Source organism: Physcomitrium patens, chromosome 19 (genome assembly GCF_059467195.1).
Source record: "Physcomitrium patens ecotype Gransden chromosome 19, ASM5946719v1, whole genome shotgun sequence".
Lineage (NCBI taxonomy): Eukaryota > Viridiplantae > Streptophyta > Bryopsida > Funariales > Funariaceae > Physcomitrium > Physcomitrium patens.
This window is the reverse complement of record NC_143428.1, coordinates 11,338,583-11,410,671: the sequence shown is the minus strand read 5'-3', so window position 1 is coordinate 11,410,671 and position 72,089 is coordinate 11,338,583. Positions and strand designations below refer to the sequence as shown.

At 33.6% G+C, this 72,089-nt stretch overlaps 3 protein-coding genes and 1 long non-coding RNA gene across 7 annotated transcripts in view; 2 read left to right on the top strand and 2 right to left on the bottom strand.

The window, feature by feature from the left end:
- LOC112295852 (uncharacterized) overlaps positions 1-442 on the bottom strand; it is a 1,025-nt gene extending 583 nt beyond the window's left edge. Inside the window, exon 1 of the mRNA XM_024547856.3 lies at positions 1-442. This exon is cut by the window's left edge and continues 27 nt beyond it. Within this exon, the coding sequence (XP_024403624.1) occupies positions 1-220 (220 nt within the window). The 5' untranslated portion in view covers positions 221-442.
- Positions 443-30,430: 29,988 nt separating this feature from the next.
- LOC141044496 (uncharacterized) lies at positions 30,431-31,679 on the top strand. Its single transcript, XR_012216063.2, has 2 exons — positions 30,431-30,660; positions 31,086-31,679. It is a non-coding gene; the product is annotated as an uncharacterized LOC141044496 (long non-coding RNA).
- Positions 31,680-38,057: 6,378 nt separating this feature from the next.
- Positions 38,058-40,901, top strand: LOC112272822 (uncharacterized). 4 transcript variants are annotated; one of them, XM_090244688.1, is made up of 4 exons: positions 38,058-38,410; positions 38,773-39,252; positions 39,370-39,453; positions 39,629-40,901. In XM_090244688.1, exons 2-4 carry the CDS (start codon positions 38,881-38,883, stop codon positions 40,571-40,573), a joined length of 1,401 nt encoding a protein of 466 aa, XP_090100814.1. In that variant the 5' UTR covers positions 38,058-38,410; positions 38,773-38,880; the 3' UTR covers positions 40,574-40,901. The 4 variants fall into 4 exon arrangements, with proteins under 4 accessions (XP_090100814.1, XP_024356728.1, XP_024356725.1 ...); XM_024500959.3 differs by having other exon boundaries at positions 38,272-38,410; positions 39,367-39,453; XM_024500960.3 differs by having other exon boundaries at positions 38,058-39,252.
- A 3,462-nt stretch (positions 40,902-44,363) lies between these two features.
- Positions 44,364-47,795, bottom strand: LOC112272818 (uncharacterized). Its single transcript, XM_024500953.3, has 5 exons — positions 46,169-47,795; positions 45,827-45,903; positions 45,540-45,630; positions 45,052-45,177; positions 44,364-44,858 (listed from the first exon to the last, which is right to left on the bottom strand). The coding sequence occupies exons 1-5, from the start codon at positions 47,672-47,674 to the stop codon at positions 44,517-44,519; spliced, it is 2,142 nt and encodes a 713-aa protein (XP_024356721.1). The 5' UTR covers positions 47,675-47,795; the 3' UTR covers positions 44,364-44,516.
- Positions 47,796-72,089: the final 24,294 nt, after the last annotated feature.

Sequence of the window (72,089 nt, the reverse complement as noted above, 5' to 3'; positions counted from 1 at the left end):
AAGGTGCCATCTCAGGAGCCATGGGCGAGCTTTCGGGGGAGTATTCGGGAGAGTACATGGGTGCAGAATGAGGAGCATACTGGGGGGCGTACATCGGGGCACCAGAAGGAGCCATTTCGGGTCCCATCATCTGACCATGGGATTGAACGAACACTGAAGCGAAGAGGGCAACAAGGCACAAAGCCGACACCATGGTGTTTTGACGGGCAGAGACGGCCATCGCGAATCTGAAATCCTTAAATCTAACAAACGTAGACTGATCGACGAAAGCAGAATGGTCAACAAATGCAGAAAGTTCAACAATCACAGTGTTCACGAACACTGCAGCTCTAGCTGACAACAAAGCGATACACTCAATCTCGACTTAGTGGTATTCTAGACTTGAAAGCCGAGATATATCACTAGAGCTGATTGAGAGGACTGATCCCAGAGCAGTGCTTGTGAAAGAGCAGTGCAGACTATGAGGAATTCGACCTCTTATGAAGGTTCGTCAAGACGCGGGAGGTGCAAACTGGAGTCGTTCAAAGCAGGTGGCTTGGGTCCTAAGATTCCGAACCTAACAGGGTGAAGCGGCGCAGGGAACGCGGCGTTTAGGCGCTAGATCCAGGTGTGCCACCCCATGTTCAGGTAACTCAAACACACTACAGACCACGGAATCGGTGCCGCTGAAAGGGCTCTAATACATAATGCAGGCTTTGTCATGTCCGAAAAATACATACAACACAGCGCACCGCAGCTGGGCACACACATGGAGCCCTGGATCCAGGAACCCTGGCAGTGATGGGGCCCCTGCTCCCTGCCGATCTACGCGGACCTCGCCGATTCTAAGCCCCACGCTGCACTTCGATGTTTTTATCATTGTTGTTGTTGATATATGTATCGCACCTCTCAAAACCCCGTTCGCCTGCATGTAGACATTCATTCCATGGTCGCTGCATTTGTCGCCATGGGTGGTGGTGTATCTTGCCACCACTTTCCTAGTCTTGGTTCCACAACCATGTATAGTTTTATTGCTTATAAGTGAATGTCTACATAAAGAAACATTAAATCAATCCACCATATAAATTTCACAATTCTATTTATTATATATACATACATATATTAGAAACTATAGATATGTTCAAGCATTATGCTTGAACAACTAACAAATTTGGTATTTTTTAGGTTACTAAGGTCCTACAGTAGTGACGAGGCTTTTATTATTTCAAACTAGTTCCTAGCATGTTGATGCTTCAAATAGAGCAACACATTGACTTAGCTACTATTGCATCAAGGTTCTACAAAATTAAACCTAATTCTTTTGTAATAGAGACTTTTCCAATCTATATAGCTTAATTGTTAATTCAAGTAAAGAACTTTAGACATCATCTTTTGAGTGGCATGGTAATGTACGGTATGTATTGTTTATAAGAATGAAAACAAGTTCAAGTGTTTGTAGTGCCATTGTATAAATACATCAAACATCTTAGAATATATTTACTACACTAAAGTTTTTAACTTTTTTGTTTTATTTCCTTAAAGTGGTCTCACATTATAACAATCATATGATTTTTGTAATATATTGAATTAGATAAATATTTCATGGATATATACATTTATTCCAATATTTACTTATATAATTAGGTAGAAATAGGTAAATATAGATTAATTTCATAAAGTCTTTTAGATAAGCTTTTTAGAAGCTTTATAGACGTGGTTTTGACTTTAGATGTGTTTGTGGGTTAGAAACTTGGCCAACAAGTTAATCATGTCTTAGTAGCTTGTGGAATAAGATAACTCTATGCAATAGCTTGTGGAACAAGCTAATTATGTGGTGCATACATAAATAACTTGCCTTGCAAGTTAAAACATGTGGCTAGCAAAATCAACACATATTCGAGGTCTTATAGAATATCACCATGTAGCTCCTAATTAGAGAGTATATATGGAGGCAAGAGTGAAGCCTTCTTCACTCTTGTCAACATATTTCTAATCATTAGTTTTATTTCAAGACTTTCTAGTCCTTTTTTTTTTGGCAATAGCTATTTTAGTTCAATATTATGCCATTTTTGAATGACTTTCTTGTTCCTTTCAGTGACATAAGAGTGTATTGAGGATTTCTTTTTTTAAGATTCATATCTTTGATAGTTTAATAAGATTGCTAACTTATTGTTTTTATCTTATTTTAGAAGTAAGTGAATTACTTTATTTATGCTGTTGTATTTTGAAGGTTGCGGATAATCCATCTTTAAAGAAACAATTTTATTTTTTAACATTGATTTTTACCTTAAAAGAGAGTGGATTATCCCTCTTCATGGAAATTATCATTTCACATTAAAGGTTGCAGATTATACTCCTTTAATTTAACTTTTTGAATTTTTTTAAAAGTTGTTTATAGAAAGAAAGATTATAGATGCTACTCTCAACAAAAGTAAATAGATTTGCAACTATTGTAGATCTTCTTAAGCTTATCAATATTCTAAGAGTAGAAACTCATGTATTTTCAATGTAAATCATGGAGGTACTATTCCTATGTCTATAGAAGAAGTTCAAAGTCTATGTCAATAAGTTGTGCAGTTGAAGGAAGCAATTAGATCAACTTCACAACCAAATCTAGGAAGTTTTGTTTCTACAAGTGCGATGGGAACCAAGATTAGTATGCCCAAGAAGTTTGATGGAACAAAATCATAATTTTGAAGATTTTTGTAATAAATCAAGCTCTATCAAAAGTTGCATTCCTTTCAATATCTTGATGGATATACTTAAGTTAGATTTATAAGTACACTTCTATTTAAAAGTGCTCTCTCTTGATTTGCACCTTTGATAGAAAAGAATTTGTGACTTCTTTATGATTTACATTCATTTCTAGAAGTATTTACAACCACATTTTGAGAAAGTAATTAAGAAAGAATAGCGGAGACTAAGCTCTTATTTTTATGACAAGAATCATAGTCAACCACCATATGTGATGCTGAATTCTAAAACCTCGCTTATAATGTGGACTGAAATCACAAAGTCCTTATTAATCAATTTTAGTATAGGTTGAAGGACAATGTCAAAGATTTGTTATTGACAATATCAAAGACAGAATCTTTGGACTAATTTATTGCTTAAGCCATTGCATGTGACAATATATTATTTAAAAAAATATCAAGAATAAAGACTTGATTAGAAAGAAACAAGTCAAATAATAATAGCATCTCTTAAGTTATTTGAAACTTATTCATCATGGTCAAAACTAATACAAATTGATATAGTACATTTTAAATTCCTCACATAGCAAGTAAAAACTAGACATTGTCAAAAAGATTTTTGCTTATATTATAGAGAAGCTAGGCATATTGCTCAATATTATTCAAAAAAGCAACGCAATTACAAAATGAGAAGCACAATTACTAAAGAAGATAATGTATTGGAAAATAAATTACTCTAGCTACAATAGGAACCATATGGCTGGAATCATGTACAACATCTAGTAAAGATCTTATTCTTTCCTCAGATCCCTCACCTTATTTTACAATAGAAGTTTGTTTAAGACCAAAAAATCAAAAAGTCTTAGCCTTGTTGGATTCAAGAGCCTTACTCTGTTTTATAGATGAAGACTTTATCAAAAAATAAGATATATACTTATAATAGTAATAGATGGACATTCATTGTCTTCTAAAGATGTTACATATGAAATTATTCTTATAGAAGTAAAAACTAGTGGTGACAATAGTTTAATAATATTTAATATGGTTAAATTTCTTTCTAATCCAATTATTTTAGGATTATTGTTGTTAGAAAGATATAACCCTCAAATAGACTAGATTTCTTGCAATCTTGATTTTTTCCATTATTTAGCCTAAGGTCCTACTAGGTAAGTAGAAATCCATAAGTCTAGTACATCTAAACTATTATTGATATGTACAAGAGCTTTTATGCATGCCGCAAATGAAGGGCTATCTTTTGCTATATATGCCATGCCTATTACTAATGGTGAGAAGATATTGAGTAGTATTCCTAGCTAATATCAATATTTCTAAAATATTTTTGAAAAGAAGAACGTAAATATTTTTTTAGAACATCGTCTTTATGATTGTTCTATCGATCTTCAAGAAAGAAGTCAACCACTATTTGGACCAATCTATAGCCTATGACAAAATGAGTTGGCTGCATTGAAAAAATATACATTAATGAGAACTTGGCTAAGAACTTTATACACCATTTTAAATCTCCAATTGAGGCTCATATCTTATTTCTAAAGAAAAAAGATGGATCTCTGTAGATATGTCGGGACTATCAAGGACTTAAGAAGATCACCATTAAAAATAGGTATCCTCTATCCTTGATTTTAGGACTTCTTGATCAATTAAATGAAACAAAGATCTATACAAAAATAGATCTACAAGGAACATGTAATTTAATCTGCATCAAAGAAGGAGATGAATAGAAGACTACTTTCTGAACTAAGTATGGATATTTTGGATATAATGTCATGCCTTTTGGACTCACGAATACACCAACCACTTTTCAATATTTAATGAATGATGTCTTTTGTGAGTTTCTTGATGATTTTGTTATCTATTATTTTAACAAAATTTTAATCTATTCTAAGAATAAAAAAGATTATGAATTTCATATTTGTCATGTGTTACAAAAATTAAGAAATACATGATTATATGCAAAGATGGAAAAGTGTGTATTCCACACTACTCAAGTTGATTTTTTGGAATATATCATTTCTAATAAAGGCCTTATGATGGATCCAAAGAAGATCCAAATTATTATACATTAGAAGGTATCAAAAATAGTAAGAGATGTGCAATGCTTTTTAAACTTTGCCAATTATTACCAAATCTTTATCAAGAACATTTTTTAGATTGCAGCTTTACTTACATGTTTGACTTGTAAAGACAAACTTGAGTGGAACCAAGAAGCAGAAACATTATTTGTTGCTTTGAAGAAAAAATTTACTTTTGCACCAACTTTATATTATATTAACTTTTTTAAGATATTTTTTATAGAAATAGATACATCAAATTTTGCCTTGAGTGCATTATTGTTACAAATGGGAATAGATGACAAATTCCATCTAATAGCTTTTTATTCCAGGAAATTTTTAGCAACTGAGATTAATTATGAGATCCATGACAAAGAACTTCTTGTAATTATTGATTTATTTCAAGAATGGCATCATTATCTAGAAGATGCTTCAAGTCTAGTCATAATATATACATATCACAAGAACCTTGAGTGTTTCATATTCGCACATATTTTGAATTATTACCAAGCTTGTTGGAATATATTATTATCAAGATTTGATTTCAAGATCACATATTGACCTAAAAAATAACAAGGTTTATTACATGCTATTTTTAGATATTCTTATCTTACATCAAAAGAAAGAGACGTATCTTTTGATCAACAAAGAATAATCTTCTTGAAGTTAGAGCAATTTTAACTTCGAGCAATAAAATCAACATTGACTATTGATTTGATCTTTGTCAAATAAATTCAATCAAGTATGTCTTTTGATCTTCTTATTCATGATATCAAGAATCTTTCTTCTAAATCTCATGATATTTCAAAGTTTGAGTTTAAAAAAAATCTACTTTATTTCAAAGGATGTTTATATGTTCTAAAAGAAAAAAAACATTTATGTGTTCTTTAAGCACGTCCTGACTTTCTAACAATAGGATATTTTGGATACGATAAGATTTTAGAACTTATATCTAAAGATTTTTGGTGGCTACGAATGAGGAAGGTATTAAAAGACTTTGTCCAGACATGTGACATTTGTTCAAGATCAAAAACTCTTTATCATCGATCCTATGGACTTTTTCAACCATTGCATATACTTGAATAACCATGGTCTTCCATTTCTATGGATTTTATTATAGATCTTCTAAGTTTAAGTTCATATGACTCTATATTTGTAATCATAGATCACTTCACCAAAATGGCATACTTTGTACCATATACAAAATCTATTTTAGATCAAGGAATAGCTAAGCTTTTCATCGATAATATCTATTGCTATCATAGATTACCAAAAGATATTATATTGGATAAGAAGACTCAATTTATATCAAGATTTTAGAAAATCCTATTTGAGATTCTAAAGGTGGATATAAAGCTTTCTTTAATTTTTCATCTTCAAACTCATGGACAAATGAAATAGGTGAATCGAGTTCTAGAGTAGTATTTGAGATGTACTATCAATTATCATGAAGATGATTGAACAATTCTTTTGCTATTGGTAGAGTTTGTATATAATAATTTGGTATATTTTTCTACTCAACAAACACTTTTTTTTACCAATTATGGTTATCATTCATGACTTGATACTTTTGACTTTTCAAAAGTTGATAATCTTATAGATGAAGATTTAGCAAATTATTTGTGAGAGCTACATACAAAAATAAAGAAACAATTAAAAGAAGCTTAAGAATGACAAAAGATCAATGTGGATGCTTATTGCAAGGAACAATCATAATTCAATGTAGGTGACAAGCTATGGTTATTTTGTCACAATATCAAGACTACTTGTCATTGTATTAAGTTGGACTATCATATGTTGGGATCTTTTTCTATTTGTGAATAAATCAATTTAGTTGCTTATTAATTATATCTATTGGAATCTATGAAGATCCATCTTATATTTTATATGTCTCTTGTTGAGCCATATAAGACAGTGGATATTTTGGAAAAAAGACAAATGCCACCTCTTCTTATAAAAGTGGATAATGATCAAAAGTTTGAGGTAGAAGAAATCTTAGATTCAATGTAATATCAAAATAGATTAAAATAACTTGTTCATTTATGCAAATATGGTATTAGTGAATGCACATAGGAGCAAACAAAGAATCTTGAAAATGCAACAAAGAAGGTTGAGGTCTTTCATTGACGACATCCATCAAAACCAAGATAAAGAATTATAAGATCCATAAAAGATGATAACTGCTCCTTGTAGAACTTGTCTCTAGAAGGAAAAGTTATTGTCATTGACATATATATTTATTATAATAATTATTTATATTATTAGATATAAGTAGATAATTATAGATTAATTTCATAAAATCTTCTAGAGTAGCTTTCTAAAAGCTTCATAGAAGTAGTTTTGACTTAGATGTGTTTATAGGTTAGAAACTTAGCCAACAAGTTAACCATATTTTGGTAGCATGTGGAACAAGTAAACTTCATGTAATAGCTTGTGGAACAAGCAAATTATGCGGTGCATACATAGATAACTTGCCTTGCAAATTAAGACATGTGGCTAACAAAGTCAATGCATATTGGAGTTCGTGTAGAATATTGCCATATGGCTCCTAGTTAGAGAATATATATATAGAGGCAAGAGAGAAGAATTCTTCACTCTTTTCAACACCTTTCTAGTCCTTAGTCTTATTTCAAGACTTTTTAGTCTTTTTGTTTTTGGCAATAGCCATTCTAGTTCAATATTATATCATCTTTGAGTGACTTTCTACTTCCTTTCAATGATACAAGAGTGTATTAAGGATTTTTTTTCAAGATTCATGTCCTTGACAAAATATCACATATTTTAAAGAATAAATTTTCTTAGAGTTTTTTTTAAAAGTGTATAGTCTTATTTTTTGAGTAAAATTTGTAATACAAGATCTACTTGTTTTTTCTACCTTGAAAAAATATGTCTACATTCTTTTGATTCCAAATACAAAGACTTTTTTAATAATATTTATATAGAATAATCAAATATGATTATAATGAACTTATATGGATTTACATATAGTCTAAATTTTAATTTTATCAACCTAACTTTACAAATGCTTGCAAAAAAAGTAATCTTAAATATTAAAGAAAATCTTGAATTAACTCCAACAAAAATTCTTTCAACTTAAAGTGAGCTCTTTTTTTATATAATTAGTTTTAATTCTCATAGTAAGATAATATTATTTATTCATATAACAACAAAAGACTTCTTGTAATCCTTAGCCTTAGTATTGTTGAAATAATCAATAAGCACCAACACAACCTAGTATTTTTCTTTTAATTCATTATAATAAATTTCAAATGCTTATATGTTAAGTGAATAAACAATCCTTTGCCAAATTTTTTCATATTCTTCAAAATATTTTTTAATATCAAAATACTTTTTACACTATATAAACACATTTTCGTTGATGTATGAAAGACAAAGAAGAAATTGCAAGGTGAAAAAAAACTCTTCCAAGTTCATGGATCAAACCAACCTTGTAATATTTTTCTATTATGATTAGTTTTTTTTTTAAAACAAAATTTAAGCTAATTATTCCAAAATCCATGCATAATATGTTTTTTTTATTAATAATTATTAATCTTTAATATTTTTTTATAAAATATAATATCAATAATATATTAAAATTTATATCCTTTAATATTAAAAATATAATAAATATAGTATAAAACTTGTCATACCAACAAAGTAATACATTGGTATTTCATGTATATTTTTTTTGTATATACAATTAACTATAAGACAATATGGATATCTCTTTCCTTGCTCAATGCAATTTGGATGGATAACTAATAAATGTGTCACCTTATTAAAAATATTATATAAATCATTGAAGTCATATCCATCTTTGTAAAAAATATCTATGATAAAAAAATTGAAATTAAGCTTGCTTCTTACCTTTGTATATAGATATTTATTTTTTTATAGATTAATTTTTCCTAATTCCATGCAAGCTCATATTTTCCATTTGTAATGTGGTCAAAATATATTTTTAAGCTACTCAAAAATCAAGCATCAACGCAATAAATGCATACTCAATAGTCTGAAGTTAGTGAACATTTAAATTGTTATTATTGTCTAAAGACTTATGATTATATTTGTTGTTATATAATATGATATATTAAAAATTATTAATCTTTAATAATTTTTATAAAACTAATAAATCAATCCAATTAAGTATATAGTACTATTTCAATAATGTGTTAAGTTATTTTATTTTTTCAAGGACATGAATCACAAACAATAAAAATGTCAATATATTCTTATATTATTCAAAAAGAATAGATATTTACTGAAAAATGGTATACTATTAAAACTAGAGTGGCTATTTTTAAAGACAAGAAGACTAAACACTCTTGAAATAAGATTAAGAATAAAAAAGGCATTGAAAAAAATGAGAAAGACCTCATTCTTACCTTTATATATACTATTTAATTACGAGTTACATTGTCATGATGTGGATTATTTAGTAATTAAATGATAGAAATTCATGTATATTATGCCTACTTTAAGTATATAATTACATTGATGTTAGTATGATGTTCTTTTAGTTTATATATTTATTTTTTTAAATAGAAGACTAGCTATTAAATTGATAATTAGGAAGATTTGGTGGTAAGGAATAAGACCAAGATTGGATGGACTATATGTAGTGGCATTGAATTATATTTGTATTTTTAAATTTAAAATATAGTTATAAAATTTTAAAAAATTATGATATTTATTTTGAGAGATATGCAAAAACTAATAATAATCAAGCATAGGAATGTGAAGAAAGAGTAATGACCAAGAAGTTAATTTAAAGTATTTTTTTAAAAAAATCATTTAAGTAATCAATCACTTATATATATATAATCAAAAGTTTTAAATCATTCCATTAATTTTTCATTGAATTATACAAGTTCAATAGGAGATAGGTTAGATTAGGTACAAGTGAAGGATTTATGTGACAACTCAATACAAATAAGTGCTAAGAGGAGGATAGAAATTAATATATATAAGCAATAAAGCTTCCTACATCATAAAACTTTGTACTTTTTTGAAGCAACAATAAATTTTTCAACAATGTAACAATGTTTAGTAAGACCTCTGATATATGTCTAATTTGTAAGAATAGTTTTTTATGTGCGGTTGTCACGAATTTAGAATACTGACTAGAAGTCTAAATAAGAAGCTCAAGAAGAATCAACAAGAACTAGATTAATCAGATGAATACAAGAACAATACTAGAGAGGTGAGTTAGAGCTCCAAGAGGTGTGTTGTCGAGACTGAGGATCCCCTCAGTCTCGGCTCTTATATATACTACAAGTTAGGAAACTTCTTAAGTAGCTTCCACAAACTAGGAAGCTTCTCATGTACCTGCCACAAACTAGGAAGCTTGTCAAATAGCTTCTACAAACTAGGAAGCTTTTCAAGCAACTTCTACGAGTTAGGAAGCTTCTCAAGCAGCTTTCACGAGCTTGAAAACTTCTCAAGTAGCTTCTACAAACTACAAAGCTTCTCTAGAACCTTCTAGAATCTTCTACAACTCCCTAGTGTATGTCCTTGATATCACCTCCCTTTTTAGCTTCAAGGTCTCCAAGAAATACTTCTACTGCGAGTCAGTACCAACGTAAGAAGTTGAATTTTTTTTGTATGGTGTCTGCAATATACTCCAATTGTTGTTCACGCAGCAAGTAGTTCATTGGTCCTTATAACCAATGAGAGTGTCATACACCTTTGATTTCCAACCAGGCATGAGCTTCTGTGTCTTCATTGTAAAAATGTCTTGCAAACACTCCTTCGGGAAGATCACCATAGGCAAGTTCTACTTCAAACACAATCACTAGCAACATATTACTAGATATCCTCCATCGCCTTTGTGGTACAGGCTATTCTACATCTTGGGGTCGTCTTTGTAAGATAATTAGTTGAGAGGATATGACTGGTATGGTATCTATCTCTTGGCTATCCATATGAGACCGAAAAAATAAGTACTACACATGGAAAAATGGGCTCAAGATACAGATTTATAATCTCTAACTCTGTCTTTTAGAAGTTCCTTCTCCCCCTTCTTTATAAGGTCGAGGATTAAGAGGCTTCAAAGAGAAGGGACTTCACTAAAAACTTTCATCGAAAGGGCTTAAGTTTTGAAGGATAGCGTCTATGAAACTCCTGTATTTTTTGCAACATATTGATAAGATTTTCAACTGGTTCCCATATATGCTCATTGATATCATAACCACTCCAATGCATTAGGTACTTCAATTTTTCCCACTTACGCCGTAAATCTAGTACCTTTTCTACGTCGTATTCTTTGTGGTTCTCAATTTTAATACTAGGTGGCGGACATTGCACTCTTCCAACAAAAGACGACTCTCGATAAGGCTCCAATAAAGAAACATGAAAGCCTAGGTGTATCTTCATAGCAGCCGGTAATTCCAAACGGTACGCCATTGGATTGATTTGCTTTTGGATGACAAATAATCTCAATCTCTAGTAGTCCAATTTATCACATGGCGACTTGGTTTTGATATTTTATCAAAGCAGCCATATTTTATTTCCAATTTTGAAAGTAGGTGCTTGATTCCAAAATTTATCTATAGACGTTTTGTAAGCTTTTTGGATAGTTTGTAATTGAAGCTTCAACGTAGTTTGAAGCTTCGATAGTTGTTTCACAAATCCTTGAGTTGTTGGATTGTTATTGATTGACGGACTCAACAAATCAAGCTTTGGATGATATCCATAGTTGAAAAAGAATGGTGTTTGTTGAGTCGATTAACAATAGATATGCAGTCCAATCATCTTGCTGATAGTTGATACTGCATCGTAAATATTGCTCCAAAGTTTGATTCACTCATTTTGTTTGGTCGTCAGTTTGAAGATGGAAAGCCGAAGAAAGCTTGACATCCACCTTCAATATCCCAAAGAGTGATCTCCAGAACTTTGATACAAATTGGGTTCCTCGATCCGACACAATATCATCTGATAAACCATGATATCAATACATACTATCAAAGAAGAGCCTTGATGTGTCTTTGCTTGATGATATTTTCTTACAAGGGATAAAGTAAGCCATCTTTGTAAGTCGATCTACTACAACAAAGATGTTGTCAAATAAATTTGATGGGAGCAGGTCCGAAATGAAGTCTATGGAAACTGAAGACCATGGCCGACATGGAATAGGCAATAGCTGAAGAAGACTATAAAGATGATGCCGAGGGTTCTTGGATCTTGAACAAATGTCTCAGGAGAGGATAAAATCCTTGACATCCTTCCACATTTGAGGCCACCAAAAATCTCGAGAAATAAGTTCCAAGGTCTTATTGAATCCAAAATATCCCACAATTGGAAAGTCGTGTCAAGATTAGAGAATTTGGAGTCGTATTGGTCTCTTTGGAATATACAACTGCTCTTCAAAGTATAAAAGATCTCCTTCCACCTTGAACTTGTCATTATTGACAGGTTGCGTGATATCAAGGGCTAAAAAATCTCCAATAATCGTAATATATACCTGATTGAGGAAGTCAGCATCAATTGGCACTATAGCAGAGCAAAGCCTGAATTATTCCAACTTCAACAATGTTGTATACTATTGATCAAACGTTGCTTTTGCAACCTTTGGCGCTAGATACGATCTCCTTGATAATGCATCAGATAGTCCTTGTTACTTCCTATACTGATAAATAATAACTACGTCAAATTTGGATAGCAACATATTCCATTAACCTTGACAATAATTCAAAATCCAAGTCGACATAAAGTACTTCAAATTCTTGTGATCTATATATACAGTCACCATATATGCAGCTCCTTTGAGAAAGTGATGCCATTCTTCGAAAGAATCCACTATCGCAAGAAGTTCTTTATTGTGGGTCTCATAATTGATCTCGATAGCAGAAAACTTCTGAGAGTAGAACGCAACCAGATAAAGCTTCTCATCTGTACCTATTTGTAAAAGTACAACTCCCATAACAAAATCTAAAGCATCGATTTTCAAATAGAAGGCCTTTGTAAAGTCCAGATGTACTAAGATTGGAGCCATAGTAAATGCCGTCTTAAGATCTTGAAATGCTTTTTCTGCTAGAGGTCCCCATTCGAGTTTGATTTTACATGTCAACTGAATGAGCGGAGCAGCAACTTGAAAATAATTCTTGATGAAGATCCGATAAAAATTAGCAAAGCCAAGAAAGCATTGTACATCTCTAATCGTCTTTGGAACTTCTCATGATATAATTGCTTCTACCTTCTTAGGGCCCATCTTCAAGCCTTTCGTAGTTGCAATGAATCCCAAAAATTCCATCTCAGTTTGGTTAAACAAGCACTTCTCCAACTTGGTGTAAAGTCCTCACTTGTAGAGTTTTTCAAGGACTAGACGAATGTGTTTTCATGCTCTTCTACGTTATTGAAAAATATCAAAATATCATCTAGATAGATCACAACAAAATCGTCAAGGTGCTCCCAAAAGATGTCATTCATCATGTGTTGAAAGACCACCGGAACATTGGTAAGATCGAAAGGCATGACATTATATTCAAAATGGCCATACCTTGTATGAAAAGTTGTCTTCCATTTGTCTCTTTCCTTGATTCGCACGAGGTTGTAAGCTCTCCTTAGATCAATCTTTGTAAAGATCCTTGCACATCCAAGTTGCTCTAGAAGATCTAATATCTAGGGTAATGGATAACGATTTTTCTTTGTCACCTTATTCAGACCTCGGTAATCCATGCACATCCACAACGAGCCATCTTTCTTCTTCACAAATAAGATTGGTGCTTCAGCTAGTGACTTTGAATGATGAATGAAGTTCTTGGCTAGATTCTTATCAATGTACTCCTGCAACTCCACTAACTCCATTTGCGACAAATTGTAGATTGGGCCAAAAGGTGGTTGTGCTCTTTCTTGCAAGTCTATGGCACAATCACATGGTCGATGCTCCGGTAGCATGTCGGCATTCTTCTTTTGAAACATGTCTTCAAAATCCTTATATTGCTCCGATAGCATGTGGGCATTCTTCTTTTGAAATACGTCTTCAAAATTCTTATATTGCTCTAATATATTTGTTGTCGAAATCTTCTCTTTGCTAGTTTGAGTTGCATAAATGATAAACAGTGTACCTTCCTTGGACAATGTTACAAACGCTCTTGCTCCAATAAATAAGGATTTTTTGATTCAAGGTCTTCTAATAGACTTACTCTCGAAATGTTCTATGGGAAATTTCATCCTTTGTAACATCCAATCTATGAATGGGTTATGCATTTCTAATTAAGAAAGACCAAGAATAACAAGGTTTGATGGGCTTCTAATTATATTAAAAATAATATAACTACTATGGTCTTTAAATGTCACCTTTATAGGTTCTGATTCATAGGTGACACTACTAGACAATAAAGGTCGTCTATCTATTACTTCTACGTGAACGGATTTAGATTTTTGTACTAGAGGAATCTGGTGACGCTTAGCAAATTCTTCATCTAAAAAACAAGCAGATGCTCTTAAATCTAATAACACTAAGGTTTTTAGTTTTTGAGGGCTAAAAGATAGAGGAATGGTAAAGCAATGGGCAGGCTGAGCGGAAAGAAAGGAACCTGATTGTTCTTGTGGTATTGAATTGTCGAGCCGCACGTCCCTATTATGCCTGGGCATCTTCATTTTCTTGAACAAATGCACCTCTAGTCCTGACAATGCATTGATTTTGCTTCTTGGAGCAGTTTCCAGCTCTGTGGCCTTCTTCACAGCAATACCAGCATAGTCCTTCTTCCATACACCGCTTTTTTTCTTCTAGAGTTAAGGATTTGACATGTACCGCATTAATTTACATGTCTTCTACCTCTAAATGTGAATTCAGGCTGCTTGTTGACATAGTTGGAGCATGGTGAGCTGTATGTTGTCTTGAGCGTTGATCTTGGCAACGTTGAAACAGGTGATTATCGCACTTTACAGCTTGGCTAATGGCTTCATTGAACATTTGTGGATCGAAAAGAGATAATCACAAATCTTTCACATCGTCTCTCAAGTCCCAATAAAATTGACTCATCAATGCTTCATTATCCCAGTTGATGTTGCATGCTAATTATCTGAAATTTGATGCGTAGACTGAAGCGGAGTGTGCCCCTTGTCATAGCAACTGGATCTTTGTTGTAGCCCATCGCACCTTGTCATGTTTGCCAAATGCTTTCGCAAATGCCTCCAAAAAAGTTTCAAAGTTATTCAAAATTGATGATCTTTTCTCAATCAAAAGAGCAAATCATGATAGAGATTGTCCCATGAGCAAAGTTCCAACCAGTCCAACACGTGACTCCTCCATCAGATAGCGTTCAGATTGTAAAGCTGTTATCAATCTAATTTGATTGACAAAACCTCGAAACTTAGATTGCGTACCATCAAACTTGTTTGGAAGGCTAATTCGGGGCTCCTTTCGTTGTAAGACCAATGGTCCTTGTTGAACTAGAGGCAAAGCTGCTTCTCTTAGTGCTGAAGCTTGAGGCTAGTGAATCCTCGATTGTGCCATCTCCAATGCTCGATCATTATGAAGTCTTGCAATGATTCCTTCAATCTCTACAATTCTCTATGATAACGTAGCAAGAGCATGCATAATGGCATCCAACTTGGACTCCAAACTTTTAGTAATACTAATATCTTGACCTCTGGCCATTCTAAGAGAAAGAAAGAAATGACTCTATAAGAAGGCAATATTGATTTAGACGAGGATACTTTGCAACGTCTAAAACGCCTTAAAACCTTCAAGAAGAGAGATAATCCACTCTCTCTAAGAAAGATAAGACTGTAATATTATAATAGAAGAAATATCAGTTTAGAGGAGGGTAATCCGCAACCTCTAAAATGCCAACTCCTTCAAGCAGAGGAATAATCTATACTCTAACAAGATGGAACTAGCTCTGATATGAAAGATGAGTGTAGTCTCGACAAACTATCAAGAATTTAGAATACTGATTAGAAGTCTGAACAAGAAGCTCAAGAAGAATTGGTAAGAACTAGATTAATGAGATGAGTACAAGAACAATACTAGAGAGGTGTGCTAGAGCTCCAAGAGGTGGATTGTCGAGACTGAGGATCCCCTCAGTATCGGTTCTTTTATATACTACAAGCTAAGAAGCTTTTCAAGCAGCTTCCACAAGCTTGAAAACTTCTCAAGTAGCTTCTACAAACTACAAAGCTTCTTTAGAACCTTCTAGAATCTTCTACAACTTCCTAGTGTATGTCCTTGACAATGTTTCATATGGTTAATTTCTACCATAAATTACCAACATGTGTAATACATAGAAAATTATTTGGCCAAGTTTCTGACCTATCAATCACCTATGAAGATGTAAAAAGTCAAATCTATGTCTATTAAGTTTCTAAATAGCTTATCTTTAAGATAATATCAAATTTATCTACTTCTACTTAATCTTATATAATTTATTTAATTTAGATAATTATGTATGTTAATATGCCACGGATATACATATTTAATTTAATATTTATCTATATGATTAAATAGAAGTAGATAAAAGTTGATTTATTATATAATAATTTCTAGATAAGCTTCATACACTCTTCTTTGACTTAACATGTATTTATAGTTGATTGATAAGTTAGAAACTTGATCAACAAGTTAATTACGTACTAATAGTTTGTAGAACAAGGTAAATATGTAGCATATGTATAAAAAACTTACCTTGCAAGTTAAGATACTTATCTTGCAAAGTCAACAGGTATTTAAGGTCCTATAAGACATTGCTACGTAGCTCCTAGTTAAAAGTGTATATGGAAGCAAGAGTGAAGCCTTCTTCACTCTTATCAATACCATTCTAGTCTTTAGTCTTCTTTCAAGACTTTCTAGTCCTCTTGTTTTTGGCAATACCCATTCTAGTTTAATACTATATCATCTTTAAGTGATTTTTTAGTCTTTTCAAGCAACTTAAGAGTGTATTGATATTTTAGTTCTTTGAAGTTCATATCCTTGACAGTTTGGCAATAATACTAACTTATTCTTCTTGTCTTATTTTTAAGTGAGTAAATTATTCCACTTCTATTGTTGTGTTTTTAAGGTTACAAATTACCTACCTTTAAATAAACTATTTGATTTTTTAATACCAATTTTTTTCTTAAAAAAAGAAAATTATCCTTCTTTATAGAAATTTTTATTCAATATTAGAGGTTACAAATTATTTTCTTCTGATTTGACTTTTAGATTTATTAAGTTTTTTAAAATCAAAAGAAAAATTATAGATGCTAGAATTGGTGGAAGTGAGAATAGATTTGTGACTATTACAAATCTTTAAGAACTTATCAACACTGTTAGACTGAAAATTACATGCATTACTAGCGCCAACTACAAAAATACTAATCCTATGCCTATAGAAAAAAAATTGAATCTATAGCAACAAGTTGAGTAATTGAAGGAAGAAAATCTAAGAAGTTTTTCTTCTATAAGTACGATGGAGATACAGATTAGTATACTTTATAAGTTTAATGGAACAAGATCAAAATTTTAAGGATTTTTGCAATAAGTCAAGTTCTATCTAAAGTTGCATATTTTTTAATATCCTAATAGATTTGCTTAAGTTGGATTCATATATAGAATTTTATTTTGAAGTGCTCTCTCTTGATTTATATTATAAATAAAAAAATATTCATGACTCTTATATGATTTAAATTCATTCTTAAAACTGTTTATAGCTACATTTGAAAAAAGTAATTAAGAAAGAATAGTCAAAATGAAGCTCTTATCTTTATGAAAAAGATTATGCTCAACTATCATATATGCTCTTTAATTCCAAAACCTTGCTTGCAACATAGGCTAGAATGAAAAAGCCTTCATCAATCAATTTTGATATAGGTTGAGGAATAATATCAAAGATTTGTTATTGATAATATCAAAAGTAGAATCTTTGAAATAATTTATTGCTCAAACTGTTGCATGCAACAATTGATTATTTGAAAGGTATCAAGAATAAAGACTTGACTAAAGAAGAATAAGCCTAGTAATGATAATAGTTTTCAAAGCCTTATTTATCATTTACGAAACTAATACAAATTATTATGATACATTTTAAATCCCTCATTAAGCAAGAAAAGACTCAACATCATCAAGAAGATTTATGCTTATATTGTAGAAAAGCTAAACACACTGCTCAACTTTGTTCAAAGAAAAAATACAATTACAAAATGAAAAGCACTATTATCAAAGAAATCAATGTGTTAGAAAATGAGTTTCTTCAGGTACAATAGGGATTGTGCAACTAGAATCATGTGCAACACCTAGTAAAGGTTCTATTCTTTCTTCAATTCCCTCACCTTGTTTGATAATAAGTATATATTTAGGACCTAAAAATCATAAAAAACTTTATATTATTAGATTCAAGAATCTCAACATATTTTATAAACAAAGACTTTGTAAAGAAACAAGAAATAATTTTAGTCAAGAAAACTAAATCCCTACATATAGAAGTCATAGAAGATCATTTGTTATCCTCTAGAGATATTATCCATAAGACTGTTCCTTCAAATGTAACAATTAAAGATTATAATCGTGTAGTAATATTTAATGTGATAAGATCTCCATCCAATCCAATTATTTTAAGATTATTTGATCAAAAAAATATAACCTTCAAATAGATTGGATTTTTTGTAACCTTAATTTTTTTAATAATTTAATCCATAGTTCCAATAGTGAAGTAGGAATAGATAAGCCTAGTACATTCAAATCCTTATTAATAAGTGCAAAAACTTTTATGTATGTGATAAAAGAAAGATCATTTTTTGTTATATATGTCACATCCATTTTTAATGGTAGAAAGACATCAAATAGTATTCCTAACTAATATGAAGATTTTCAAGATATTTTTGAAAAACAAAATATAAATATTTTTTTAAAATATTCATCTTATAATTGTTCAATTGATCAATAAAAAAGAGTTCAACCACCATTCTAACCAATCTATACCTTATTGCAAAATGAGTTGGTTTTATTAAAGGAGTACATTGACTAAAAACTTGGCTAAAAACTTCATATGCCATTTGAAATTTCCAGCATGAGCTCCAATCTTATTTATGAAGAAAAAAATGGATGTTTAGGGATGTGCGTAGATTATTGAGGATTTAACAAGATCACCATCAAGAATAAGTATCATTTATTTTTTATTTCAAGACTTCTTGACCAACTCAATAAAAAAAAATATCTATATATATATATAAAAAAAAATATATCTATAAAGAGCATACAACATAGTCTGCATCAAAGAAGGAGATGAGTGGAAGAGTGCTTTTTAAACTAGATATGGATATTTTGAATATAATTTCATACTTTTTAGATTCACAAATATACCACTTATTTTTTAATATATCATGAATAATAACTTATATAATTTTATTGTCTATTATTTAAATAATATTTTAATCTATTCTAAGAATATATGAAAATATGAATTTCAGGTTTGTTGTGTATTACAAAAACTTAAGGATTATATGCCAAAATAGAAAAGTATATATTTCATACTACTAAAATTTATTTCTTAGGATACATCATTTCCAACAAAGAATTAATGATGGATCTTATGAAGATCCAGACTATCATAGATTCGAAGGTTCCAAAAATAATAAGAGATATATAATATTTTTTAAAATTTATCCATTATTATCAAATCTTCATCAAGAACTTTTTTCAAGTTGTAGTTCTTCTTATATGTGTAATATGTAAAGACAAACTTGAATAGAATAATGAAGCTTAAATATCTTTTGAAGCCTTGAAGATAATATTTATTTTTACACTACTTTTCTATCAAGTCAATATTTTTAATATATTCTTTATAGAAAAAAATGTAGCAAATTTTTCTATGGGTATTGTTTTACTACAAATAAAAGCAAATGATAAGTTCAATCTGATAGCTTTTCATTTTAGGAAATTTTTAGCAACCTAGATTGATTATGAGATCCATGTCAAAGAATTGCTTGCAATTGTGGATTCATTTCAAGAATGGCATCATTATCTAAAAGGTACTTCTAATCCAATTATTATATATATAGATCATAAGAACCTCAAGTATTTTATATTGACACGTATTTTGAATCTTTGCCAAACTTATTGTAGTATGTCTTCATTAAGATTTGATTTCAAAATCACCTATAAACTCAAAAAACAACAAGGTTTATAAGATTTCTTCTCTAAAGATTCTTATCTTGTGCCAAAAAAATAAAACATAGCTTTTGAACAACAAAGAATAATTTTCTTGAAGCCAAATCATTTTCATCTTTGAGCATTAAAAACAATATTGATTATTGATTAAATCTTTGTCAAGCAAATTCAATCAAGTATATCTTTTGATCGTTTTGTTTATGATATGAAGAATAACTTTTATAAGTCTCATGATACTTCCAAGTTTAAGTTCAATAATCATCTAATCTACTTCAAGGAACAATTATACATTCTAGAAGGCAAAATTCAATTGTATATTCTTCAAGTTCATCATGACTTTTTAGCAATCAAATATTTTGGATACAATAAGACTTTAGAGCTAATATTTTAAATTTTTTGGTGGCCAAAAATATGAAAGGCAATCAAAGATTATGTACTATCATGTGATATTTGTTCAAGATTTAAAATTCCTTGTCATCAACCATATAGACTTAATTAGGCATTATCTATTCCAGAATAATTATGGTCTTCTATTTCTATGGATTTTATGATGGATCTTCTGATCTTAGATTTGTATGATTCTATATTAGAGATAGTAGATTATTTTACTAAGATGGCACATTTTATATTATATACAAAAAATATCACAAGTGAAGAAATGGCTAAGATTTTTATTGACGATATCTATCGCTATCATAGATTATCTAAAGATATAATATTAGATAAGGGAACTCAATTTATATCAAGATTTTGGATAATCTTCTTCAAAATTTTTAAGGTAGATATAAAGCTCTCTTTAACTTTTTATCTTCAAACTAATAGACAAATAAAAATAGATGAATCAAGTTTTGGAGTAATATTTGAAGTATACCATCAATTATCATGAAGATGATTGAATAATTCTTTTGCAATTAACAAATTTTGTATATAATAATTTAGTACATTCTTCTTCTTAATAAACACCTTTATTTTCTAATTATGGTTATTATCCATGATTTGATACTTTTTATTTTTAAAAAATTGATAATCCTATAACAAAAGATTTAGCAAATTGTTTGTCAGAGTTATATGTAATAATAAATGCATAGTTAAAAGAAGCTCAAGAACAACAAAAGATCAATGTGGATGCCTATTGCAAAGAACAATCTTAATTCAATATGGGTGACAAGATATGGCTACTTCATTGCAATATCAAGACTACTTGTCTTTATGACAAATTAGACTATTGTAGGCTTGGACCTTTTTATATTAATGAATAAGTCAATCATGTTGCTTATCAATTACATCTACTGGAGTTTGTAAAAATCCATCCCATATTTCATGTATCTTTTTTTGAGCCATACAAGACATTGAATATCTCAAGAAGAAGATAAATTCTACCTCCTTCTATAAAAGTGGATATCTAGATCAAGATGAAGAATAGTAAATCTTTTCTATAAAAGAAACAAGATTCACTAAAAATAACATTCTACTTTTTATTCTTATTTATAACTTTTGTATATTTATGATGCTAAAGAGATGAAAAACCAACAAACTATCAAATTCAATTCAAGAGCTATTACTTGTTGACTTACTTGATAAAATATTATAATTGTCACAATCTTCAAGACAACATAATCAAGATGAAGAATCTCAAGAATAACATATCATTTCTTGAATAGATGGCAAAATACAATGTATTTGTTATCACAACCTTAAAAGAGACTCTTGATGTTTCATAATTTTATTAAAGGTAGGAATGACTCTTAATAGTGTTCCAAATTTTTTGTTTAAAGAGAGTTACAAAGGCCTTAACAACAACCAAATAACAAGGTGGTCATTTTACCTTGATATGTGATATTGTCAATGGCTGAGACGACCTATCAACCATCTTCAAAGAAAAAAAAATTAAAGTATGTGACAAACACAATTTGTCACATCTTGAATTTTCTCAACATATGATGATTGCTCTTCATGAAACTTGTTTCTAAGAAGAGGGATAATGTCATGGATATACATATTTATTCTAATATTTACTAGTATGATTAAATAGAAGTAGGTAAAAATATATTTATTATATAATAATTTTTGGATAAGCTTCTAAGAAGCTTGATAGATGCTACTTTGACTTTACATGTGTTTATAGTTGATTGATAGGTTAGAAACTTTGTCAATAAGTTATCCATTTGTTGGTAGTTAACTATATGGTACACAAATAGAAAACTTGTCTTATAAGTTAAGATACATATCTTACAAATTCAACATGACATAGAGGTCCTATAGGACATTGATATGTAGCTCTTAGTATGAGTGTATATAGAGGTAAGAGTGAAGCCTTCTTTACTCTTATCAATGTCTTTCTAGTCGTTAGTCTTATTTCAAAACTTTTTAGTCTTCTTGTATTTGGAAATAGTCATTTAATTAAATACTATATCATCTTTGAGTGATTTTTTAGTCTTTTCAAGTGATACAAGAGTGTATTGAAATTTTAGTTCTTTGAAGTTCATATCTTTGACATAATGTCACATTTGATCATTTTTAAGGATTATACTATTTATTACAATAATACCTCAAAATATTTCTAGTATCATCCAAGCATTGTTTTACAAATGCATATCCTTCTATGCATGTAAAATGATCAACTATCTTAAAAGCCTTTTTTAATAATTAATAAGACTATTCTTGAAAAAATATCATTATTCTTAAATTAAAAATTAAAAATATTTTAGATTAAAAAAATAAAGATAATTATATATTGTAATGTTATATGATCACCATAAATAAATTAATAAATAACCTAAACTAGAGAAGGCAAAGAAGACTAGGAAAAATGTAAGGAATAGCATAACTAACTTGTTCAAAATCATTAACTAGACTATAATATATTAAAAAATAAAAATAAAAGTATAAAAGATAATAAAATTTATAACAAAAGTATGGTTATACAAATATAATCACTTAGTAGATTCATTTAAGATTTAAGTGAATCAATTTAATATCTTCATATATATATATATATATATATATATTAGTTTTATTTTATACTTTAAGAAAGTTTTAATATATTTAATTCTTAAATTTAGAAAATTAAATTAAAAATTAATATATATACATATATATATTCTTAAATATTCTAATATAAAATATTGTAATTTTATCAAATAATAAAAATAAAAGTCTCATAAGTATTGTAAAAAATTTAAAAATCTTTATAATTTAAAAATAAATTAGTATCAATATTATTTTTGCAAAATAAATAATGAATTTTAATATAAAGATATTATATATATATATATATATATATATATAGAAAGAAAAAAGGATTATAGAATCTTATTTTTATACTTAAATTTTTTCTTCCTATATTTTTTAGAAAAAAAGACATAAGCCAATATATTTAATTTTATTGTTTAAAAAATGATTAAGTCCATGTTATGACCTCTCCTCAATTTTTACTATGTCCAAAGGCTGAGACTTTTTAATAAGTATTTTTCTTTACCAAGAAAGGGATCCATATAAGACTTTTGTACCGTGTACTTTTAAAATAGGCTTCTAGGTACAAAGACCCCTTGGATAGACAAACAAAATACAACACTTGTAAATACATTAAACATTGATATTTTTTTTATTCCTTTTAATGACAAAACTTCCACTTTTGTTTTACAATTAAAATTGCATTATGACTAACATCTCTACAACAGTATGAAGATAAATACCTAAATACACTTGAAATTAGAGAGAATAGAAAAAAAAAAAAAAAAAAAAAAAAAAACAATTTAAATTCCGCTCGTCTTGCATGAAAACTAAAAACAGTCATTTCATTAAAGGAAAGCTCCAGATGTTAAATGCGATAATTTACTCTCTTTACAATCATTCCTTTAGTTTTCATTTTAGTTACACACATCTGTCAGTCCTAAAAATAACATACTTCTTGGCTAAAATTGTGGTAAACACAATTTTATTTTAGAATCAAAGTATGACATCACCCCTCCTGAATTATTTTATTATTATTATTATTATTATTATTATTTTACTTCAGTGTTTTCCACAAATAAATCACTAGCTTGATACAATTCAGTGTAGAAATTCATCTATCACTGTGAATAGTTTTATTTTTTCACACAATTGTACTTCCATGCAGACAATCCATCTTCAGATTTTCAATCTTCAAAGTTGGGGACAATCCCACATCAAAGTCAAGATCACATTGGCAACTGAAAGAATAATTCCCCTTTTGCTTTACTCATTCATGTGGACCTACAACTTGAGGAATTATGCATTCATGCTCAATAAAACACACACTCTCTCTCTCTCTCTCTCTCTATATATATATATATATATATTGATTTATGGAATTGTTAAATTGACCCAAGCATTTATTAAATCAACCCACTCATCTTAACCATCATCAAAAAATTCTCCACAACTAGATCTGTATTGGTTGAAAACCAATGAAAAGATGGTTGGATCCTCAACCAATGATGATTGGTGGGTCAATTTAACAATTCCTTTTATTTATTTGTGGTATCTTTTTTTCTGATTCTAATGCTTCACTTTTGAAAAATCAGTATAAATTTTAATTTGTCTTGATTATGTGAACATGTGTTTAGATTTTGTTGGGTAACTGTGTACAATGTGTATTTTTTTGTTAGCTAGTTTTGATTTTATTTTATTTGTTGAAAGTCTAATGTTGGTTAAGAACTGTAAATTGTTAAGAGCTGTGTTTTGAATTCATCCTCTCTGTCATTCAAATTTGCATTAGAACCAGAGATGTGTTACTTGCAATGCATGAAATATATGATAAAAAAAAATTATAAATAAAAAAATTGATAAATAAATTTGTAATTTCTAATACATATTAATTTGTAAATAATATATTCAATTTATAATTTCTAATACATATTAATTTATAAATAGTATATTCAATTTATAATTTCTAATACATATTAATTAACTTGTATATATATAAATTTATAAATAATTTTTTTTCATGCTTAGAAATTATAAATAAAAAACTTATAAATAATATATTCAATATAAATTTATAAATAAAAAAATTATTCAATTAAGATTTTTTTTAAAGACTCATCAATTCTGGTTGTCTTTAAACCAAACAAAATTTAGATTATTTTCTTTCTTCTTTTCTTCTTTATCCTATACTATTTTTATGCCATTTTTTATGGAATAGATTTTATTTCTACATGAATTTCTAAGCATGAAAAATCTGAGTAGATATTAGATTTGGATGCAAATTAGACTTCATTATATGTGTGCACATTCCTACTAATATTAATATGATTTTTGAAAGTACTACATTTATAAACCAGTTGCAATTTTATTACAAAAATAGTATAAGCAGATTTTAGATATAATGCTCTTTGACTAATTTTGCAAATAAGGTAAAAAAAAAAAAAGCTTAAAACATGTCTTGTTGTTCAAAAGTATATGTAGAAGGAACATTTTAAAAAATTAATAAGAATAAAAAATAAAAAATAAGAATAAATTTTTGATGAAATATTTAAACTTATTTATAATATGATAATAGTATATGTTTATTTTGGAACAATATTAAAATATAGAAAATTAAATAATTATCTAATTTTATAATTGTGTGATTTATGAAAACTAATATTAAAATTTCTTCTAGTAAAGATACAGTATAAATTCAATAATATATTAAATTTTATTTCAAAAAAAATTGGAAAAAAAATAAATGAAGAAGAAATAAAAGAAGAAGAAGAAGAAGGTATGTACAACAAATTTCTGATTTGACCATTATTTGTGATTTATACATAAATAAATAAGTAATTTATATATATTTACTTATTTATTTATGTATAAATCATAAAAAAAAATTATAAATACATACTATAACTTAAGATATCATTAGGTGTGCTATATAGTTACCAAAACTTCCTATAAGCACTTCTTTCAAATGAAAAGCTAATACAAAATCATTTAGACACTTGAATTGTAAGCCTTGTAAACTTTTGAAAGCTTTCACATGACATTCTTGTTACCTAAATATTTATAAAGTCAAGAATAAGACCATCTATAGTAATGCCAATGTCTCTTTGGTATTCTAGTTATCATTCAAAACTATTAAATCTTTTGTACTTGATAATATTTTTTATAATTGTATAAACAAATTTTCTTTGGATTTTTTAAAATCTTCTTGGTTGTATTTAAGTATATATTTTAAATTTTTCTATTCAAATTTATGTACTTTTATATAGATGTGATTTTTTTAATTCAAAATTTAATTAAAAATCAAAAAACAAAAGTTACACCTATTAAAAATAAATAATATTTATATTTGAATAATATAATTTTATAAATATAGTTTAAATAATAGAATTAATAAGTGTTATTGAATTATTTTGCATCACTTAGATTTTTTTTAAGTTATATTAAAGTAGTTTTTTTAGTTTTGATTCTTTACTATTTTATTATGATTAGAAATTTTAATTAATTAACTAATTCAACAAAAAAATATCAATATGTTTTCACATACACACAATATTTTAAAAGTTTTTTTTAAAAGAATAGACGTGCATGTGTATAGAATATCATCTAAATTATATATATATATATATATATATATATATATATATATAGAAAATAGACTTATAATTTTTAGTACCTAAATTATCTGTACAAGTATTTTTTTTATGTCTATAAAATATTCAAAACATATGTTTTAGAAATAAATATAACATGCATATTTTTTCATATTTTAATTGATAAATATGATTGATTTTAAAAAATTGAATTAAATCAAATTACAGTTTAAAGTATGTTTTTTTGTTTCTTAATCATATTATCTGCATATTTTCATATCTGACTTATACAATAGTAACTTGGAAGATAAACTCAAAAGAAGCATAATTAGTATAAAGCAACAAGTTAGAATATATTGAAAAGAAAATAATTATAATTTTAAAATGTACATATAAAATCTAGAAATACATATTAATTAACTTGTATATATATATATATATATATATAATGTGTGTGTGTTTGTGTGTGTGTTTTTTAATTGGAACATTTTTGTATCTCATAAACTTATTTGTTTTTATCCTAAAATAAGGTTTGAAAGTAACTCAAACTTCATTTAATGACATTAACATGGCTCTATCTACATTCAATAAACATTAAAATGAAGTCTAAATACTTATGTGTTTTAGAAATTATGAATTCAAAATATTAGGTTGATACGTAAAGGAAAATATTTTTGCGGTTTTAATAATCTGTTGCATTGGACAATGTTAGATAAGTAAAAACAGCTCCTTCGTTACAATCAAAAAAAAATTATATCATTTTATGATTCTTTAATATTGAAAATTTAATTAAATTAAATACTGCATCAAATTATACATTTATACCTCTATTTTTTAATATAAAATTTTATTTTGATAGACACAATGTATAGTAACTTTACCAACCTGTTCCAAATAAACATTAAAATTATGATTTTTTTGTGTTTTTTGGTTTTTCTTTTTATGAATCAATGAAGAAATGTAAGGTTGATAAAGATAAATTTTGACTTATAACTAGATTTTTTTTATCTACTGCAAATATCAACTATGAAAATTATACTCTATTATTGGTGCTTTTAACAACATGTTAAGATGATTTGAGTTGGTATTAAAGAAAAAAGTTTATTTCTTAGGTTCTTCTATAAATCTATTACTTAAAATAGAATTTAAATATATATATATATATTACTAATAATTATTACTTATATATTATTTAAAAATTTATCCAATGTTTATTTGTGATTATTATTTAACCTACGATTTATTTTATGGAATTGATTTTTTTTTTTGTTTTTGATGTGTGTTTTTGACACAATATGATAATTGATTGTGTAAAATACCCTGCATATGATTGGGCACACATTCTATCAATCCATCCCATTCTGTGTTATTCGTATTTAGATGAGTTGATTTAATAGAAGAGTGAGTCAATTTAACAATTTCTTTAATTTGAACATACTTTTATTACTACCACGATTTTATTGAGAGTATTATTTTTTAAATATTGAATTTTTTTCTTTCTTAAATTTAAAATTCTATAATAGAATTACAAAAGAACAATTATACCAATGATTTGTTTTATTTTATTTTTATATTCTAATCCTTTTTAGAGTAAAAATAATCTACAATAATAAGTATTGCATGATAATTTAAAGAAATTATATATAAACTTTTTATCACATTAATAAAAATATAAGTCTGAAATCATTTTACATTTTGTTAGAACTATTAAATAATTTATCTTTTTTAGATTTTACCTCATATATATATATATATACATATATATATATATATATATATATATATATATGAACAATATTGTTTATTTTTAATTCTTAAGAAAGTTAAAAATATTTTTTCAAATAAAAAATTATTTAAATTTAACTCTAAAAAATCTTTTTATGTTAGTTAATTTTAAGGAAACACAACTTAATTTTTCAAAAGATGAATTTTAAATGTTGATACAAATAAAGAAGTTCATTTAGTTATCAAGTTTCTTTTTTTCTTTTTTTCTTTTGTATGAAATATACGATTCTCTTAGAATTTTACAAAGTAAATTTAAAATTCAAAATACATGAAAAAAGTGTGATCTATAATTTTATTTATTTTAAAATAATTTTTGATATAAAAATTGAATATAAATAAATTCCTTTGAGATAGATATTTCTTGCAATATATTGTATTTCTTAAAAACAATGACCATGCTTTTTACACCAGTTTTATTTATATGCGTTTTCATTCGAATTATGTTAATTTTCATTATTTGTAATTTATTTTAGACTATTTTCTAATAATAAATTACTACAATACCATAAATAAACGAGACTTCATTGTATAACTGACTAAAACAACTTAAATTAGAATCTCAAAAACGTCGATTATTCTAATGTATACAATAGCTATTATTACTAGTTTGTAAATATCAAATTTTATAGATTCTAGATTTCTTTGCATCAAATAATGAAATTTTAAAAATACATTCAATTAAATATTATTTTAGCATGAATCATTACTTAGTAAATATTCAGTTTATCAAAAATTTCATTAACTTTTCCAGTTCTCCATGACATTTTATTTCAGTTTTGTTCTAAAATACAATATTTTATATAATATTTACTTACATTTTTTAATAGCAAGTCAATCATAATAAACTAGAGGATCCTTTAGTATTTAAAAAGTCACTAGGATTTATTAGCAATAAAATGCAAAAACTTTCAAATGTTCTTCAATGAGTGCTAAATATTACTTATATTGATTGTACATATTAATTAGAATATTTTAAAGTAAATACTTTTAAAATTATCTTAAAGAATTTTTAAGACCTATTTTTATAATTTGTACACTTTTACATAATTTTTCTGTTTAATTTTTTTTATTAATGGATTAAAAATATATTTTTGTACTTACCAATATCTTTCTTTCTTCTTGCATATAAATTAAGAAAAACTCTTTCTCACAGTTATCATAATTATGAAAAGATGGTGAACTGTTTTTAGAATAATTAACCAAGATATATTCATTTTCAATATAAAATCATTGATTTAAATTTTAATGTATATTAATGATTTAGGTTTATATTTATTAAAAAATAGTAATCTTCCTTTAATGCTTTAATAACAAGCCTCAGAATTAATAGAATACCAACCACCATGCAAAACTCCCACAAAAAAATATTTGTGTTAAACCTTAACCAACAAGCATTTTAAGGCTAACATTATAATTTACAAAAAACTTGCTCAACAAACTTGACAAATACTCTCCCAAATCCCATACAATCAAATAAAAGCAAAAATAAAACCAACTCTTCAACACAACCAAACCCACACAACTGATTAGATAAACATGTGCGACCAAAATATCTCTCGGCATTTGTACTCCATGAACACTAAAAATAAACACACAAATAAAACAAAAGATAAAGCAATAGCTACAAAATGGATAAGAATTGTTGAAACAATCTCACAAACATGGAAACCTCGAAAGAGCAAATTAACGAATAAACGGACAAGGAACGAACGAAATAGCGAAGGAAGGAAGGAGCGAGCGAGGGAGCGTGGAGAAAGAAGCAATAGTGTTGCGGAATCGAAGAAGTAGAAGGGGTGAAATGCTTTATTTTGTAGAAATGCGGATTGTTTCGATATATGCGCAGTGGGATTCATAGTTGTGGATTTCAAGGAAGTCATCGATTTCAGCCCCCCCCCCCCCCTGCCTGGTTCCAGTTCTTCGAACTTATCCACAGATCTGTGGAGGATATGCTAGATCTGTCTGCTGCGATGCAGTGGGAATATTAAAAAAGAACAAAAGCAATAACAGAACCAGAAGGAGAATCAAACACATGTAAGTGAGGGGGGTGGGTGGGGGGTTGGGATTGTGCTGGTGGAGCCATGAATCAACCGACCATGACGACAGGACAACACCACCGCACCACCACCACCATCTTTCCACTCCCCCCCCCTGCTTGCTTCCCTCCTCAGTCGTCGCCATTGACCGTTGCGCTGGATGACCAGCCAGCCTCCAGCGTCGAAGAGCGTCCGACGGTTTCATTGGCGTTTGGTGGGTGAGGGTTGCGTCTGTTGGGCGCCGAGGGTTCGCTCCTGTAGAGAGCCCTGAAGCTAATTGGTACAGACCGCTTCCGACTGAATCCACTGGCAGGGAAGGGAAGGAGGGAGTTGCTGTGCGTGGGCTTCGAAACTGTGCGCAATCTCTCTGAATAGTGGATTCAAACAAGAGCCAGCGCCTCCTCTGCCCTTTCCCTTCCGCCACTGGGAATGGGATGGGAGGCAAACAACCCCTTTTCCTGGATGCTCTCGGTCTGTCTCTCCCTCGATCTCTCTCTCACTCTCTCGCTCTCTCTCACTCTCTCTCGCATCATCGGGGCTTCTTGTGGGCCACGGCGCTACCTGCATATTCTCTTCGTCTCTGACGTTGGGGCTTAGCGGAGGAGCTTGGCAGCATCCTTGCCACCCCTTCCATCCATCCATCCATCCATCCCTCCCTTCAATTTTAAAAAAAAAACGCAATTTTTTGATGTTTTTAAAGATTAGTAGTTGTGCTTGAAGTGGTTCAAATTTCTAACAAAAAAATTTCTAGGTCGTGCGTCTTAAGAAAATTCTCTAAGTTTGGTTTTTCTTAAAATCAGTCTTTTTTTATAATTACATATAATCTTTCATAAATTTATTTATTTCAAAAATATAATCTTTATTTAAAACTTAATAGAATTCTTTTATGTCATTAGTTGTGCAACATTGGGCTTTATAAAGGAATACGACTGTTTTTGAAAAGGTGAGACTTTATTTTGTTACAATTAAGCATTATTTAAGAAATTATATTAAGATATTTAGAAAAAAGAATTAGTATTAAAAATATTAAGAAAATCTGTTGGTTTTGCCACTTGAATTGAACCATGTGTTGGATCATTAAAAGAACATCTTGTATCATACACTTGTGAAATATATATATATATATATAATTCCAAAAAGGAATTAATCAAATTATACTTATCAGATCTAAATTATAAATGTGGCAACTTGGTAGCTTTGAAATTTTACATATCACAAAATATATATGTAAAATTGGTTGCTAACAACAAGTTCTTATTTTCTACTAGAACTATGCACATCCATAGATAATATTCAAATGGATGACAAAAAATCTCTCATCTATTTTTTTCCTTTTAAAAAACGTATTGTTCACATAGGATATAGATATATATTTTTTTAGTATGATTTTGAAGTTTTTTCTTAAATTAATTTCAAGTGGTAAAGCAACATTCATTTATATTCAATCTTCTAGTACACTTGTACTAAGCTTCAATATTTAGATGTGAAAATTACTAGTTAATAAAAATGGTTAATCAACTTTCAGTCTTAATCATTCAAAATCTCAAATATTTTGAGTTGTTCTGTTGTCAATTTCTTGTAAATTTTATTTTAATGAAATATTCTTTTACTGCAATTTACAAATTTTAACATTATGATCTAACTATAACTCAAAATTGACCACTTTTTATTTTTTATTAGTTTTATTAACTTGGCTAAAAATTACACAAACTCCAATCCTAATAATAATCATGAGTCATTTTTAAAAAAACATTATCACGTTTTTTTCATTTATAATTTAAATTTAATTTATAATTTTCAAAGCTTACCAAAAATAAGATCTATCCAAAACATAACATTTAATTGTTTATTTATTTGTATAGTATGTCATTGATATCCGAGATTAATTTTAAAAAATCTTTGTCTCACTTGCATTGTCAGCACAGAATATCAAAATTAAATTCAAATAATTAAGATAGCCTTTTTTTATAAATTTAAAACATGAAAGGTGTTGGAAATAAGTTTTGGTATACTGCTGTTGCTAAATTCATTTACGTAATTATATATATATATATATATATATATGTGTGTGTGTGTGTGTGTGTGTGTGTATTACATCTGTTGTTTTCCATTTCAAAATGAATCACATATATTTTAAAACATGTTTAAAATGTTCAAGTTTCTTTTAAATACAAAACCAAAAATCAATTCCAAGTTTAACATAGAAAATTAATATATTTGTGTTAGTTTAAGAAAATACAAGTCAAGCTCTAACTTAGTTGCTTAGCATTAAGAAGGATTTCAGAAATTGAACCTACCACATCTATCTACTATGTTATAAAACATTACATTGTGGTTTTACTCCATTCTCACTTGCTACAAAGAAAAGAATACCTAAGAATGAAAAAATATATATATACAGGAATTTTAAAAAAATCCTCAAATATTATATAAGCTATATACAATGTAGTAAAGAAATATTTATACAACACAGTTACAAGGAGAATATGAGATTGAATTCTTTGTGGGATAGTTTTCTTACATTAATTTTTACTATTGTAAAAAGAAGCCTTGTATTAATTTTTTCTTAATTCATGCAACATACATGTTTTTTATTATTGATATTTATTATTATTATTATTATTATTATTATAATCTTAAAAAAAATTAATCCAAAGAAGCAGAAGGTTAATATTTTCAGACGTGATCTCTTTGTAGAATAAACATGCATGTTTTAGTGTATAAGAGCATTCTTTTATTACTTAAATTGAAAATATATTCAATTTTTATTTGTCTTAAAATTATGAATTTCTTTTTGTAAATTTGTAAATTTAATTTAAAAAAATTAGATGATGTGGATTTTTTAAAGACATTACATAGAATCAAATAACATTATACTTTTAAAATGATATTTTGTAAAATCAATTTGAATATTCTATACTTTTGTAAAATGATACAAATCATCGGACTAAAAATATTTTAAAAATTTACATAAAAAACATTTAAAAAAAATATCTTAGTTTTTATATGTAAGACCAGAGAATCATAGAAATAATAAAATTTGTAAATATATATGCATTACTTTTCAAGAATGTAAAAACATTTCTACTATTGCATTTAAGTACATGAAAATAAATAAATAAATATTTTTCAAGAAATTACTAGTAATAAACCTTGGAATATAAAAATCCATTAATTTTTTTCCACCTATTGAATAAAATTCAAAAACATTAAAAATAAGGCAAATTTTTTGATGGTGGATAGAATCCAAGTATTATAACTTGTCACATAATGAATTAATAAAATCCAAAATATAATAAAAAAATTATGAAATTTTTATAAATATAACAACTCCACAAAATATTTAAAAAATAAGATTTCTTTATTTAATTATTAAATAGTTCTCAATTTTTTAAGATTTTTAAGATTTCTTTATTTAATCCTTAAATAGATTTAATATATAAGTAAAATATAATACGATTTGGATATAAATTATTTTATAGTTTTGTTATTTTATTAAATATAATTTATATTTAAAAGAATAAATCCCAATGTTTAACTCATATATGTATATGTATGTATATATATATATATATATATGTATGTATATATATATATATATATATATACTTACATGCATATACATAGAAAGGAACATTACATGTTAAATATTATGTGACAAATTAATATGAGAAGATAATTTTTTTGTTTAAAGACTTGTTTTTGAAAATATAAAACAAACATCTTCATTTCTTAAGGTAGTTTTTTGTGAAAAAAGGGAAATAAAGGGAAAAAAATAAAAAAATAAAAACTCAAGATTTATTATTTTTTGTTCGAGAATATGTAACTGTTTTTAGACATGATCTTTGTACTTAAATTAAGTTGCACCAACAAATTTATGTTTTGTAAAAAGCTAAAAAGAATAAATAATATGCACATCATCTTCAAAATAATTATAATCTATATATTTTTAAATATTACACAAGAAGAATAGTGTGTGTATATATATATATATATATATATATATGTATATATATAGTATATTTAAAAATATTTATAGATTTTATTTTGGAATACGTAATCTTCTTAAAGAATGTGCATCATTAATTGCATGCATCACACCAAAATCTTTACAAACAACTACAGAACAAAAGTTTAATCATAGCTAATTCTGAAACTTAAAGAATTAGATTTTTTTTGAAAGATTTTTTCTACAAAATAAAAACTAAACCATATTTTACCTAATCAAGGTTATATAAGATAATTTATGAAATTTAAAGGTAATTTTATTTATAAAAGTATAAATTTAAGTTTTTTTAAAAAATATTTATAATGAAACTTTTATTCTTTTTCCTATTTGAATGAGAATAAATTTAGTTAAAAAATAAAAGCTCTCTCATTGCGATTTACAAAAAATTAATAAAATATTAAATCAACACTTGTTTATTACTTCCTGCAAAGATACTTCTAATAAGATCACATTATATTAAAGAATTAATTTTGTATTCATAACGAACAGATATTATTTAAATACATATAAGTATTACTTAAAGTTAATGCATGTCTTTAAACTATTGGTTACATAAATATGGATACCCATATGTATCCATATAAAAAGATATGAATTTTTAATATATTGTAATAATTCTTAATGTATAAAAATTACTACCAATTACCTTTAAGTAAAAAATAACAATTACCACTGATGTAAGCTTTTATAAATATGTTTTTCATCAAAATAAAATTTATTAATAATTTTAAATTTAAAATAACGTGATTGATTGCTAAAATTTAGTTTTCATATTATTTATGATAATAACATCTATTTAAATATTGTGTCCTTTGGTTGCTTTTAAAAAAGAGTAACATATTTTATAGGATATTTTATATGATACTATTAAATATTTCGAGAAATATAATTTATTATTTTAAGAAAAAAATATAAAAATTAAAAATATATTAAAAAACATGGCTAAGTTAGATTTAGATTTTTTTTTATGTCAATAAAAAAATTAATAATTTAATTATTTATTTCAAACTGCTTATTTAAAGCCTAATCTTTCATTCTAAACGGTTTGACAGTAGAACTAAAATAATTACTTTAAAAAAAAAATCAAAGTTCTAATTAATAAAGCTTTAGGTCTGCATGGAATTAGAACCAAAAAACTAAATAACTTTTGTTATATTGTGAGGTATACTTGTTTTCATCTAATTAAAAATAAATAAGTCTTTAACAAGCAATATATTTTCGAAGCTACAATGTAGAATATAAGTTTTAATAAAAAGAAAAGAAAAAGAATATATATATATATATATATATATATATATATAATATTTATTCTACAGAACTTCAAATTAGAATATACTCAAAACTCTGTAAATTCATTGATCCAAATCACAAATTTTATAAAATAACTAATTTTAGACAATATAATACTATTTTATGAATCTACTAACTAAAATTACCATGTAAAGTTATTTTTCACAAACAAAATTTAGAATTTTTTAAAACTTATAATTATATCCTATAAGATTTATTTTTAAATCCATAGAGGCTTTTAGTATTTGCCTTGAATTTATCAAAATTAATTGATTTTTTTTTTGATGCTAAATATAAATTAAGCATCAATAGGTTTGTTTTCTCAAAGCACCTAATTCAACAAGGTAGTGAGTTATTTGTCATCTTTTTTAATTCTTTATTAAATTTCAAACTTAAAAGAACAAAATCTATTGATTTTTCACTTGATAAATATGTTGTTTAAAAAGACCTAAGATCAATTTGTAAAAATTAACTACTTCATAATATTCTTAAATTTCTTAATTTTCATTGATTAATATTTACTAATATAATTGACTCAAAATTTTAAGCTAAGCTTTGATTATAGCTCTCTTTTTGCCTAGGCCTTACCTCTTTAATGGTTGATAGTTTTTTTATTTAAAAAATATAAAGTAATTAAAATATTGATGTCCTATTAGACTTAATTTAACTAAAAATATATTTAAATTAAGCCATATCATTCTAATTCCTATTCTCTAATTTATGTTGGTCAAGAACAGATCTTTTAAATCATAAATTCTACAAAGCAATTGAGTAGGATGTTTTTATGGATAGGACAAAAAATTGATACCAAAATATGAATTATTTACAAAATTACAAGTCAATGTATGCAAATTAGTAACTTAAATGTATTTGATCTTAAGAAAAATTTAAATACTTTGGTAGTCCAACAGATGCTCAAAGCTATTAATCTAAATAATTTTCTTACTTAATATTAATTTTTTAAACTTAAATTATTCAATATTTCAAGAGATTAAAAAAATAGGATCTAAATATGCATTGGATAAAAATATCCTCTTAATAACTTTCTACACAATCAAAGGTCAAAAAAATATGATTAAAGCTTTAAAATGAATGATATAAAAATACATATATGATTAATACTCTATTTCTATAATAAAATCAGCCCAAATTTTAATTGCATAAAAAACCACTATTTTAAGACTCATTACTATTTGTTTCTATAAGGTTAATACATACAATGTCATTAGTATAATTAATTTGAAAGTTTATTTAAAAAGATGTAGCTACTACTAAGTTTAATCTTCTTCCATTAAAAAAACATATGTAAAATATATTATATTCTGGCAAACCTCTTTAAAATAAAAAAATCTAATTTAAAAAAATTAAAGTTAAATATTAGGTGGTATCAATAAATTTCTATTAATTAAAAAACATTCCTTGATTATAAATTCTTAAGGAAAAGAACATGAAGAAAAATAAAAATATTATTTTCTATAGATTAGAATATTTTTTATAATACATATTTTGCTAGTAAAACATCCTCCATACTAGAAAAATACTATGTTTTGATAAGTTGATTAAGTTTTATAGGATTCTAGATTTAATAAATTAATAAATTATTTATTTGAAGATTAGTATTTGGAGATGATTCTGTTTGTATCTTTGATATAAATGCATTATGGACTTTTCTTATTTTATGCAAGTATAAAAATGAAATTTAATTATTTTGGCTTTGATTACTTGAGGTTCAACTCTAATTGTAGCAACATTGTACTACAACCAATATTTTTCTATTCTACTCTAGTTTTAATTTTTCTTTGAGCCATAGCATTCTCACTCTGAAAAACCTATCAAACTGTCATTGTCTCTTTGAAGTACATTTTCCGTGATGAATCCACATTTCTAATAATATAAAAAATAAAAAAATGAAAACAGTCTAACCAATTTTATTGATCAAACAATAAAATATAATTAAAAAATTCACTTTTTTTAAGTCATTATAAAAAAACCACTACTACTACTACTGCTACAAACATATCATTTGAAAATAATTTGGCAAAAACTAGTGTAGCCTTATCTAATGTAGCAACTACCTAAAAAGACCAATTTACAAAAATAAAACCAAAACTTTCTAATTATTTAAACTACTTGAGCTATTTAAAATAAGAAGATAAATTTTTTTCAAAATTAAATTATATGTAATTTTTTGTTGTTGTTGTTGTTGTTGTTTCTTTTTTTTTTTTTTTTCTTTTTTTTCATCAAGTCGCTGCCCGCGTAGACAAGGAAAGTGTCAAGAGCTGCCCGACTCCGGCGTCGACAGTCCCTCGGCCGCCCCATCCGAAATGATGACGTGGACAAGCCCCCCCCCGCCCCGCCAGCCCGGTGCCGTCTCCGACACAACACCCGCGCTTCACCAAGCCCATCACCGTCCTTGTGACCCCATCACCGCGCCCTCTCCCGCGCAATGACCAATGCCATCGCTGCTGCGTCGCGTGGCGTGGCGAAGGAGCCCGACGCAGATTCTCCGTGGCACCCACTTTTTTCTTATTTCATCTCCCCCACTCCTTCCCTTTCTGTGCACACACCACCACTGTGGTCGTCGTCGTCGCTCGCTCCCTCCCTCTCCCTCTCTCATAGACGCTCTTCTCCTCGCGTTTTGCTGCATGGACTTGCATGCGAATGATCAGCCTCATCGCCTCAGCTCTTTCCAAGCTTCCCCTCTCGCTCTGACATGATTTAGCTCCTCCTGCGATTTGTTGCGCTTTTTGACGAGTATGTAGGATTCGGGAATGCTGGTAGAGATTGAATGTTGGCAGTAGTGGTGACTTGATTGTGGGTGGAATTTGGGCCCCTGTGCGCTCCGGGGAGCTGAGGACTGCGATGAGGAAATAAGTTTGGGTCGTGGGCGATTCGTGCACCATGGGATGAACAAAGTTTCGTGTGAGTGTGTGTGTGCGCGCGCGCGCGTGACTTGAGTTTGAAAGATTTGTTTCGGTGATTGTGGAGGGAGATCTCGTCGCGATTGGTAATGCTTGCTAGCTGTGTTCTTCATTTGTGCATCAATCAGAGGGATCGAATTAGGATTTGAGTGAGGGACGGTTGGTTTGAATTTACCCTTTGCCAAAGAAGTGGCGATGCGGTGAGCACTTTAGAAATATAATGACACTGGTTTTCTGGAGAATTCCATTTGAGTGTAGTTGCAACAGAGAGTAGGAAACGCTAAGTTTGGCAGGAAATCCTAAATCGTATCGGAATCAGGCTAGCTGCTACAAGATTGAATCTAGACATTGTGTATGATGCAGACGGAAATTGGAAACAAATTCGTGAGGTTAGCAAGGAATTCGCAGACACATCTGAACGAGTAAGGAACATGAGGGCCTGAGAAGACAAAAGGAGAGTGAAGAGCCAGGATGCAGGGGATGAACAAGCGAAGTTCGAAGACGCCGACGCCATCGCCACACAGAATGCGTGTGAAGCGGGCCATCATGAGCATACGAACCCCTACAATGGCCATGCCCAGCTGGAAGGTTTTCGACAACCATTTGTATGATGGTAAAGCCAAGGCTAGTAGCAAACAACCTCCAGCGTCGGCACGGAAACTTGCGGCAACGATATGGAACCTTCAAGACCTTCCTCTTCCTGCTTGCCTTCCTGCCTGCCTCAACAGTCCCAACTGGGGCACTCAAGCATATCAAACAGGCGTTACGGACAGTCCGTTCTCTCAGCCCGACTACGTATTCACTCCAGAGACCGTCAAGACAAGCAAACCTCGCCCTGGGAAGGTTTGTTGCACGCAATCGCTACTGCGATTACCCAAGTGTTCCATTGAAAGTTTGTCTGAGGGATTCCACTGTCTTGGTTGAGAATTCACATTGATGTCGTTGGGTTTGTTACAGCAGAATGGTACAAATGGGAGCCTTCAGAGTCTGCTGCAAAAAAGCGGCTTGGAGCCTGATGACAAGACTGCACGTAGTTCCACTCCGGTAATTTACCTTGAGGGATCATCTCTAATTCGGTGAATAGGTTGGTTGAGCAATCCGTCTGCGTTGAACGGTTTTATGTTCACTTGCATCTGCCGAATCCATTTTATCTTATCAAGCTCAAATGGGAGGAGGATTTATGGGGACTTTGAATTCTGAAGGTCTGTTTGGTACTCAGGTTGACAGGGAGAGACACATACCATGTCATTCCTTCACTAATCCATGGAAGGGCGAGGGTGAGGATGTGCTCAATGTGACCAGCACAATGTCACAGGAGCTTTTGAGAGTCTTCAATCAAATACGCCTGCTGGAGGAGCAGCACAACTCCAGCCTTCATCTGACGAGTACGTTGCAAACAGAGCTAATGGAAGCCAACGCTCGATTAAAAGAGCTCGAACACCCTCACAAACTAGCGCGACGAGAGGCACGACGAGACGCACAACGAGAGGTCGAAGAGTTAACGAGGAAATTCTCTAATGAGAAGATGGCCTGGAAAGCGAAAGAGGACAAGTTCAAAGCTATGATACAGTCTATGAAGACGGAATTGGACGACGAGCGGACGGCAAGGCAGAAGGTCGAAAGTAACAACCACAAATTGACGAAGGAGCTCATAGAGGCGAAAGCGGCGACCGAAACCGCTCTCCTAGAGCTCGAGAGTGAACGCCAGAGCAGGCAGCACATAGAGGCTATGTGCAACGACCTAGCCCACGAGAACGAAGACGACAAGGCGGTTGTGGAGGAAATGAAGCGCGAGTCACAGCGAGTACGGGAGGCCCTTGAGGAGGAGCGGCGCATGTTGCAGATAACTGACGGCTGGCGAGAGCAGAGTGTGCGCATGAGATTCAGTGAAGCAAAACTAGCACTTGAAGAGAAGAGTGCCGCTTTGGACCACATGCGGATCCAACTGGAATCCTTCTTGCGAGCCACGCAAAATGGCAACACCGCCACCTTGAGAGATGCCCAAGTTTTGCACAATGTCATCACCACCTTCCACCATAACCACTCCCTCTTCTCCTTTCCCCCCAGCCCTGAATGCATGGATGATGCTGCTCTTGAAGGGGATCCGAGCCAGGAAAAACGAGAACATGAACGCGACATGTTCTACTATCGAGAATGTACATAGCGTGATTAATTAAGGATTAGGTTGTACAGATGCACTGCTAAGGAGGTGATGTAATTACGTTGAGATTGAGATTCCAACCATATTTCCGGTAGAGATCGTTTTCCAGTTCGTATGAGACAGCAAAAACGTGTTTTCTGTCGAGGTTCACATGCTAGCCAGTCACGATATGTTGTACACTGACTCCTGAAACCGAAATTGTCCAGATTTCTAACATCCCTTTTAGAAGCGAAGTCAGGTAATATCAATCTAAAACCTCCAGGATTGTGAAGTAATATGCAGCCAACGTGGTGTTGAATCTTTATAAGAAAAAAGAAAAAAGATTTAAACAGGTTGACACTGTTGAAGATCGCAGAGCGAGACCTCTCTCATGCAGATTCACGTAGCTGAAAGGCTGAGTGGACAAAACTTAACGGCAATTTTTGTGTTCGCATGACCTGAGTTTGTATTGCATCCAGTGCACACATTCATCTACCAGATTGTGATCAGCACTCCACCTTCAGACAGTATTCGGGTCATCATTCTTACCGAAAAGCCCTCGCATCTGGGCAGGACCTTGATCATGAATGAATTCTCGTCATATTTCCTCCAACTGCCTTGCGTGGAGACTTTCCACTGAACAGATAGGGTTTTGAAAATTTGCAGTGTCTGTAAATGATGAGATGGTGTCCTCCCCTGAGACCAAACCTAGCCGAATTCTAATTATTTGGGATGATTGTGGCAATAAAATAAAATGAAGTAATCAAAAACCCCTAAGCTGATTATCTAATACATTGTCTTATCTGGTCCATCCTCGATAGGAATACCAACTTTGGTTGGAGGTGCTAGTGGAGTAGTGATTAGAAAACTCGATGACAACTACGATTCCCCCTCCAAAATTGTTGAAAGCCTGTAGGAGCAAGGCGTAAAAACGGAAATTCCTAAACATTCTTTAGTAAACGACAAAGTTCGAATTCTGCATGCTCATCAACAAATATGAGAAGGGTAAAACCTGAACTGCAACACAATAACTCAGGTTGGATACAACGTGGGTGTTAATAGTAGTATCGATAACACAATAGCAGGTTGCATACAACTTGAAAAACCCACGTATTTGAATATTGACCGTCACATTTTGCAGAGCCTTGAAATATAGCTCTGCTAGTGGTACTGCGTTCTGTAATTGGAGGAGTCGTAGAACCTGGCCTAGCAAAATCAGTGAGAAGCTTCGCATGCGTGCTGAACAACCACTACTCACACCCTGCTTACATGCCCACTTTTCAATCCGTCCACAGTGCAGCTCAGGGACAAACGTGACGTTTTCAACTTGTAAATTGCACAAAGCTACTTATAAAACTTATCAATGCCTCCAGGCATTATATAGTTGCACAAGAGTAGGTGGCAGCCTCTATTGTTGGAGCTTTCGGACCTATTGGCACTGACGCCTCAATCCTATTAGCAGCGTCTGAACTAAGTGTACTTCGTCCTACAAAATTATTAGCACGCAACAGAAAGTACAAAACCATCTAAAAACCCAACCAAAAACCCAACCAAAACAATGTTGGACTAAAGTGTAGCTGGCGTCAAACATAGATTTCAAATGCTTAAACCGGAAGTGTGAAGTCGAATTGTGAAGACTGCATCTTGCAACTCTCACCTTCTAGTTTCCAATCATTGACGCAAGTGTCGGCGTGCATCAGGATGCTTCCTTGTCGCCTTAATTGCAGCTTTTTCATGACTAAGTGATTGATAGATTCTAATAACAAGAGAATCATTTAGAATGCTTGCAAATGAGACTTTACTTTGCATGATAACGCGTCGCCAAATTCAGTGCTGTAAGGAGACTGCATTGGAGACCACAATGTGTCGGTAGGGCCTCCCATCTGAGCTGCACAAATAGTTACAATTTTGAATGAGAGAGTAGTAAATCAATATTGAATGATTACAATTTAATCAATATTAAATAGTTACAATTTTGAATCAGAGTGTAGTGAATCAATATTGGGGATTTCATGTGGTCCATTATTAATTAAGATGGTGGTATATTCCCACAAGTGATGCCCCTTATTCAATACTACCTTGGAAAATGGAACTTAATAAATAAAAGTGCCATGCTTTTATTGGAACTTGAAAAACATTGTTGCATTTTTGTTGTTTAGTTGAGATTAGCTATGTTAGAAACTTGGTGATGGCGATTCTTTTTCCAAGCAAACTTCTCCTTCTCTCAATTAATTTTGTTTCATTTTTTGAGGAATGTTTTTGTAGAGAGTTCTTGAATATAGGATTCTTAAAAGTTTGTTCACCAACTTTTTTTATTTTTTAAAATTTATTCTTTATTTTTTTGAGATAAAAATATTACTATTTCTATGCTACTAATAGAATATAATATGAATTATTTTATGGAATAATCATAGTTCTTTCTAAAATTCATATGTATTCTATGATTTTTCAGTGTTGAATTGATTGTAAATTCATTCACAAATATGGTTTTGTTGCATGATTAAAAGAGCTCTAAAAGAATATGTAACAAAAATAGTTAGTTGTTTACAATAATTATCTTCAAAAGACAATTTTTATGATTAAACATTGATAAATCATTAAAATTTGAGAGCTCATATATAATATTTAGGATTTTTTTGAATACATGTTTTTTTTTTAAAAAAATTTAATTAATTTCTTATGACATAACCAATCTAAGTTTCTAAAACCATAATAATATACACATATAAGATTCCCCAATAATATTTGTCACTTAAAATTTTGTTTGTTTGTGTTGAGATACATTGGTGACATTTGGTGGTGGTTCCTATACAAATTTTATTAATTTTATAATTACCATAATGAATATTTTAATTTGTCTTAGCTTAAGAATAAATCAAATATTCCTCTAACTTTAATGTTTATATGTAATGGCTATAATGAAGAAAATAGAGTTTTATTTTTATTTTTTATTGTAGCAAGTCTTCAAAATACAAACATAAACTATTCGTCCAAATGATGATGCACCATAATTGACATTGTTTTTTTTTTTTTTTTTTTTTTTTTTTCCTATTTGAAATAGTAAGCTATTAAAATTCTTGAGATTTAATTATGTATTAGTTTTATTTGGTTTATTTTTAAAAGGAACGTCTCCAGCTTTAGAGAAGCACAATTTATCTTATTATTTGTCATCTCAACAATCATAATTTTTCAAATAATTTACAAATCAGCATAGAATTACTTAAATGAGTTAATTAGATTGAAATGTGTAAAAATAAAAATATTGTTTTAGAGAAAAACTGTTAATTAGAATAAAAATAATTAAATTATAAAAAAAACTAAATCATTAATAATGTTTTAAAATTAAAAGATAAGATTTTAGATATTTTACAGCATTAAAAATGATATGATTACGAGGCACCTAACTATATATATATATATATATATACATTAGATTTTTCACAACTTTGAGTTGCACTTTTGACATCACCAAGGACACACGAGATCATATGTCACTTCATTAGTACTCAATGAATTGAAATAAATTGGTGAGGACATTTGTGAGCAAGAGTGAGAGACGCTACGAGTTCCTACCCCCAAAAAGAAACAAAGAAAGAGAATGAAATTATTACGAGGCACCTAAGTACAAGATGCTTGAACGGTTTTCCAGAAACTCTGACTGATAAATAAATCTACGACAGAAAATATTTTAGTATTTAGGACATATTTTTGGAAGATCATGCGTTCATGCGGTCATAATCTAAGTCATTATTTATAAAAGAGCTCACAATCATAGAATGATTTTGGCGTGTACTCTGCAAATTTACAATCGAAATAATGAACAGTAATCTTTGATTAAAGAGAATATTGGAATTACAGAAGTAGAAATTCCCATACTTCATCTCTGTATGTACACGTAGGTTCCCAAGCTAGGGAAGGACATGCACGACGAGCCAGTCAAGAATGTCAAAAAATGGTTAGGTATATCTTACACCAGCGGTTCCAGAAGCTCTTCCATCTCCGCAGCCATCTGGGTACCACCTCCCTCGCTGGATCTTCTACGATTGCGCAACCACGGACAACACATATCTAACAAGCTCAACCCCAATCTGTATTCTTTCCTACTCTCATTCTCTTCCAGTTGTTTGTTCAATTCTTCCAGCCTTTCTCGCAACTCAGCTGCCCTTTCATCCGCCATTTGAAGGGAGCGCTCTGCCGCAGTCCTAGCTGCGATAGCTGCTGAAGCCATTTCTTCTTTAGACCGTACTTTCAATGCAGCTTCCTCTCGTGCGATTTTGAGTCCGTCAATTTGTTTATTGAGTTGGGACACCTGAGAGGGCATCGTCCGAGCGTGTTAGACCCTAATTTGTGTATACTAAGGAGGTGCTTCCTATGAGATACATACTTCTGCGAGAACTAAATTACTAATTGATGTTCATACTGATAAGGCAGTGTCAAATTAATCATCCTCAAAAAATCCACCAGTAAAATACAGCTCCAAATATGGAATAAACTATAATCACCTCAAATTGACATTTCTCAAGATCGTCCATGACCGCAGCTCCCGCAGCAGCCTCGTCTGTGGCAGCCTGCTTCCATCGACCTACTTCCTCCTCCAAAGCCTCGATATCTGCAGTGTAATCCTCCATCTGTAAACAAAATAAACATCATTAACTGGTTTCAGAACCACTGCTAAGAATAAATTTCAAAGTGGCCAATTTGCACTCCAAAATCACTACCAATACTGGCAATTGATTGATGTGATAAAAGGCTCATGCTACTTTGCTTCTGCCAGAAGGTCAATTTGATTCAGCATCGTAAGACGTGATGACTGGTCCACAACCAGAAGAGAAATAGGCACATCTTTATAATGCTGAAAATTTTCAAGTACAATACATCAGTTCCGCGACAGATAAGTTCCTATACAAAAACAGAACGATTAAAAACTTCTACCGCAACTTAAAAACTATCAGCAAAATGATTAAATAAGTGAATAAAAATTAGTATGCACCTGCAACAGTAAGTCCTTGATTCGTACTACTTTCTCAGCCAGCTCTTTAGACTGAGTATTTGATAATGTCTTCAGTTCTCCAACTTCTGACCTGTACAACCCAACATATCACCGGTTGGATGAATCAATTCCAAGCCAACTAACTTCGGCATGGGCCCAATACATCGTCTCTCTTGAGTGACTTGAGATCATTCTATGTCTAGAAAAGTAGAACATCACACAGCTAATTCACAACGCTACAATAGTCAGGTGCTGTAAACTAAAAGAACAAAGATTTAAGTGAATACCTTGATCCTGTTAGAGCTGTTTCAAGTTCTCCAATTTGCTGCCTCAATTTATTCACTTCACTCCCCAATGCAGTCACCTGCAAGGCAAAAGGTTAGCTATATTGCATGCGGTATAGTTCCACAAAGTAATCACACAATGCAGTGAAAGGATTTTAGGCCCCGATGACGCACGACAAATGGCACGTATCCAGGAAACGTTACAACGATTTAACTCTGACAGCATCTGAGAGTCGCTTTCCTCAAAAGCTTTACGGTTTAAAAAACAAGGCCTACAACACCACAAAAAAGATGAATGAATTATGCATGGTCATGGCGGATTAAAATAAGATGAAATAAACCCACCTTTGATAAAGCTTCGTCTCTACTCTGTCCCAATGAGGACAGCTCAGCCCTAAGTCGAACAAGTTCTTCATTCTCTTCTTCCTCGTCAGACATTTTCCCTCTCTCTGCCAACTCTTGGGCCTCCTTCAAGGATGCCTGCAGTCTTGCCACCTCCAGATTCTCTTGACTAAGTTTTACTCTGAGGTCCGAAATAGTTTCCAGCACTTGTTGCTTCTCAGCCAAAGCGACAGTTAACAGATCAGCGGCATCCTGTTTCTGCCCCACCAGTCTTTCTATTCTGGTTACAAGCTCGTGACTAGTTTTCTCCCAGTCCTCAGTCTTTTCTTTCCATGCGATTCCTGCGCTTACACCTAACTCTAAAAACGATTTCATCTCTACTAGGCACTGTTGAGGCAGACTCTGTTTCTCGTCAACAATCCCTCTTGAAGGCGCAGATGATATATTATCCAAATCCTCTGGATCAGCAGGTGGATCCAACTCATGAGGTAGTTCCAGCAAGCATTTACGAAGTTTGCTACCACACTTCAGTACTTCTCGAAGCATCTCCTTATGCTGGCCAGCCTCATGCTTGAAGTTCTGCAACAGGGCCTCGACCTCCTGGATGGACTGTCGTAATGTACTAGCTTCGCCCTCAGCAGAAGCAAGTTTCTTAGAGAACGTTTCCTCCAATTCCAAAATCTTATCGTCCTTGATTTTAGCCTGTTTCATCCACGCTTCAGCTTCCGAGGTCTTATTCGCTACATCCTCTTTCAACCGCGAAATTGAGGCTTCGAGCTCAGACACCTCAATGGCAACACTGTACGTGTGCTGCTCCATCTGCTCTCTAACCTCCCGGTGAGCCTTCGTCGCAGCCTCCCTCTGCCTCAAAACCTCCTCTACAATCTCTTCCACCCGTTTCCCAAACCCAAACGCAATAGCTTGCAAACCCGTATACTTCGACCCAGGCAAATTACGTCCAAAACTCTTGACACCATTAGCCATGGACGTGACCTTCTCATTGGCACCGATAAGTAACCTGGCAACCTCTCCGATCTCCATCTTCAAGGAATCCCTCGCCCTGCTAACCTCGTCCCTAGCACGCAAACTCTCATCCCGCTGCATCCGAACCTCATCCCTATCGCGTGCAATTTCCTCCTTCTGCCGCACAACCAATTCCAAATCTCGCACGGACTGATCCCGAGCCCGGTAAGCTTCGTCTCGTTGCCGTGCGGCCTCCTGAATCAACGTCTTCAACCGGAGAAAGTTTGCATCCCCCTCCGCTTTCGCGAATTCCAACGTCTTCCTCGCCTTCCTCTCCGCTTCCAGCTCCGCCTCGAGCTGCTTCACGGTCTGTCCCTCCGTCTCATCCTGCTTTTGCTCCTCCCCCTTCTCCTCCTCCTTCTCCTCCACGGCCGATCCTCCCCCCGAGGCAGCAATCGGAGGCAACTGCACAGGGGCAGCCTCAAGCTCTTCGTCCTCGTCGAAATCGCTCAAGGCTCCCGCGTCTTCCCCGTCCGCGCTCCCCATCGCGCCTCCAAACCCTGCCCGGGTGTTCACGCTCGCATCCACGGCGTGCGACGACGCTCAATCGCTCCGACAAAAACCTTCAGACGCATTGAGCGATGAATCAATCGATCGATCGATCTGTCGAGGTAGAATGCGCTGACAAGTGACGACGATGACGATGAAGACCTGGACGAAGGGGACGAAAACGACGAAAACGACGACGACGACGACGACGAAGCAATTAGGGTATGAAACCCCCCACCTTTCCTCCTCATTCTTGCCCTTTTTTGTCGCATATTTAATTCTTCATGGCCTATTTTCCCTAACCTTAATTCTCTAATGACCCCACTTCCAATTTTTGGTTATATATATATATATATATATAATGTGACATCAACTTATGTTACTTTCAATTGGAATGATTTGAAGGGTCAATCACTAATAAATTATTTTTAGAGTATTTTAAGCTTACAAATTAGAGAAGATGAATTTTTTTGTTTATATGTTCATTTGATTTGAGATTTTGAATATGTCCAAATTTATTTTAATAAATATATTTACTTTGGTAATTCAAGGGTGATGAAAATAATCCAAGTTAGACAAACAGTGACAAAGAAAGCCCAAATAAGGAACAATTGACTTAAAATAATTTATAAATGAAAATCAATTTGTTTTTATCTTGTTACATTTTATTTTCAATCCAAGCACCAAATTGGTGGTAAGATACTTCTTTGCTATGCACATCAAACTTTCTAATACTTATTCTACTCTTGAAAATGAGTAATTTGTATTTAAGAAAGAATTTTTCCATTGCATGTTTCCTTTGTGCTTGTAAACTTGAGAGGCACCAAGTACATGGCTAGCAAGGGAAAAACCCTCACCCTGTTTTCAACCCTAAATTAAGGGAATTGATATTTTCATCCCATCTTTTCATTATTTCTACTCCATTCCTTCGTAATCCATGGATTTCATAATTATTTCTATTTCATCTTATGCACCAATCACTTGTATCTCACATCATGTATTGCATTTTTTACATCACGCTTTTTATATCAACTCAACTATTGAATTTGTTGTACATACAATTAAACTTCTTTAATATGGAGGAGTCCGTCAAAAACACTAGTGTTGCTTCTTAAGGAAAGCTTCTTACTTTGGAAATAAGTAACAATAGTCCATGCTTTAAATGTTGTGGGCATGTTGCTCTATTTGCTTCTTTTTTAAATTTTTGTGCATTGTTGTTGTGTAGTTGGTTGTAGTTGGTTGTAGTTGGATACCAATAATAACAAGATATTCAAAAGCTGCCATAAGATGGTGGCTTCTCATGTAGAGTATTCTACAATAGAAATAAGTCAAGACAAAGTGAATATCCTAGTCAAGTATCATGTAGAAGTGCTCCATGTATCAATTCATGTACTTGTCTTTGTCATTCTATTATGTTGTTATTGCAGTTGGACACTAGAAGACGTTTAAAATTTATAATGAGTTGATCACTTACATGTGCAATCAATGTGCGCAACATGGCTTTAGTATCTCAATCTTGCATTGAAACAATAGGTTGCGTATTCTTCTGGGATGTAATTAAAGCAATAGATATTACAACTACTTGAATTTCAATGTTGAGGACTGCAAATGTTTAACTAGTTTGTACTTGGTTGGATGTATTTGGCAAATTTAAGCACAAACTTGACATTTAGATGGCCGATGGATGTTCATTGCAAGAAATATGTCAAACATATATAACCACAAGCCATCTATGGATTTGGCATGACATCTTAGCTTGTATTGATTCAATGCAAAAGACAATGAAGATGTTAAAAAACTTATGTTTGTGGGCATTCCAATCCACCAAAGACTTGTAATGCTCTCCAAAGAAAAGCCTTCAATGCTTACAACTTTGCATACATTCTACAATGCAAAGACGAGCATTTGTTGTGAGCAATTGGCTAGATGCACCTCCATTGAATTATTGATAGATACCCTTGAGGATAGCATATGGAAATGGCGGGTGTAATATGATACTGAAGGGCATATGACACAGTTCTTTTTTGTGCATTCATAATCAATTGTAATGACCAAATAATACCTAAATATCTTCATACTTGACTGCATATACAAGATCAATTGCTTTAAGATGTTGCTCTTAGCACCGATTGCTCAGATTAAACAAAATACTAGTTTCTTTTTCTTATTTACTTTTTTTGCAAAGGATGATACAAGTGATTATACTTGGGTGTTGCATCAAATATGCAATGTCATATTAAACAATCAGGGCATATTAAGCACAATTATAATCAATTGTGATCTCACCTTAATGTTAATCGTTAATCAAGTATTCTTATTAGCTAAAAATCTGTTATGCTATTAGTGTATTGATAAAAATCTCATAACCAATTATAAGAAACATTTTGTGGACTAAGAAGAATTTGATAATTTTTTAAAGGCATGGATTGCAATTTGTTGGTACAACACTATGGCATTATTTGATGCTCAATGGTGTGCTATGGTATCCACATATGGAGCAACAAGCAAACCAACTCTGTACCTAGATAACACATAGATGCTCCACAAGGAGCACTTTGTTAATGCATGGACTTCAAAAATGCTACATTTTTTGAATACAACTACTTTAATTGTCAAGGATTTGCATGTCGCTTTGAAAAAATACATTCAAGTTTCAATTAGAGATCTAAAAGTTGTTTGAGAATGGATTGCTTAGATCTTGATTTTACAAGCGACAAGGTTTATAATGGCGATTTCTAGTGAATGCGTCCATATGCCACATGACTTGCAGATGTATAACCTTTCAACAATGATTGGCCATATTATGATATTTGCATTGCAAAAGATTAAAGATCAACTAGAATATCTAACCAATAGCCATTCATTGCATACATAGGATGGAATCTTTTGATAGACCATAGGTCTCCCTTTGTCATGGACATACATTGGAAGATTCTTCGAATATTCTTCTAGAATATTATCTAAAGATTATCTAAAGATTCCTTTAGAAGGTTTTAGAAGATTCTTAGAATATTCCCTAAAGATTTTCTTAGAAGGTTCTAGAATATTCTTAGAAGGTTCTAAAATATTCTGATAGATTCTAGGAAGTTGCTCGAGAAATTTCATAATTAGTAGAAGTTGTTGGAGAAGCGTCCTAGTTAGCGGAAGTAGCTCGAGAAGCTTCCTATTCAGTAGTATATATAGGAGTCGAGGCTGAAGGGTTCTTCAGTCTCGACAACACATCTCTTGGAGTTCTAGCTCACCTTTCTGGTGTTGTTCTTGTACTCATCTGTTTAATCTAGTTCTGCCACTTCTTCTTGAACTTCTTGTTAGATTTCAAGTCTGTATTTTGTGTCCGTGACAGTTTGTCGAGACTGCATTTTCACTGGTATCAGAGCTAGTTCCTTCTTGTTAGAGAGTGGATTACCCCTCTTCTTGAAGGTGTGCTAGTGTTTTAGAGGTTGCGGATTACCCTCCTCTAAACTGATATCTCTTCTTTCTCAATATTGGAGCCTTATTCTTCTTGGAGAGAGTGGATTACCCCTCATCTTGGAGTCTTAAGGCGTTTTAGAGGTTGCGGAGTACTCTCCTCTGAACCAATATTGTCCTCTTGTCAAAACTCTTTTTTCTTCTTTCTGAAGGTTAGCCGAAGGTTAAGACGTTAAAATGGCTGAAAGTTTGGAATCCAAACTAGACGCCATCATAAATGCTCTTACCTTGTTGTCACATAGGACAACAGAGATCGAAGGAGTCATGGTAGGACTCCATAATAATGGAGCATCTGGGATAGCGCCATCTAAAGCATATCAGCCTCAAACTTCTGCGCCAGAAGAAGCAGTTCTACCTTCAGTTCAACAAGATCGAGTAGTCCTACAACGAAAGGAGCCTCGAGTTAGTCTTCCGGATAAGTTTGATGGAACTCGTTCCAAGTTTCGAGGTTTTGTCAACCAAATCAGGTTGATAACAATTTTACAGCCCGAACGTTATCCGACGGAGGAAGCGCGTGTTGGGCTTGTTGGAACCTTGCTTACAGCACAAGCTCTGTCTTGGTTTACTCCCTTGTTCGAGAAGCGATCGCCAATCCTGAGCAACTTTGAAACGTTCTTGGAGGCGTTTGCAGAAGCATTTGGCGAGCATGATAAAGTTCGATGGGCTACAACAAAGATCCGATCGCTACGACAAGGAATACGCTCTGCATCAGTCTATGCCTCGGATTTCAGACAATTGGCAAGTGACATTAATTGGGGTGAAGAGGCGTTGGTGAGTCAGTTTTATTGGGGCTTCAAGGATGATGTGAAGGACTTGCTGTTATCTCTTCCTGATCCTCAAACGCTCAACGAAGCTATTAGCCAAGCTGTAAAGTGTGACAACCGCCTATTCCAACGTCGCCAAGACCAACGTCCAAGACACCAAATGACTCGTTACGACGTGACTATGTCTGCAAATAGCTTAAACTCACATTCGGAGGCAACAGACATGCAAATCGACACGGCGCGTGTCCGATCTCTTACTCCAACAGAGAAGAAACGGCGTATGAAGGAAGGGTTATGTTTGTACTGTGGAGAAGAAGGTTACAAGGTTGGAAATTGCCCAAAGAAGCAAAATTGGCACCCTGTCAAGACTAGAAGTGCGATGATTTCGGAAAACGACGACGCCTAGCCACAGTAGGAACCGTGCGGCTAGACAATCTAATATCACGACAACAATCAGGTTCCTCCTTCTCTGTCCAACCTGCCCGTTGCTTTACAATTCCTTTGTTTTTAGGCCCTCAAAAACAAAAAACTTTAGCTTTATTGGATTCGGGGGCATCTACTTGTTTTTTAGATGAAGAGTTTGCTAAACGCCACAAGATCCGTTTAGTACAGAAGTCCAAACCTGTTCACGTAGAGGTGATAGATGGACGACCCTTATTGTCAGGCAACGTTACCCACGAATCAGAACCTATAGAAGTGGTGTTTAAGGACCATAGTAGTCACGTTGTTTTTAATATTATTAGAACCCCATCAAGCCCTGTTATCCTTGGTCTTTCTTGGTTAGAAGATCATAATCCGTCCATTGATTGGAGGCTACGAAGGATAACATTTCATGAAAAAAATAATAATAAACCTGTTGGTAGAACCTACATGAAGAAATCCATGTTTATTGGAGCGAGAGCGTTCCTAAGATCGTCCAAGGAAGGTGCACCATTTGTCATTTATGCAGCTCCAACTAGCGGCGAGAATATCTCAACATCGAATATACCAAAGCAATATAGGAATTTTGAAGACGTGTTTCAGAAGAAGAACGCCGATATACTGCCGGAACATCGACCATATGATTGCCCCATAGACTTGGAGGAAGGAGCGCAACCACCTTTTGGTCCAATATACAACCTATCGCAGACGGAGTTGGCAGAATTGCGGAAGTACATCGATGAGAATCTAGCCAAGAATTTTATTCGACATTCAAAGTCGCCAGCTGGAGCACCAATCCTATTCGTGAAGAAAAAAGATGGCTCACTGTGGATGTGCGTGGACTACCGAGGACTCAACAAGGTGACCAAGAAAAATCGCTATCCCTTACTTTTGATCTCCGGCCTCCTAGATCAACTTGGACGTGCAAGGATTTTTACAAAGATTGATTTAAGAGGAGCCTACAACCTTGTGCGAATCAAAGAAGGAGATGAATGGAAGACAGCCTTTCGTACACGGTATGGCCATTTTGAGTACAATGTCATGCCTTTTGGTCTTACCAATGCTCCAGCGGTCTTTCAACATATGATGAATGACATCTTTCGGGAGTACCTCGATGACTTTGTTGTCATCTATCTAGATGATATTTTGATATTTTCCAAGAATGAAGAAGAACATGAGAAGCACGTTTGTTTGGTTCTTGAAAAACTACGCGAACGAGGACTCTACGCCAAGTTGGAGAAGTGTCAATTTCACCAGAATGAGATGGAATTTTTGGGCTTCATTGCGACTACAGAGGGCTTGAAGATGGATCCAAAAAAGGTAGAAGCAATTATATCTTGGGAAGTTCCGAAGACGGTTAGAGATGTTCAGTGTTTTCTTGGATTTGCTAACTTCTATCGGATCTTCATCAAGAATTATTCTCAAGTTGCTGCACCACTCACGCGTCTAACAAGCAAAGACAAGCTCGAATGGGGATCACAAGCAGCAAAAGCATTTCAAGATCTCAAGACGGCATTCACTACGGCTCCAATCTTGGTACACCCTGACTTTGCAAAGGCTTTCTATTTAGAGACCGATGCTTCAGATTTTGCTTTGGGAGCTGTGCTTTCACAGATGGGCTTAGACAAGAAGCTTCACCCAGTTGCGTTCTATTCACGGAAGTTCTCTGCTGCTGAGATCAACTACGAGATCCACGACAAAGAGCTGCTTGCTATAGTGGATGCCTTCCAAGAGTGGCGTCACTTCCTCGAAGGAGCTGCACATCCAGTGACTGTTTATACGGACCACAAGAATTTGGAGTACTTCATGACAGCTCGAATTTTGAATCGTCGTCAAGCTCGATGGAATATGTCTCTATCACGATTTGACTTTATTATCACCTACCGCCCTGGAAAACAGCAAGGATTATCTGACGCATTATCGAGGAGATCGTATCTTGCGCCAAAGGCTGGAGAAGCAGCGTTTGATCAACAATGTACAACATTGTTGAAACCAGAAAAATTCAGGATTTTTGCTACTGTTGCAACTATCGATGACGGCTTCCTCAGCGAGGTACGTACTGCGACCATTGAGGATTCTATAGCTCTTGACATCAAACAACGTGTCGATAATGACAAGTTTAAGGTGGAGGGAGATCTTCTGTATTTTGAGGAGCGGTTGTATATCCCGAAAGGACCAACTCGACTCCGAGTACTTCAATCTTGCCACGACTTTCCAACTGCGGGACATTTTGGATTCAACAAGACTTTGGAGCTCATTTCACGAGATTTTTGGTGGCCCCAAATGTGGAAGGATGTGAAGGAATTTGTCCTTTCTTGTGATGTTTGTTCAAGATCCAAGATCCCTCGACATCGTCCGTATGGACTTCTCCAGCCATTGCCTATTCCGCACCGACCATGGTCTTCAGTTTCTATGGACTTCATTACGGACCTACCGCCATCGAATTCATTTGACAGCATCTTTGTTGTGGTAGATCGATTTACCAAGATGGCGCATTTCGTGCCTTGCAAGAAAACATCGTCAAGTGAAGACACCGCAAGACTCTTTCTTAATAACATATATCGTTATCATGGCCTACCAGATGATATCGTGTCGGATCGAGGTACTCAGTTTGTATCCAAGTTTTGGAGGTCCCTCTTTGAGATATTGAAGGTGGATATTAAGCTCTCTTCGGCTTTTCATCCTCAAACTGACGGTCAAACGGAGCGGGTGAATCAAGTTTTGGAGCAATATTTACGATGCACCATCAACTATCAACAAGATGATTGGACTGCATATCTACCGCTTGCTGAGTTCGCATACAACAACACTCTTCATGCGTCAACTCAACAAACACCATTCTTCTCCAACTACGGATACCACCCCAAGCTCGATTTATTGAGTTCTTCAGCAAATAACAACCCAGCAGCTGAAGGATTTGTGAAGCAACTATCGGAGCTTCAAGCGACGTTGAAGCTTCAATTGCAATCTGCCCAAGAGAGTTACAAGGCATCTGCAGATAAATATCGAAATGAGGCGCCTACTTTTAAAGTTGGAAGTAAAGTATGGCTTCTTCGACGGAATATCAAGACCAAGCGGCCATGTGACAAATTGGACTATCGGAGATTAGGGCCATTTGTTATCGGGAAGCAGATCAATCCGGTGGCATATCGTCTGGAGTTACCAGCTACTATGAAGGTACATCCAGTCTTTCACGTGTCTTTGTTGGAACCTTATCGAGAGTCAGCTTTTCCCCAAAGAGTACAAAGTCCGCCACCAAGTATCGAAATTGAAAACCATGAGGAATACGAGGTGGAAAAGGTACTAGATTCACGGCGTAATAGAAGAAAATTGGAGTATTTAGTGCATTGGAGTGGATACGACATCAATGAACGAACGTGGGAGCGTGTCGAAAATCTTGCCAATGCGCCAAAAAAGGTACAAGAATTTCATCAACGATATCCTCATAAACCTAAGCCGATTCAACGATAGCTTCTTGCTGAAGCTTGCTCATCAAGTAGCATAAAAAGGGAGGAGGGCACCTCCAAAACCCATAGTTTGATAGTGTAGAACTTTGTTAGCAACTATAGTTTGCTCTCATCATTTTAGCCTTTAGACATGGATAGTCAAGATACTACACTTGTTATGTCATCTCAAGCGACTAGCTCACGAAGACGACCGCGAGATGAAGAACCGCCTGCACTACGACGACGTCGGAGGACACCGAGCAACAGATCGCTAGTAATTGTATTTGAGGTCGAGCCTGCCTACGACGGTCAGCCAGAAGGTGTGTTTGGAGGACAGTTTCACAATGAAGACACAGAAGTCCACGCTTGGTCAGAGGTTGAAGGTGTTGGTCACTACCGTTGGCTCCAAGGGCCGATGAATCATTTGCCTCGCGAACAACAATTGGAATTCATAGCGGATGTGATGCGACAGATTTTCATTTTCTTGCGTTGGTATTGACTGATAACAACATTGCTTCTCGGAGACCTCGAAGCTAGAAGAGGAGGTGATGTCATGGACATACATTGGAAGATTCTTCGAATATTCTTTTAGAATATTCTCTAAAGATTCTCTAAAGATTCCTTTAGAATGTTCTAGAAGATTCTTAGAATATTCCCTAACGATTCTCTTAGAAGGTTCTAGAATATTCTTAGAAGGTTCTAGAATATTCTAATAGATTCTAGGAAGTTGCTCGAGAAGTTTCCTAATTAGTAGAAGTTGTTGGAGAAGCGTCCTAGTTAGCGGAAGTAGCTCGAGAAGCTTCCTATTCAGTAGTATATATAGGAGTCGAGGCTGAAGGGTTCTTCAGTCTCGACAACACATCTCTTGGAGTTCTAGCTCACCTTTCTGGTGTTGTTCTTGTACTCATCTGTTTAATCTAGTTCTGCCACTTCTTCTTGAACTTCTTGTTAGATTTCAAGTCTGTATTTTGTGTCCCTGACACCCTTACATGCACAAACTTACAGCCCTCAATGGAAATATAAGTAAACTTAATCTTTTTCAAGTTCATTGGCATATGCACATTATGAAGCTAATTCGTAAAAAGATGTTGCTACAATAAGCAAAGGATGAGTAATTGCTAGTTTTTAAAATGTTCAAGGAGCAATTGTACATGCTTAAGAAACAATATCCAAATCTTGAGCAAGTCACAATAAGCTATGATGCAAGAATGGCTCACAAACATGACCATCAAAAGGATCTTGAATATTTATAATCCATAAGTTTTAGTGCCTAAGAGCCAACATGTTGGTATAAAAAATTAATTGATAAATTCAACAAAGCTGAATCCTTTTGTCTTTGAATATGCAACAAAAAAAGTGCAACATTGTGGCAATTATAATGGAATAGACTACAATAAGTATAAATGTATTGCATTGCATTCTACTAGCATCATGCCAACAAATATTAAAAAGTAGGAGATGAGTTTCATATGGACAAGAGTGAAACAAGATGTAACACTCTTTTGTTCAATATTTGTGCATAAAGAAGGAAGATGTCTTATTCTCCTTATGTATATGCTAGATCAACAAGAGACAGTGCACAATCACATATAATATACTTGACACAGTGCACTTTTCCATCCTTAATATCCAAGATGTACAAGGACATAACAATTATGGATATAGAGCAATTGTATATGTCTTTGGCAACAACCATGATTGACAATCTGTTTTGATTGCAATGGCAAACGTTTTTCAAAACAACATGCAGAAATACAATAACCTCTTCAATGGGCAAGCTCAAGCTATTGCCACACAAATTGATCACATAAACTCTTTCGCACTCGTTGCTTTTGATTCACAACTCTCAAATATGTTGTTGTAGCAAACACCTTTTCATGTCCACTAGTAGTATTCTAAGAAGAAACTCACGCAATACACACTTTGCTAATATACATACTAGAGACCTTTACAACTAAATGTGAGCCTTTAGCTATCATATGTAACCACAAGATCTGTCACTTCCAGATGTCAATATTGGTAGAACAATCTCTATTTCCATCCATCTTTATTTTAGATTTTTATCATCACAATGTCAAAAATAACATTGACTTTTAGAAGACTATACTAAGCACCAGACTGGTAGCATGGCCAGATTATCCAATTTCTATCAGCAATATTAAAGTAGTTGACTAACCACTTTTTATAAACATATTACTGTATTTAGTACATCAACAATTCATTTTGTTTTTTGGATTATTTATTTAATTATTTATTTATTTTTCGTGCTTGAGTTAAATGATGCATATATGGCAATAAAAAGAATGCTTCTAGCAATAGGATATTGACTATGTTGTAACTTATTTCCATTGTAGGATGTTCTATATGGAATGCTACCATCTCATTGCAGCTTTTGAATATCTTGTTGTCGTTGGCATCCAACTACAACCAACCATGCGGCAACAACATGCAAAAATTAAGTAAATGGATAAATAGAGCAGCATATGTACAAAATACAAAGCGTGAACTACTGCTACTTACTTCTAGAGCAAGAAGTTTTTCTAATGAAGTAATACTAGTGTTTTTGAAAGACTCCTCCATGTTCAATTATATCAATTTGTTGAAGAAGTTTTGTTGTATGTATAGTAGATAGTAGTCAAGTTGATATAAAAAACATGTTGTGAAAAGTGCAATGTGACGCTTGGTAGTCGATGGACAGGGTGGAATAGAAATAATTATAAAATCCGTATGTTAGGAGAGAATGGGATCAAAATAGTAAAAAATTGGGGTAGAAATATCAATTCTCTAAATTAATGACAATATAAAAAAAGAAAAAAAAAGAAACAAACAAACAAAATATTTCTATACAAGGTTGAGTTTGAAAGTAGTTTTATAAAAGTGTGAGGTATATATTTCATAATATTTTATTTTGTTACAAAGTTCAAACATTTCTAACTACTGCTTTTAATATCTTTATTGCTTTACTCCAAAATTACAAAATAATCATATTTTTCATATAAAAAAACCATAATTATCTATTTAAAAAAAATTTATCAAAATTTCAAAAAAAATTAGCCATAATTATCTATTTTTTTAATTTAAATTACTTAAATATGACTATCAATAAGAAAAATATATAAACAATGTGTTTGTAAACATGTATAACTTCTTATAGACATTATAAAACCGATGTATATAATCAGTACCAAAATTTATAATCAAAATAACAGTAGTAAACAATTAAAAAAACAACTGAGCCCACTATTACATTAAGAAATAAACACTTCACAAAGGAAAATTATATTTAAATGTAGGAAACCTCAACAACGACACTATTTCATCCCATGACGTAGAATGGATCCACATAGAAACAGGGGACCGTGGGAGGGGGGGGGGGGGGGGGGGGGGTTTTGCCGCGGCACTGGAGTCACGGTGGCGGCGACGCGAGGATAAATGCGACGCGAGGAACAAGTGGCCAGGAAATCGATTTACAAGTAATCAAGCACTGGGCGAATTTGCCGTCGAATTTGCGAAGTCTCCCTTCATGTCCTTGACCCCCAAGCAACGATTGACGTCAAGTTTGCTGTCGTTGCTTTTTGTTGTTTCTTGCGAGTTTTGCTTTCGTCTTGTTTGTAGGTTTCTGTGCAGAGTTTTGGGTCGACGTTAGTTATGGCGAGCCACCAGAGAGGTCGGGGTTTGTGGAGCACGGTGCTTATTGCGGCGGCAGGGATTCTGCTCACATGGGCGGCTTTCGAGATTGCCATGGCGCCCGTGCTTAGACCGGCCAGGAGGGCAATCGACAAGTCTCTTGACCCTAAGTACGATGTGGACGATGACGAGGTTAAGGACGAGAAGGAGAATAAGGAGAACGAGGATCTGGAGGTTGGGGATTCCCCTGGAAGCGACGATCAGTAGCTGCCCATTGGCGCGATGGCGGATTTTGTGGGAATTGGGTTAGAGATTGTTGTTGTGAGGTCAGCTGGTGTGTGTCTGTGTTGAAGGATCGTCCGTCCTTTTAGTTCTCAGGACTTGGGTTCCTTTTGACATCGTTTCTAGGTGTTTCGAGACGCAGCTCATTGTTTTATTTTTTAAAAAATTATTAACTTGTTAAATGCTCCGGGTTACGAGGATGTGAATTTACAGAGTGTTTTTGGAAGAATGTTCAGCAATTGTCTTCGAATATGGGTAATCCAGTGTATTTGTAAGCGTCGTTAGAGTGAAGGATTACGTTTTAGCTCTAAAATGTGCCACACACCGCGAGGCTGAATTTCATATTGTAATTTCCATGAAACTAATGGCCCTGTCAAAGGCTTGCCATACTTCACTGATATCAGTGGTACAATTTTTGTTTGTTCCTGTGAATGGATGAGGCATACTTTCATGCCATACAGCGTCATTTTTGTTTTCATGTTCATAATGTTTCTGATGTCGGTGTATCCTTGTCATAATATAAAATCGTTGACGAGGGTTAGGCTGATTCTAATGCAATCTGTGTCGGTGTGGCTTCAAATTGCCAAATCAATTGGTACAGATTGGGACATTGTGTACGAACAGTATAGTAAGTTTTACAGTCCTGATACTCAACGTGACACTGCAGGAGCTGGAGTTGCAGAGATATTAGAATGAGGTTCGTAGTTGTGTTACTATGAGGCCTGTAAAGGCGATGACAGTTTAGGCTGCCCTTGTTGTCGAAGTTGGGTTCATAGCAGAAGTGCCGGATGTCGGAGTTAGGTTCAATTGTTATTCGGGATTGTAGAGGCAATTGCAGTTGAGACTAATGCTGCTGATGAAGTTGGGTTCGTAGCAATAGTTCCAATGATTGGCTTTGGTTTACAGAAGTGGTTGCTGGGTTTCTGGGTGAGGCTTGCATTGGGATTATTGGTTAAGGTCAAGTAGAGCTGAAGAACAACTATGGCTTGCAGTTTCATGAAGCCTAGTGCGACTCTCAATAGTTCGACTAGGGCAATGTTGGTCATTTGCACCATATACATCATCGCAAAGTCACCAGACCAAAAGATGGAGAGAATGCTTGTTCGAGTTGGCCTGGGGAAGTTCCCACTGTGGCAGAGTACATGAAGATGCAAATACCTGCTACAATCTGAGCCTACACTGTCTGCCACCTCCGATCGGCTTTTCTGTCACCTCGGCATAAAGTCAGATGGTGCGTCTATCTTCAAGCAAATCTATCTCACTTGCAAGATGCTCAAACGGCAATGCACGCGTTGACGAGAATGAGTCGGAAGAGAAGGAGAGCAGATGTTCATATCGATTTGCCACAATCGTTGCGAAGCCGTTGACCCCCAGCAGCCCCATATGAAAGTACGAAACCAGGGCAGCGTCGTAGTCATCACTCCACAATGTCAAGAGATGCTTCAACTAAACCACACACAGCTGATGATGAATCGCGTTAAGATGATGAGCGCAAACCCTTGAAGCATTCCATGGAAGGTTATTCCTGCACACCATCGTTTGTATTGATCATGCAAGAGAGAGTACTCTTATACCCTTTACGGATAGCGGCTACTTCATGTTGAAGAAGTTCGAGAAATTTCAGTTCAAAAGGTACTACTCGAAGTGCTGCATGAGTCGCACATTGTAGTAAAGCACTGTTGTCAGAGAGTCGCAGGACCGCCCTGGATACTACGTGAATGTATATGGGTCGGGGACAGAAAGGAATTTGCGTGCAAGGGATCTTAATCCACTGAAGATGAAATACCTGTTTGTGGTTCGGCATTCTAGAGCAACATGGTGCCTTACGGTTGCCGTAATCATTTGGATGAGCGCAATAGAGGCCAGTAGAGGACGATCATTGATTAGGACAAACCAACCACGGAGATTTTCAACTCTATCTTGAGAAACGTGGAGGCGCAGACTGTCAACTTGACATTCTCCAGTGCAGTGAATCTTTATGAAAGAAGCAAGAATATTAGGTGATGACAATGTCAGGTTGTCTTTCTGGTCTCTAGAAGGTGAGCGCCATGAGTCGATTAAGAATTATTTGGAACAGTCGTTGGAGTGAATCTTCATTTCAAAAACGCGAAGGACTGTTCGATCAAACGCTATTTACAATTGATGCACATTTTTAACTATCTTTTGGACACGACCTTCTGCACTATTCTGACCTGGAGAAGTTGTACCTAGACTTAACTGAAAGAACCACATACAAGGCCAATCTTGTCAAGGAAAACAAGTACTTTTCAATAACAATGTCTGGCTGCAATGCCTTTCACTTATTGTGAAAGGTAGACACGTGTGTTCCTGTTCCAAGCTCTGAAGATTCTGTGTGTGTTGGATCCGGTAATGCTGAGTTGATTGTGTGATCCGAATGTTGTGACCATTTCGTGCCCAAAAGAAGAAGGTTCCGTTTGCAAGTCTCTCCCCTTACGAGTTAAATTGCTTGCAGGTAGCAAAACTTCACTGTGTCCAAGAGGGAAGCGACTTCTGTAGTTGTTGTAGTTGACAATAATCAGATTGATTAATTCCAATAGTTACCAGAGTCGAGCTTCTCAGTAGAGATTAGATAGGGAGCAGGATATTGGTGTAGATTAGCATGGTAGACGTCGGAGAACAATGTCCTCTATAAGGCTAGTGTGTTGGGAGGCACTCAGTGGTTTCGTGAGAACATCGGCTTGTTGTAAAGCTGCTGGGACATAGCTGAATTCTATGCCTCTAGCAAATGTTTTTTCCCGAATAAAGTGATGTTGGAGTTCTATGTGTTTTGTGAGTGCATGAAGAACTGGGTTGCGAACTAACTTGATACAGCTTTGGTTGTCGCTTTGCAACATTTTGCAACAATGTGGGTTCTTCGCATATTTCCAGTTCTGTGAGTAAGCAGATGCACGATGTCGCGAGCTGCCTCGGTGAGGACGCAATACTTGGCCTTTGTTGTGGAGAGGGCAACCATCAACTGTCTTTTGCTGCACCAATCTACGGGTGAATCTCCGAGCTTATGCAGAATCCTTGATGTAGATCTTCTAGTGTCTCCATCTCTGGCAAAGTCAGCGTCTGCACAGGAGGTCAGGGTCCTGTGTCTCCGTATTTATAGAATAGAGCGTAGTCCAGAGTCCCTTTAATATATATGAATATATTTCTTACTGCTCTCATGTGAGCCTCTTGAGTCGGATGAGGTATTTGCTCACGCACTCGACCGCGAGTGATAAGTCAGGACTTGTATTCGTGGCCCAAATTAGGCTGTCGGTCATGCTTTGGTATAACTTGAGATTGGTGAGAGGTGAGTCCATCTCTGCTCGCAGGTGAACACCCGGATTCATCGGAAATTTGAGCAAATTACACTTTTCGATATCATACTTTTTCAGAAGGTTCAGCTGGTACCCGCGTTGGTGAATGAAAATTCCTTCGTCTATGTATGTTAGCTCTGCTCCTAGGTACAGTGCCGCCCTCCCTAAGCTGGTCATCTCAAATTTTGTTTTGAGTAGAATCTCCATCTTGCCGATTTCATCTTGATTGTCACCAGTTACAATTAAGTCGTCTACGTAGAGTAAAACTACTGTGTATTTTCTGTATGTGATGGAAAAGTAGAGGTTTGGATTGGAGGTTTTTTTTTTTTTGCAGATTTAGATCTTTTGTGAGGTAAGCATCTATGCGGCTATACTAGTTGCGAGGTGCTTGGCGCAACCCATACATGGCACGTTTCAGCCGAGCGACCTTCCCTGCTGAGTCCTTGCCGCTGAAACCATCTGGCATCTTCATATACACCTCCTCTTCTATTTTTCCGTTTAAGAATGCGGTCTTAATGTCAAACTGTTTGAGTTTCCATTTCTTCCGTGTGGGAAGAGCAATGGTTGTGCGGATTGTGCTCCTGCGAACTACTGGGGCAAAAGTCTCTTAAAAATCCTCTCCTTCAATCTGCTCAAAACCTTGAGCAATAATGCGGGCTTTGTGTTTGATGATTTCTCCTTGTGCATTTCTTTTGATTTAGAAAATCCATTTTGCCTTTATGGGTCGTTTTCCGTAGGGTAGATCCGTTACCTCCCTGGATTCATTTTTGTGGATGGAGCTTACTTCTTCCGCAATCGCTCTTCGCCATGTTTTGCTAATGATAGCTTCGTTGTAATTTGCAAGTTCCTCTTCGTCACTGATTTCGGTGGTGAAGGTGAGGTGATCCTTAAGTTGTGTGGAGGGCCGTCGGTCTCTTATTGGGTATTGGTTTACTGATGATAATTTGTTGCCTTTTAGTTTCCTGTGATGTTGTGCGGAGAGATGAGTTCCAACAGGGTTACTGTCTCTTGGTGGTGCATGATTTTGATTTGATGTTGACTTTTTGCTGCCGTGATTTACTAAGTCCAAAGTTGGTTCAAATGGTGTGAGGTGCGGCTGTTCATCCGGGGAGTATGGTCCTTCGTGGATCAAGTCATTGCTGAAATCAGGTGTCTTTGCTGGTTTCACAGTTGTTGTCCAGTGATGGTAAACACTGTCTTTGCTCAGGAGTGACTCCATGATTTGCTTGTGTAGGGCTGTGATTTACAAGATAATTGGCTGTGTTTATGACTTCTGCCTTGAGAAAACTGGGTATTCCTTCCTCAAACACCATGCTTCTTGCTTTTTCCACCGATGTTCAATTTCGCCTTTCTGCAACTCCATTCTGTTGTGGAGTTCTAGGTTGCGTAAGTTGTTTGCAAATTCCGTTCTAGTCACAATTGTCATTGAATTATTTTGACAAGAAGTCTCCTCCTTTATCAGTTCTAAGAATCTTGAGTTCTTTCCCTATTTCCTTTTCTGTTCTCTCCCTAAAGATTCTGAATTTTTCAAATACTTGTCCCTTTGCTTTTAGAAAGTAAAGCCAACTCTTCCTTGAATGATCATTAGTAAATATGACATAATATCTTGAACCACTTAGGGATGCTTTAGGAAGTGGCCCTACTACATCTGAATGGACTAGTTCTAATACATGCTGAGCTCTTGATGTACTTTTGATAGAAAAACTTTCTCTCTTTTGGCAACCATCTAGACAATCATGATAAGTATCTTTGATAAAATCTATTTTTGATAAGTTAGCAACTCTATGTTTTAGATAAAGATGACGTAGACCTGAATAGCTTAAGTGTCCATATTTGCGATGCCATAAACTCATCTTTTCCTTGTGTGTTTTATTATTTACGTCGTAGATGGTATGTTCTCCCATTCTGTAGAGGCCATTTGTATTATCTCTACTGCAAGAGCCTATTATTAGTCTGTCATGTGAATTGTTGAGAACAAAACATTTATCTTTCATGAAAACAACCATGTTACCTTTGTCTGTCAGTGTCCCTACTGACATCAGATTTTGCTCCAAAGACGGGATGTAGAAAACATCATCCAACTTTATTTGCCCTTCTCTTATACACAGATAACCATCTCCTATTCCTTCAATCTTGTATTTCTCTCCTCCTACAGTGGTTAGTGATTTGTTTTTGTTTTCCATATTTTCAATGAAGTTTAAACATTGTTTGGATCCAGTAACATGTTTTGTTGCCCCTGAATCCATGCCCCAACTACAGTCTTTGTCTAGGTTGTTTTGGAGTTCTATAAAGGCTACTTCTAGTACTCGATCTGTAGTTTCAATTTCGGATTCTTCAGTTTGGTTTTCATCCTCCACCAGGTTTGCAAAGCGATATCAAGGTTCATGTGATCCTTTTTGATTTCGACAGTCTTGGACGTAGTGACTCGGCTTGCCGTAGACAAAGCATCTTGAGTCTGTTTGTCATTTGTGTTGTACTGCTTCTGATGGTTTGAGTTTATAGGAGTGATGTGAAGATCCACGACCTCGTCTTGAGTTGTACGAGTGTCTTCCTCCTCATGTGGAGAGTTGAGCTCCTTGTTGGAATTGTATCAAAAGAGCCTCTTCATCGCATAGGTGTAATTTTCGATGCTGTAGTCGGTAATGTTCTGTGAGTAACATCGCACTCATCCTGTCAAAGGTTGGAAACAATGCATTGTGCGTTAATATGGATATGACGTATTCGTAAGATTGGGGTAGTCCATTGAATACAGCTTGTACGAGTGTGCAATCAGACACGAGCTCCCCTAGTGCCATCAGTCGGTTTTTTAATTCTCGTGCCTTGTTGAGGTAGTCTTCCATTAGTCCTTCCTCTGAGAGCTTGATTTGATGTAGTTGGTTTGTTACAAATAATACCATGGATGGATCTCCATTCTGGTATAGTGCTCGTAATGCTTCCCATGCTGTTGCAGGATCCTCATGTTCGGCAACAGTGTCAACCAATGTGTCTTTAACGGATATAGTAAGCGCCCTGCAAGCCGTGATTTTTGGATCGCATAACTGTTTTTCGGTGACATGCCTCCCACTGGGTAGTATCACAAGAAAGAATGTGGATGAGATTACACTTTCTACAACCTCCTCCAAATTTTTTACTTTAAAATGTAGCTTGCATTTTTATTCTCCAGACATGGTAATTTCCAAGTCCTAGTTTATTGGACTCCCCTATCGATAAGTCTCTGCATTCTGCCATAATGCTATGTTCTTTCCTCTTACGATCCTATCGTTGTGTGAAGTGCAAGAGATATATATATCAAAATGCAATTCCCTCTATAGCACCGCCTCTAATAACTCATGTCTCACGATTCTAATGCCAACCTTAGTGCAATAAATAAAGATTTCGCAGTATTACTCTACATTATTGCCTCTGATTAATTCATGATTCTAGTGCCAATCTTGGTGCAAGAGAATGAAAGAAGAAAATTTTCAGTACTCTATAATGCCTACTCTAATCTTTGGATGTACTCTAAAGCTCTCATAACCTATCATCCCATTAGGATCAGGGATGCTCTAATACCATGTTACGAATTGAATTCTATTTCCAAAGATGAAATGCGTGTCACATATAACTGTTTATATATTGGTGATTCTGAATGTCCTTTGCGGTAGTGGCCCTTAATACAATTTATGGTGCAGTTAGGCTTTCGTCACGAGGAGCCTATGAACTAATTTTGTTTGTCTTCATCTGGAGAGCTGGATGATACACTTGGGAGGGAGTACTTTGTTCATTTCCAATAAGTTTTCCAAGTGATAGTAGAAGAAAAGGATATCTATGATAATGCTCCAAGAAATAACTCCCTTGAATATCACATCTAATCAACGGACTAATGTATTTCCTCATCATTCTTGTATGACTTGAATGGAAGATTTCAATCTGATGACGCACTAAGAAATGAAGCTCATCAACAACAAAAAACACAATCTTAACTGTAAACTCCATCATCTCAGGTAGCAAATAGGTGCGGCTACGACGCCAGCTTCAACTGCATGGTATAGGGCCTTGATTCTGAAACTACCCTCAACCAACAGAACTTTTGCGAAGGCAGCTTTGGGTTGTAGAAGGTATCCTATGATTCAAGTTGGTGGGGTTCCATTCCAAGTACTGATCCTTCAAGCCTGAGTGGATATGATTTCATCAGCTTGATATTGCAAAGGGACGCTGGACAGCTTTACAGGAATGCATGTTTCTTCCAGTGCAGTTGCATGCTTGATTTTCCATAACGACGCAGCTTGCTTAGACTTTCCCGTACAAGCAAGAGGGCTTTGATCCACCAACAGTGAGGAACCTATGTTGCGGATTCTCTTAAAAGGTATGAATAGGCAGCGGGAGGCTTCTTCTAAGGTAGAAGTTTATAGTTTTGTTATGGACAAGGAACTTCATGAATCTACCACCCTTATTACTACTAGATCCAGATATTGCTGATGATTTGAATATTCGCATGGGAGTGGTATGATTAGTATATGTTCTATGGAGTAGCCGACTATAACAGCCATGCCGCTGTTATCCCCATAATTCACCATATAATTGTTTATGCTAGATCAGGTTGTTGATAGTTTCTGAGAAAGAGTTTATCATATCGAAATCTAGAAGACGCTAAACCTCACCTGCAACTCTACAATAACAAAATTGATTCATTGTTCAAAATTTCCCACAGTAAGAGATGCATCTACAATGAAAACACTAGAAAACAACAAAACTTCTTCATGCTATTCATTAAGTAGCCAGAACACTCCCTGGATGATTTATCTGTGGTAATTACTTGGAAAGATAAGTGCACAAGCTGTGTTTCTTAAGATCTGGTGACAATTGTTCAAAATTATAGTGTCGACATTCTTAAGTTCGAAAAGAAGATACCTTCCAAAGTCGGTGGACGACCTTCCTAAAATCCTGTTAACAAACGAACATGCAAATGTCTACTCAAACCTCTGAATCAACATCAAGTGCTGGAGGTTCAACCATTCCAATTCCTTGATATGCTAAAATGGAAAGTAGAGCCAGCATTTGAACAACTTGCAGTGACCAAAACTAATCATCTAACTTAGAGTTGTAATTTCTATTGGAATGACTTAGTTGCTTTAGAATTAAGTAATATTAGGGTTTTTGGATATTTATAAGTTCTTAAACAATGTGTTTGATAGAGTCTTTATTTTGTTAAAAAAAGCCATATCCTAGGAGGGTAGCAACTCCTTCACAAGGTGTGACATTTGCCACGTTTTTCTATACTTATCATTAGTTGGTTATATAATATTAATTATAATTTCTAATACACCTTCATAATCAAGCTGTGGTATAGGTCAACTTCTCCTCCAAGCAAGCTGAGCAACAAGAGGTGTTGGATTAGCTTTGGATTAGATAATAGATTGATGAAAATCTTGGCATACATTTTGTTGGTGAGGCAATAATTCAAGTGGATCATGTTGAGGGTGGTGAGTTGGCAAATGAAATAATAGCATATAGTGATGTGTTTTATTTAAAATTAAAATTTGGTAGTATCAACCAAATCAAGCACTGATTGATTATTATAGTGAATTAGAGTTGTTGGTTCAAGGATTTTGATTTGATGTAGATCATAGAAAGATGTTGGAGCAAGATAGCTTTGAAGGCAATTGTGGCTATAAGTATGTATTCTAACTTTGTACTTAATAGAGTTGTGGACTATTGGTAGATAGAACCTCAACTTAGAACATCTTACAATAAGAAAAAATAACAACCCAACATGGAGCAACATTCATTGATATTCTTAATCTAATTGGCATTACTAAATTTCTATAGATAGCATAAAGATAGTGTAGTGTGGTAGTACTTAATGTAGTACTCAAAGGAATTGTGGAGGTATTAAAAGATATGTTTTCATGCTTGACTATATTTTAAGTTGAGATTGTGCATGTATTGTACTAAGAAGCTAATCACAAATGCAATGTTGGAGCAAGTACATATATTGGCCCAATTAAGAGAGCCAATCAAATTAGCATACAAGAATATTACACAATTCTACTTTCATAGGAAATTTAAAGGCAGTCAGTCATAAAGAAATGTATGCTAAGAGCAATGGAAGTAGAGACATGTCAAGCTTTGAAGAAAACAAATTCAATATGATTCTATCAAAGATATATAATTTGTATGATGTAGAGTCAATTATAATAGAGTGTCACGGACACAAAATACAGACTTGAAATCTAACAAGAAGTTCAAGAAGAAGTGGCAGAACTAGATTAAACAGATGAGTACAAGAACAACACCAGAAAGGTGAGCTAGAACTCCAAGAGATGTGTTGTCGAGACTGAAGAACCCTTCAGCCTCGACTCCTATATATACTACTGAATAGGAAGCTTCTCGAGCTACTTCCGCTAACTAGGACGCTTCTCCAACAACTTCTACTAATTAGGAAACTTCTCGAGCAACTTCCTAGAATCTATTAGAATATTCTAGAACCTTCTAAGAATATTCTAGAACCTTCTAAGAGAATCGTTAGGGAATATTCTAAGAATCTTCTAGAACATTCTAAAGGAATCTTTAGAGAATCTTTAGAGAATATTCTAAAAGAATATTCGAAGAATCTTCCAATGTATGTCCATGACATCACCTCCTCTTCTAGCTTCGAGGTCTCCGAGAAGCAATGTTGTTATCAGTCAATACCAACGCAAGAAAATGAAAATCTGTCGCATCACATCCGCTATGAATTCCAATTGTTGTTCGCGAGGCAAATGATTCATCGGCCCTTGGAGCCAACGGTAGTGACCAACACCTTCAACCTCTGACCAAGCGTGGACTTCTGTGTCTTCATTGTGAAACTGTCCTCCAAACACACCTTCTGGCTGACCGTCGTAGGCAGGCTCGACCTCAAATACAATTACTAGCGATCTGTTGCTCGGTGTCCTCCGACGTCGTCGTGGTGCAGGCGGTTCTTCATCTCGCGGTCGTCTTCGTGAGCTAGTCGCTTGAGATGACATAACAAGTGTAGTATCTTGACTATCCATGTCTAAAGGCTAAAATGATGAGAGCAAACTATAGTTGCTAACAAAGTTCTACACTATCGAACTATGGGTTTTGGAGGTGCCCTCCTCCCTTTTTATGCTACTTGATGAGCAAGCTTCAGCAAGAAGCTATCGTTGAATCGGCTTAGGTTTATGAGGATATCGTTGATGAAATTCTTGTACCTTTTTTGGCGCATTGGCAAGATTTTCGACACGCTCCCACGTTCGTTCATTGATGTCGTATCCACTCCAATGCACTAAATACTCCAATTTTCTTCTATTACGCCGTGAATCTAGTACCTTTTCCACCTCGTATTCCTCATGGTTTTCAATTTCGATACTTGGTGGCGGACTTTGTACTCTTTGGGGAAAAGCTGACTCTCGATAAGGTTCTAACAAAGACACGTGAAAGACTGGATGTACCTTCATAGTAGCTGGTAACTCCAGACGATATGCCACCGGATTGATCTGCTTCCCGATAACAAATGGCCCTAATCTCCGATAGTCCAATTTGTCACATGGCCGCTTGGTCTTGATATTCCGTCGAAGAAGCCATACTTTACTTCCAACTTTAAAAGTAGGCGCCTCATTTCGATATTTATCTGCAGATGCCTTGTAACTCTCTTGGGCAGATTGCAATTGAAGCTTCAACGTCGCTTGAAGCTCCGATAGTTGCTTCACAAATCCTTCAGCTGCTGGGTTGTTATTTGCTGAAGAACTCAATAAATCGAGCTTGGGGTGGTATCCGTAGTTGGAGAAGAATGGTGTTTGTTGAGTTGACGCATGAAGAGTGTTGTTGTATGCGAACTCAGCAAGCGGTAGATATGCAGTCCAATCATCTTGTTGATAGTTGATGGTGCATCGTAAATATTGCTCCAAAACTTGATTCACCCGCTCCGTTTGACCGTCAGTTTGAGGATGAAAAGCCGAAGAGAGCTTAATATCCACCTTCAATATCTCAAAGAGGGACCTCCAAAACTTGGATACAAACTGAGTACCTCGATCCGACACGATATCATCTGGTAGGCCATGATAACGATATATGTTATTAAGAAAGAGTCTTGCGGTGTCTTCACTTGACGATGTTTTCTTGCAAGGCACGAAATGCGCCATCTTGGTAAATCGATCTACCACAACAAAGATGCTGTCAAATGAATTCGATGGCGGTAGGTCCGTAATGAAGTCCATAGAAACTGAAGACCATGGTCGGTGCGGAATAGGCAATGGCTGGAGAAGTCCATACGGACGATGTCGAGGGATCTTGGATCTTGAACAAACATCACAAGAAAGGACAAATTCCTTCACATCCTTCCACATTTGGGGCCACCAAAAATCTCGTGAAATGAGCTCCAAAGTCTTGTTGAATCCAAAATGTCCCGCAGTTGGAAAGTCATGGCAAGATTGAAGTACTCGGAGTCGAGTTGGTCCTTTCGGGATATACAACCGCTCCTCAAAATACAGAAGATCTCCCTCCACCTTAAACTTGTCATTATCGACACGTTGTTTGATGTCAAGAGCTATAGAATCCTCAATGGTCGCAGTACGTACCTCGCTGAGGAAGCCGTCATCGATAGTTGCAACAGTAGCAAAAATCCTGAATTTTTCTGGTTTCAACAATGTTGTACATTGTTGATCAAACGCTGCTTCTCCAGCCTTTGGCGCAAGATACGATCTCCTCGATAATGCGTCAGATAATCCTTGCTGTTTTCCAGGGCGGTAGGTGATAATAAAGTCAAATCGTGATAGAGACATATTCCATCGAGCTTGACGACGATTCAAAATTCGAGCTGTCATGAAGTACTCCAAATTCTTGTGGTCCGTATAAACAGTCACTGGATGTGCAGCTCCTTCGAGGAAGTGACGCCACTCTTGGAAGGCATCCACTATAGCAAGCAGCTCTTTGTCGTGGATCTCGTAGTTGATCTCAACAGCAGAGAACTTCCGTGAATAGAACGCAACTGGGTGAAGCTTCTTGTCTAAGCCCATCTGTGAAAGCACAGCTCCCAAAGCAAAATCTGAAGCATCGGTCTCTAAATAGAAAGCCTTTGCAAAGTCAGGGTGTACCAAGATTGGAGCCGTAGTGAATG

Bases quoted from the DNA above. Each gene is read 5' to 3' on its own strand.
- LOC112272822 (XM_024500957.3), top strand. From the start codon at position 38,881: ATGCAGGGGATGAACAAGCGAAGTTCGAAGACGCCGACGCCATCGCCA. The intron at 39,253-39,366 runs GTTTGTTGCACG...GGTTTGTTACAG, and splicing joins GCAAACCTCGCCCTGGGAAG to CAGAATGGTACAAATGGGAG. The intron at 39,454-39,628 runs GTAATTTACCTT...TTTGGTACTCAG, and splicing joins CTGCACGTAGTTCCACTCCG to GTTGACAGGGAGAGACACAT.
- LOC112272818 (XM_024500953.3), bottom strand. From the start codon at position 47,674: ATGGGGAGCGCGGACGGGGAAGACGCGGGAGCCTTGAGCGATTTCGAC. The intron at 45,904-46,168 runs GTGGGTTTATTT...TTTGCCTTGCAG, and splicing joins GAGACGAAGCTTTATCAAAG to GTGACTGCATTGGGGAGTGA. The intron at 45,178-45,539 runs GTGCATACTAAT...TTTTGTTTACAG, and splicing joins TCAAGGACTTACTGTTGCAG to ATGGAGGATTACACTGCAGA.